The sequence below is a fragment of the Argentina silus genome (assembly GCF_951799395.1).
Source record: "Argentina silus genome assembly, chromosome: 12".
NCBI classification, from domain to species: domain Eukaryota; kingdom Metazoa; phylum Chordata; class Actinopteri; order Argentiniformes; family Argentinidae; genus Argentina; species Argentina silus.
This window is the reverse complement of record NC_139666.1, coordinates 2838823-2910911: the sequence shown is the minus strand read 5'-3', so window position 1 is coordinate 2910911 and position 72089 is coordinate 2838823. Positions and strand designations below refer to the sequence as shown.

Sequence of the window (72089 nt, the reverse complement as noted above, 5' to 3'; positions counted from 1 at the left end):
CTGCTTTGTCAATTACACAGAGACCACAAATAATTGGCTGAACTTACATGCTTCAGAGAGTGGCGTAGATGGTAGATCAGCAGGGGGCTTCTGCAAATATTTCCTGAGTGCATCTGGACAGTTATAGAGTAGATATTAGCCTATTACAAGCAAAAACATGTAGCTGCAGAGTAGGACAAACAACTGAAATCTGTTTTTATGGATATAGCGTTCAATCAAATGTGAAAATAGATATCTGCCTCTTGATATCTGTCCTCAGTCTAGCAATCTCTAGCACTTCTTACGTCCCGGACTTGTCTTGACTTGTCTGTGATAATGCGCATCAAACAGTAACCCATCCTCCCCCACTTTCAGTACAAGTGCAGGCCAGAGCAGACGAAAAATTGTGAGGAACGGGGGTGCAAAGTGTATTTCTTTCTTTCTTTATTTGTTAATTTGTTACCTCAAGGCAGAAAATGAGGAAGGGCGCCCACCGGCGATTTTTAATTTTATTCGTTTCCTTTGAGGGCGACCAGCCCCCACCAGAAGGTGGTGCCCGAGGCGACTGCCTATATGACATATGCCTTTAGCCGGCCTGGGTGGCTTGTATTGTGGCCATTAGCAGAGGTATGAATGTGATCCGGACACAGAAGTATGAATGTGATCCGGACACAGAGGTATGAATGTGATCCGGACACAGAGGTCGTCGTTAATCACATTCTGTTCAACTCTGTTTCAATCAGGCATGTGACCACACATCAAATCCGATCACAATGCAAACACAGAAATCTGATAAGGGCGCATTTTAATGGCAGGTGTAAATGCGAGCTGGCAAAAAGCGATTCCTGATCCGACCACAGGACTCGTATAAATGCAAGTTATCTCAGGAAATTTCTAATTGAAAGGAAATGGTGAAGTAAAGTCCTGGCGGAAGGTGTCAGTGTACTAATGGAGGTCCACGCTCTGAGAGCCAATGATTCAGAGATACAGTTTGGTACTTCAAACAGAGGTTAGTATACAATTCTGAAAGGGTTACAAAGAGTGCAAACCAACATACTAATAGTTACCTATTCCACAGAATCAGATAAGCTTGTTTATCCTCAAAGAGCAAAAGCATGTCGGTTTGCAAGTTAGCCAGAACATACAGTAAACAAAGGATGTCAACATTCATTCCCCAAAATCAATAGTGACCGTTTGCCCCTGTAACTGGGGTGCTTCAGGGCTGATATTTCTCCTCATTATTGGGCCTATATCGGGGTGATATAGGCCTATCATAAGTAATAAAAACATGTTTTGGACTGAGGTAGTCTGCACATTTGCACTTTTTGCAATCGATTACATACAAGAGGTGACTTATCAAAGAATGCAATTTATTTATTTTTTTAAGTGTTTTTTATCAAATTTAAGAAATTCAAATATGGCTGTGATAAATACACTGTACAAAAAAGTCTTGAACGAAGAGCGTTGAGCGATTATACATCAACATTGCAGATTAAAAGACTTGTGGTATAGGCCACAACATTAAATAGTGATAGCCTCTACTAATAATAACTCTCTCATGCACTCATATCAGTCTCTGACTTACCGCTCATGTCCCGGTGGTCTTGACTGACCGTGGCTTCCACTTTGCGTGCGCATCGTCCTAAGCCCTTAACCAGCTGTTCCAAGGGCAACTCTGAACCCGTACTAGGGTAGCACCGTTGTCCGGTAGAACATCTTGGTGTGTAGACGCCGCAATGTTCTCCCTCGAGCCGTGCGCACACCGGACAGCAGCCACAGCCAGGCTCTCTCACCATCTCCACACAGGTGTTCGTGAAATTAGGGCAGGCAACCTGACGCTCTGCCGTGCAGCTTGGACAACGGAACACCAAGTCCCCGAGCAAGATGCCCGGCAGTGCAAGATATGCAAGCAGCAAGCTGCAACCAAAATATAGGATCATTCTACCGTTTGCACTTGTGACTAATGACATTTACCTAAAAAGATAACAATGTGAACTTCACATAGAAACTGTGTGTTTTCTTAACAGGTGAAACGATGGAGCAATCCGCAGGGTCCTATCAACTGTCAGGTTCCAGATTCATCATTTTGCTGGTGTCCTTATATGGGCGTAGTGGAAAAATGGGGCAACTTCCACACTTGGGTTTAGTTATGATTGGTTGCTCTTGGCTAGTTAATGGACAACCTAAGGCTGAGGAAGGTTGGTGAATTGTTGCTACCAGCTCCAGTCAGCAGTATATTTGTGTGTAGGCTGTTTGTGTCTTTGTCCACTATTGTTGGAGGAAGAACTGTTTTATTCCTGGAGAGGAGGAACTCAACTGCGCTACACAGGTCACGTACATGGCTGGTACACGCAATTAAATCATTCACAACAGTAGCTATCTTGGTATTTATGTCCTGCCTCTGAGAGCCTCTTTATTTCCTCACAGCCTGCCTTTGAGTTCAATGCTGGACGAGTGTACAAGCCATCAGCTGGTCGAGTGGGGCTTCTGCTGCCATTGGAGCCAAACCAGAGACACTTGCTGGACTATCCTTGTGAACTGTGGGGGATCTCCACCATGTTTCACAGATGAGGTGGTATGCATATTGGTTTTCACCATTCAGAAATTACAACACTTTTGCTGACAAGACGTTTCTGTACACTTCAGAATTCATCCTGCTTCTGCTGAAGACATAATATTCGGCACCTTCTTTTTTTCTCCACACATTGCTCTTGCCATGACTATGTTAGTCTTTAGTCTGATCTATGCACGAGACCTTTATCCAGAACTTTGCAGGCTCTTTTAGGTACTTTTAACAAACTGTGACCTGTCCATCCTGGACTCCACTAGTGGTTTGCACCTTGCAGTGTAGCCTCTGTAGTTCTGTTGATTAAGTCTTCTGCCACAGTCTCTGACACAGTCATCCCTACCTCCTGGAGAGTGTTCCTGATCTGTGGGACAGTTGTTTTGGGTTTTTAATCATAATGAGCATTCTTTGGTCATCCATTGTAGAAGTCTTCCTTAGTGTACCAGACCGTTAGAGATTTCTGAGCTCACCAGCGCTTTCTTTCCTTTTACTGATGTTCCAAACTGTTGATTTTGGTTGATTTTGATTTTGTCATGTTTCGGATAGATTTTTTCAGATATGTCAGCCTCATAATGGCTACCCTGACTTTCATTGACGTTGAAAGTGAAGTTCTGGCACAAGCCATTGAACCTTGGCTCACTGCTCGGCCCCCCACTCAGCCCCAACAGCGTTGCTAGGTAGACTGAAGTTCTCCACCCTGATTGGACTGGGGACACCTTCACCTTTGTCGGGGAATAAAGAGCTCATTGGCCACCTTGGTCATAGCAAGGGAAGATGGACCTTGAGGAGCTTCTGGGCTAGAGGTCAGGCAGGTCAAGTCAGAGAAATCGGCTGAGTTGTTGTCCTCCTCGATGACGTAAAGGTTCTCTCACAGAGGGACCACAACTTGCTTGTCAAAGGTCCCTTTCATAGTGCTGAGATAGTCAACAAAAGAGAGAATCCAGGTAATGTAACGGATGATGTCTGACTAGTTATAACTAACGCCAGCGTTGACTGACTCTTCAGACGGTTCTGGAACCTTTGAAGCCAGCATCTGCAACTGCTCCAAGCTGTCAATTTGTTCCCAATGTTTCACAGTCAAGGTGCTCAAGACTGAACAGAGAGTCTCCATGTCGTAGGACTTCCTGCAGTGCTGGACATGGTCCTGGGAGGAGGCTATCGATTGTAGGTTATCCATGGTTTCTGCTTCTCCTTTCCAGCTCCTATCTGAAAAAATATTTTCCATTACACATATGAGACATACTGTCCAAACAGTACATTAATTCGCTGTCACAAATGAGCCTTTCATTAACACGGACCCCATCCGACTATATACTGTGTGTCTGTCACCAACAGTATTATGCCGACAACTAAGTGAAATTGAAATGTTTTTATATGACCACTCTTGCACATTTCTCCAGTCTCAAATGCATTAAGATGATATTATGTGTATGTTGCCTAGCGACACTAGACGGATGGTCATTAGCTAAGTCATTCAATTTAGCACTTTGGGGGAAAAAAGACCATACTAGGGTGCTGAAAGGTATTTTCACAGGACTTTTGAAAGGTCCATCTTTCAAGTGGTCGTCTAGTCAAAGCAATTTAAACAGTGCACAATGACGGTCAGATTTTCCACTGCTCACTCCATGACTTTAATTGAAGGGAGCAGAGAGAAGAGGAGGGGGTTGTTTGGACAAAAGCGAACACCCAAAACCAAAAAAATGTGAGACTGATGAGATGAAAGGATTGGGGCAAAGTTTTCCAGCTTTGCTTTAATTGCTGGTTGAATTGTAAAGGAACAACGTCTCAACGTCTGAAGGCACCAAGAGATCAGTGGTCATGTACATACAAAATAGAAGCGCTCTGTGGTGGGGGTGAGGGGTAGTGTGTGTGCGTGCGTGCATGCGTGCCTGCGTGCCTGCGTGCATGTGCGTGTGATTTACCGTGGTAGGATTGGGAGCTCATCAGAACCTGACAGTTGAGCTTTTTATTATATCTGCAGTCCAAGCTTCATGTCATTCTTCTACTATATCCATCAAGGAAACTTTCCCAAAATGCAACGCTGTAGAAGAAACTGTTCTAGGACCTGAGATTTTGTAAGAGAAGTTTCTTGGAAAAATATAAAAATAATATACTCCCCTAGCAAACAGCAAATCAACATTGCAAATCAGTGAATTGCCAGACATAGAAACAAGAAACTTGTTTGTATGTATCATTCACATGCCCAAGAGGTGTGTACATCACAGTCTACATGACTTCTAAAAGCCTTTTCTGTTTACACAGCCCTTCCATGGATAACAGTGTGTCAGAAAGTAACGAGAGAGACAGACAGGCATGGACATAAACAGAGGCCTGTGAGTGAATGATTATTCAAACATGGTATTCACCACAGTAGATCAACAAGCAGAGTGTTGTGTGTATTGAAGTAGTTGAGGCATGCATGCATTTTCTAATAGACATCATGTTAAAAAGACAGCATTAGTGTTAAAAAAAAAAATCCTATTTTGGGCCGTATCCATATATTTTGTTTGTGTTACATGGCCCCATCAAGCACCTGTTTGGCTTCCACATCATGTTTTTAAAAACCTCAGTCCAGGGTAAAAACCTTTCATTGACACCACTTTGGTCCTTATGTTAACAGACACCAATTGGCTTGGCAGGTGTTTCTGGTATTTCTGTTCCGTCACATCATTTGTGCAGGCATAGGAGAGTTGTCAATGTCTAGTATTGATTCTAGGCTTTGCGTTTGCCTTCAGAGTTGCTATTGGTGTCTGTCTGGACATCTGCTTCATCTGGACATTTGAAAATCTATTAGAAACATAGCCAAAACCTTAGACTTGCCAAAATCAATAGTTTGGAGCATCATTAAAAAGAAAGAAAAAGCACTGGTGAGCTCAGCAATCGCAAATGGGCTGGTAGGCCAAGTAAGACTTCCACAATGGATGACTGAAGAATGCTCACCATAATTAAGAAAACCCCCAAAACAACTGTCCCACAGATCAGGAACACTCTCCAGGAGGTAGGCGTGTCAGAGACTACCATCTGCAGAATACATCACCAGCCAAACTACAGATGCTTCACTGCAAGGTGCAAGCCACTAGTTATCCTCAAAAAAGGATGGCCAGGTTACAGTTTGCTAAAAAGTACATAAAAAGCCTGCAGAGGTCTTGGTGCAGGGGATGTTAGGTTTGGGGTCGAGTGCTTAATCTGGACATTTGATTAATCTGTCCCATTACTACCCTACCCTAACATAGGGGAACTATGCATTGTCATTTTTGATGGTGAAACCAATATGTACACAAATACCATCAATTGTTTGATTTCAAATCCAAACTCTTGGAGTGTAGGGCCAGAAGAAGAGAAAATGCTTCACTGTCCCATTACTTACGCAGGGCACTGCATATCAATATCTTGCAATAACACCTATTGTCTATTATCTAACGACTGGTTAATTGTCTCTTTAATGTTCCTTTATGTCAATCAGATTGTATCTGTGGCTGATATAGTATAATGTATTCCCTTAGTCGTACATCTTGGGGGACATTTCAATAATAAAACTTGATACAGCCCATGTTGAGAGCACCAAACAGGTAAAGGACAACAGAACCGCCCATGCTGCTGACGTTCTTCCACTGGACACTGATCTACAGAGCTTCTATATGGCCTAGCTAATGAAAAAACGTATCCCAATGTTTTCCTCACATCACAATTCACTCAAGTTTGACACAGTAAAAACACACAGGCGCCTGGGAACGATGTGAGGTCAACAGCAGGTCTGTGGGAGAAGATTTACGTGATGTCATTACTCCAGAGATAGCAGCAGCAGCAGCAGCATGGGGGGGGACAACACTGCCCCCATAGACTCTGGTCTCTGGTCTCTGTCTGGTCTAAATCCTCCACCCTATCTCTGAAATAAAGAATGATAGCACCCTAAATCATTTGGTGATGCAGAGGAGCAGGTGGCTGACTGTCACCGTATTGCTTTTTGACTTCTCCCCCTAAGCAGGGACAGACTGGGACAACAAAACGTCCCTGGACTTTCAGCTGATGTGGGGGGCGGGGCTGTGCGAATGGGAGAATGGACCTGCCAGACCTGGGGAGATGGAGTAGTGGGCTGCATCGTTCATTTGGGCTGCGTTGCTCATCATCACCGCAGCCCGCAAATCGACCAGCCCAGAGATTTTCCCAGTGCTCCAGATGGCCAGTCCGCTACTGCCCCTAAGGATTGTGTTATTGAGTGTGTGAGTGTGTGAGTGTGTGAGTGTGTGACCGCGCACTAATGTGACAGTCAAGCATTTTTTAATTATTATTTTAGCTCTATACTCCAGTTTAGATTTGAAATCAAACAATTACTCATAGTAATCGTTTGATTTCAAATCCAAAAGCCCAAAAAAATGTGCGCCTATGTGTGCATGTGTGCCAGCTAGGGGTGCATTGTGGTGCAGCACATTTGTGTATGTTCCCCCTATAGCTACAGCACTGCTGGTCAGGAGGGAGGGTACACCCTGGTGTAGATGGCAGAGCCTATACCCAGAGAGCCTATACCCAGCCTCCACCCGAACCTTAACTTAAAGCAGCTATGAATGATTTTCACCAAAAAAAGTTTTGACCATGAGACATGCTGGTCTCCCTTGTCACTTGAGAAGAGTGGGAGCGTGGGTTTGGGGCCTGGGAAAGGAAGCAGGCTGTCCAGTGGGGTTATATACTGCTGCCTCTGGTGATTGCATAAGCCTCAGCTACCATGCAGTCACACTGATAACAGTCCCTGGACCACATCGCCCAGGGGGCTCTTGGGCTGTAGCAGTGGAGCAACTGATTGTGTCTTTACTCGTTGATTCTCAGCAGCAGCTCTGTGCTTGTCCGTGCTGGTTCAACTCAACTCAACATTTTTGGTATATAACATGAATTAATCTACAGATGCAAGTCAAGGTATGTGCCAAGAACCTTTTCTTAATCTCTTAATGTTTTTTTGTTTTTTTTGGGGGGGGGTAAAAAGTTAAACATATGGAAATCTGGTGGGTGTCAGTAATGTTTCTTATAACATTTTGCTGGGTGTAAATAGATCATAGAAATCATTGAAATATTAATGTGTGCTTGTATTTAGAGCATAATCTGCACTGTATGTCATTTCAATATACAATGCTTTGTAGAACACCTACAGTATATGGTCTTCAAATGAATGTTGTGTAATGGTTGTATGACTATCATGTTTGACAGTTATAGACATTGTACATTTTTACATTTTTTACATTTATGGCATTTAGCAGACGCCTTTATCCAAAGCGACGTACAACAAATACCTTTGTTTAAGTAAGTGAATCAACTATCCAACAGTCATCATGAGACAAAATAATCAATGCTCACAGCAGGTGCCATTGGCAGTCGTTTTTGTTTTTTATTTTTTTTTATTAATATTTTATTAGCAGGAGAGAACTAGTACAGGGGGGTAACAGGGGAGAAGAGGTCTCGGGGTTAGGGTTAGTATAGGGGGGGTAGTGAAGATGAAGCGGTCTTTAGGAGGGACTGTTAAGATGTAGCTTGAAGAGATGGGTTTTCAATCTACGGCAGAAGGTTGTAGTATGTTGGGAAACATATTTGATTAGCTCCGTCTTGGCTGCATTCCTTCCTACATCTGTTTTCACAAACTGTCTCCCAAGAGATAAAACCATGAATTGAGAATGACCAGAAAGCAGCTGGTCATTCATTTTTTTTTTTTTTTTCCCACAATATGCTGTTTAAAAATAAATGATAAAGATGTGTATAACAATTTGTAACCCAATCGGCTTGTAACTCTCCCTTGATTTGCCATAAACAACAATACATAATAATCATGGGTATTTGGTCCACTTCACATGAAGTGGAATAAAATCAATTTCTGTACCTGGACTGAAATTATGCTGTATCTGCCTAAGGAGTGTGACTCCAATGTAAATTGGTCCAGGGCTACTAACTGTAAAATGGGACCAAGTACTCAATTGCTCCTCTGAACCAGAGGTACACATGCTAGGAACATGTGTTGAAGGAAGTCGTTAGTTAGCCATGATGGAGGCATATATCAACCTGCAAGGGAGGTAAAGGGTTGAGGGAAAATATTGTAATGTGAAGTAGCCGTGGCCAGTACTGCTCAGACCTGGGTTGAAAAGTATTTGTAATACTTGGAAATACTTTACGCATTTCCTTGAGCCTTGCTGGAGTGGCGATGCTGCATCAGGAATGTAACAGAAGCGTGTCGGTAACACTTTACATTAAGGTCACATTTGTAAAGGGTTTATAATTTGTGTCGTTGATGTGTCACATCAACAACGTCAAAACTTCTGCCTTACCAGGAGGATGTGAAGGTCACAGCCTCTACACGTCAAAAACCTAGGAGTCCTCCTTGACACAACCCTCTCATTTGAGACCCACATCAATAAAACACGACAGTTGTCCTTCTTTCATCTCAGGAACATTGCCCAGATCTGCCCATTTCTCTCCTTTTCTGATCCTGAACGACTCATACATGCGTTCATCTCCTCACATTTAGACTACTGCAATGTCCTGCTCCTCGGCCTCCCCTCCCACCTGCTCAACAAACTACAACACATACAAAACTCTACTGCCCGTCTCCTCACATTCATCCCAACCCGCCATCACATCACCAGGTTCTCCACTGGCTACCTGTCTATCAACGGATCGACTTTAAAGTCCTGCTCTTCACTTACAAGGCCCTGCATGGCTCTGTCCCAGCCTAACTGTCTGAGCTCCTCATGCCATACTGCCCCACCCGCTCCCTCCGCTCCGCTGACTCTGGCTTCCTCGCTGTCCCCAGAACCAGACTCCGCACTATGGGTGACAAAGCTTTCTCATCTGCTGCTCCTCGCCTGTGGAATGCTCTTTCCCACAGGTCAGAGCTGCTGACATTGTTGTTGTTTCTAAATGGTAAATACAATATTTATAGAAATATCCTCAAATAAAAGCTGACAATCTATACTTTAACCAGAGTATAGAGCCAAAAGAAGAAAGATGATTCACTGTCCAAATACTTACTGTACAGAGACCACTGTAAATCTCAATTATAAATTAATAGGAAAGATAGGTACGGTCATCATTCTATAATGGTGCCTATCTTTACCATTATTTTGGGGTGAGGACATGGATTGATCTCGACATTAGACAATAGTTTACACCAGAGGATGTCTGACAAACTTCGATTTTGGAGTAAATTACAGTCTATCTGCCCTGTTGTGTTGGCATTGGCATTACAGATAAAAAAAGAGGGCAACCTAACTTGTTGTGAAGGTGGTACTGTAATAGTAGAAATGTTTAACAGTTCACTGTTCATGTTAACTGAGATGGTGTTTATTCCTGACAGATGGAGAATCCACTGACCATTTCTACCCTTGTTTTACTGATGAACTTAGCAGGTAAGCAAACAATCAAACAGTGTGGTCTGACTTGCTAATCCAACACACTTTTCAAAGGCATTTCTTGGAAACACAGTCAGAGAGGTATGTTCTCTATATATAGTATAACCTGCTCTCGCAGGTAAGTAAACTCCATCCCGAATTTGAGGCTGTTTACATGAACTAATCGCAGTACAAACCATCCTTTCATGGATTAGTAAATAATAAAAATAAAAAGTAAGTGCGATTCTTATTAACATATCCATGACATAAACCTGTATTATAGCCCACACAAAAAGTCATGGTTAGCATCATGGCTTATCTGGACATTAATTTTTGCAATAGAGTAGCTTTATGACAAGAACATTATCTTTAGGTAGTATAAACATTGTGTTTATACTACCTAAAGATAATGGGAAAGGTGTTGTTTTGTAATCATATTTGTATAGTAAACAGTATTTTATGCGGAGCAGATGGGACCTGTTTACAATACAAATATGTCTCTAATGGAAGAGGTAATTGGATAGCCCTGAACCACAGCCCTTCCCTTTCTCTGTAATGGCCTGACTGATTTATTTGAAGAGTAATGTGTACATTAGAGGTTGCAATTTACAGACATGAAATCACCATGGCTACTGTCTGTGAGTTACTGTCAAATCCAGTGGTTGTTAGGCAATTTTTTCTTGTTTCCTAATATATTGTCAGAAACGACTCTGCTTTTGAAGTTGTTCATTTTGTGCCAAACTGTATTTTCCCCCTAGGGTTTAGCGAGGAAGGCAACATCCAGCCGTGTGACAGACAAACATTCGACATGTCCATCCACGGATACTGCCTCCCACGCTTCAACTGGAGCATGCAGACCAGCGACTACCAGCACAGGTGTCCCTGGCCGACCACGAAAGGGTGAGAGTGATGCCTCACATTTAGTTTTGACCTCACACGGTGTTTGCTATAGGCTCCCTGTGTGACGTGCTGCAGCGGCCTGGGGCATGCTGTCTGCATCTGCCTACACATCTGTGGGAGGCCGTCTCTGAGCTCAACCATAAGATCTTCAGTGAGAACGGGGGAGAGGGCTAAGTTTAGCCCATGCTTTATTGCGGGAAAGATCTATGACCTTTAGTCGTGGGAAAGTCAGACTGCCGTCTCTGTGGTGTTCTTAGGGTTACTTCAGCTTTGAGCTGAATCAGTCTTTATTAATGAAAAAGGCACATGGCTGCACACTGCTGGGGCTCATATTTCCAGACGCGAACACGCTTGTCCAGACTGAAGACGTTATGCGACCACATTAATCACGCTGTAGTAATCCATACATGACTGTTGACATCGCCTCGGCGGTGAGACCCAGAGAGCTGAATGGTGTGTTAGGGTGGGGTGTCTTCAACACAAGGAACAAGATGACGAGCTCCGCTCCGGCCTGTCGTCTGAGTGATTGGTTCACTACTAGTGCCGTGGTGTTTTTCTAGCGCTTCATTTCTTATTGGTTTTTCCCCGCTCTTTTCTCTGTCAGCGCCTACAACGCGCTGAAGACCTGCGTCGAGAAGGTGGCCGATGTGACGTGGTGTCCGGAGCCCTCCCTGAGGGACGACATCTACCTGGACGTCCACCACACGTTTTTCTTCCTCTGCTCGCGTGTGGAGGACCCCGCCTTGCACATCCTGCTCCTGTTCGCTCTACCCTGCATGCTCACCACTCTGCTCCTGCCCTTCTTCTGTGCCAATCTCACCACCTGTAGCACAAAGTGGCCCTGCTCTAAAAGCCTCTGAGATCAGCGAAATACACACCCAGACACACATAGCTATTACTATCACACTTCTCCCTGAATATTCTACACCTCAAGCCAATCCCCCAGACTCAGCCAATATACTGTAGCCGTGTCTTCTCTGATCGTTTACTGTTGATTTCTTCTGTCTTTCCGTCTAACAGCGGTGACTGGATCAGCCTGTTGTTCCCAACACACAACACACATGTATACCCTCACAGCACATATCCACACACTTTTACACCACCCATGCTGTACATTTGACAAATACCCTACTGAATGAACTAATGTATTGTATTTTATTGTACTTGTAAAGCATTTTGAATAAAGAGTTGCTAGACCTATTTGAAACACAATCAATATTTATTTCCAGACAAAAAAATAACAATTTGTTTTACAGTAGTTTGAAATCCTCTTTAAAATAATAGCAGGCAAGGCTGCTATTCAAGTATCCACACAACACAGGTATCTTTCAGTATTGCTAATGCTAAAATAAGTCATAATTTACTATAAAATGAACCCATGTAAAATGTTTATATTTTTCTCAGACAGACATCACACTTCTTCATAACGTTTTGAGATTGGAAAGAGTTGAGTTGTCTCTGTGTCACTACGTGTGTGTGTGTGTGTGTGTGTGTGTGTGTGTGTGTGTGTGTGTGAGACAAGGCTTCAGACAGATTCTTTACACACAGACATAGCATGTTTTATAAATACTAGCCACTATGTGGCTGTGATGTAGATCAGTATGTGACTTGTTTCAAATAGTTCAGGTTGCAAAGCACAATAGAATAGTCCCAAAAGTGCCATCCTCTGTGCCTCCAACATGCTGTGACCATAACCAACAGCATGTGGAGTATTGATTCAAAAAGGGAATTCTATTTTGACCAAGGTCTCAAATTGGCCTGTAGGAAGTCCTATGGAAGCAGTAGCTACCTAGGGACTTCAGGGAGAGAATGATGACTATGTTGTGACCTTGTTCACTGACAATGCAGTTACAGTAGAAATACATTTGACATACAGTGCCCTGTGTAACTAATGGGACAGTGAAGCATTTTTTCTTATTTTGGCCCTAAAAAAAAAAAGTTGGATTTTAAGTCAAACAATTACTATGAGGTTAAAGTAGAGATTCTCAGCTTTTATTTGATGGTATTTGTGTACATAGTGACTGGAACTGGCTCACTTCTCTTCATTGATGATGTAATTGCTGACGGCAGCACAGAATGAATTCTGAAGATTACAGAAACGTCCTGTCAGCCCAAGTACAAGCAAATGCCTCCAAACTCATTCAACGGCACTTCATCATACACCAGGACAATGACCCAAAACATGGCCAAGTCAATCTCCAGATTTAAATCCTCTTGAACATTGTGGGGGGACATGCAGCGTTCGGCCTGTAGAGGGAGCTACAGGACCGTGGCCGGGGTTTACGGAAACGAAGCCCCGAACGCTGCATGTCCCCCCACAAACATACATTTCATTTGCTAAAGAACAACTGCAGTACAGGCCTGGCAGCATCACCAGAGAACACACCCAGCATCTGGTGGGGTCAATGGGTCACAGACTATTTGTCGACCAAATACTAAACATGAGTGCTTCATTTAGACATTTGATAAATCTGTCCCATCACTTTTGTGTACCTTGAAATAGGGGACTATGCATAAAAAGGGTTGTAATTCATGAATGGTGAAATCAATATGTATACAAATACCATGAAATAAAAGCTGAGCATCTCGACTTTAACCTCATAGTAATTGTTTGATTTCAAATCTAAACTTCTGGAGTCAGAGCCAAAAGAAGAAAATGCTTGCAAAAAGAATAATGTTGCTGTAGTCAGTAGAAGAACAATGGTGCTATTATATTATTTCCTTATGAGGATAAATACATGGAAAAAAAGTATACAGGCAAACATATCTGATTGTCAACTTCTTATAACTGCCATTACAAACATACAGACAACAAAGCACACATTCCGTGACCTATAAATCTGATTAAATGAAAAAGGAGACCAGGAGACTTTTAATCAAATGAAAGGAAAAGCCTAGGTTACAGTGGTTCAAAAATAACAGATGCAGTCCTAGATTTGGGTGGGTAGTCTGTGCTGCTAACATGATGGTATATCAGGCGCCAAAACACGGTGGATCCTGAATATTTACATGCCAGGACCTCTCCCTGTTCTAACTACTGTATTTCCTTTCCAACATCGAGGAATCCAGACAGAAGAAAGTGGAAATGCCATACCTTTTTATTACCTTAAATAATAACCACACTTCCATCTTTTTTTTCTAAAGACTGAACAAATGTTTTGCTGAGCGTAACCACCCTCTCTGCGTGACCACGCCGCCCCACCACGTGGGTAACTGCCTTGTTGTTGTAAGAGACACATTGCAGACATATTCTTGACGAACAAAACGACATCCCTGAAAACGTACCATATACATTCAATATGTCTGTCACACACAAGCTGCGGATGTTCACACACACAATGCCACTTCAACCATAGTGTCTAAATTATTACCAGATTCAATAAACCCATTTCAAAACTTTCAACAACACTACAGTATTACATAATAATAATAATAATAATAATAATAATAATAATAATATTTCCTCACATTCTCAACTCACTACCTAATTAATCTTGAGTACAAAGATTACAGAACATATCCTTTAAGATATATAACTTTGCCTCCGAGTGTATCAACTTGTAAATGCTGTACGGTGCTGCACGAACACATGGGAAACATCGTCACCTTTATTTAGCCTGGCAAACATTATTACATGAAGAGTTTGGCATAGACATGAAACTTGAGGTAAAGTTGCCAGTCATTGAACATATAAAGCAAATGAAAGGAACCAAAATGAAACCCTACACAGTAATGTTTAGATTGAGGTGAACAACGTTCCTTTTCTTACAACACTTACCAACTTATTGCCCTCTTGTTCCATTATAAACTTTTAAAAGTCGCAGTGGCTGCTTTATGTACACAATGGGCAAACAGGAACAACAAACCCATGGCCAGGGTGCTATTTACAGTTCGAAGGTCAGTTTCCCCTGAAGGTACACGATCCATCATATCCAGCAGTACAGAGCACGGTCATCTGAGTTGACTTAAGGTTTACTTTGGGTTCACATCTCTCTGATACCTCATGACATAAGATACCACACTCACAGAAACATAGGGAAAGTAGGGCATTGTTTTAGGCGTTACAGCAGGCCATGTTAACATGTTCAGAGCATGCCTGGAGCAGCGAAGGAGAAATGTTTATGACCAATTTTCAGAGGTGTTCCAAGATTATTTCAAGAATGCAGGTAGAATGTTTGACTTTTGATTCTTTCGATTTTTTAATGTTCTCGGTATTCCAACTTACAAGCTAAAACCTGACGCTGTAGAAACAGGAATGGAATGTTTTATAACTATCCAACAATCAAGTAACCTTATGCAGGGAATGTTTGGTAAAACCTAGATGCCATTTACACCTTCCATTAACATGCGTCCTATGATCATGTATGACCTGATAACGATCAGATCTGACCAGCTCGCATTTACCTGACTTCCGTGTCTGCATTGTGATGGGATCTCATTTAAATGTCTCTTCTCATGGTCACGTCTAACTGAAACGAAGGTGAACAGAATGTGATTAACGACCTCTGTGTCCGGATTGCATTTACACTTGTCCGCGACGCGTCCACAATGCGAGCTCGTCCGCCTCCTGAGGTGGTTTCACAGATCCGATCACAACATTGTCTTTTTTCCATATATCCACGTACTTGGATACAGTAGGCATCTTAATGCAAGGTGTAAATAAGGTCCAAGTTTATTGCCCTTGAATTGGCAAATGAACATTCTCTTCAGCTAACTACTGTATCAGAGAACATCCAGAAAAACATTGTGTCTTAAAAATCGAGAACTAGAATCAAGAGCAAAACATATTCAGGCATTCCTGGAATCTTCTCGCTGACCTGAAACCAACTGTCCTGGAAGTTCCAGAGTAAATGTTTCCTTCGCTATCCAGGAACATTCTCAGAACCCTAAAATGTTGGCTTGAATTAAATTAAATTAAACTAATGTAATTGTATTATTATATATTCATTGTATATTCCTTCAACCAACATATATTTAAAATGCTATATCAACATTTGAATGCATGGCATACATCCTATACATTAATATGGCTTCATACTATTTTGGCAAGACTGTTTTCCACAAAACAATGAACCAAAGAACAGGGTATGGTAAAATGTCATTCATATGGTCACCAAAAAAATAAATCATTAAAAACATTAACATCATATCTGACAGGGGTCAACTTGTTTGCTTGAACATCTACGGTCATGTACAGAATCACTAGACTGTCCTGTTGGGTGTTATACAGAAGTAATAGCTAAAAAAAACAACACATGCAGTCTTCGGTGCATCCCGGCTGAAGTGGGTTGAGATAGGAATCAAATGCTTCTTTACCAGGGAGCTGGTATGTGGCAGTGCAGGTGAATGGAGGTCAAGGGTGAATTGTGAACTTGTCTGATGAAGTGAACACAACCAAAAGGATTTCACAGGGAGGAAAAAGGAACAACATATTCCCTGTTTGGTTAACAACGTAATGGTAACACACTGACTACGCCTATAGTACAAAAGGACAAGGCAGCTATAAGCTGTGGAGGAGGCAGTGAACTCATCTGAGTAGGCTCCCAATGGCACCATAGGTGTTCTCTTCAAACCAGTGTGCCCTTCAAATAGTGCCCCATTACTGGTAGGAACCAACCTACTGGAGTTCCTTGTTCTCGGGGTACTTAGAGGGTTGCCATCATTGCACTTACGCCCAGAACCTGTAGAGTGTTTGACTGTTAAAGGGAAGGGAAGTGTTGATGGATTCTTCGGTCTGTGTTTAAGGTGCATTGTCACGCACTTGAGGATTCCTCATGCGCAGCAACAGGAGGTCTAGTTGTTGACCTCTTTGAAAAAATAAACAGACAGTTGGAGAGAGGAAAAAGGCTAAAAGAAAGAACGGGGGTGTTCCTTTACAGCATTTGGAGATCACAGAAGAGCAGGATTTGAATATATATATATATACAGTGCTTTCAAAGAATATTCTGACACCTTCACTTTTTCAACATTTTGTTGTGTTATAGACTCAGAGACCCTATAAAAACAAAGATATTAATTCCAAAATTACATGAACTATTACCCTTGCATTAAGATGGACTCAATTCAACTTACTGAGTGATTTGTTGATGACATTTTTGCATTTACCTCATTTTAAGAATGTCATAACAAAGGGTCTGAATACTTATGTACATGAGGTATTTCTGTATTTAAATTTTAATAAATTTACTGAAATTTCTAAAAACCTGTTTTCACTTTGTCATTCTGGGGCATTGTGTTTGGATTGATGGCAAATTCTTTTAATTTTAAATTGAGTCTATAACACAACAAAATGTGGAAAAAGTGAAGGGGTCTGAATACTTTCTGAAGGCACTGGATATATATACAAGCTTTCTCTGGTCTCTCTGTTGGACAAATACATGTATCCTACTGTTACCTCACCTCGTCACAAGGTTTAAGACAAAGCTACCCAGAGATCACTAGGTTTCTCTTCCAAAGAGGCTTGTTCTGACTGGTTCGCATTGGAAGACAGAGAGATCCTATTGGGGCTCCCCGTGTCACGTGTCTACACAAGCATGTGAATCTCGTTGTACTCGTCCCGTCCATCTTCATCGAAATTGGGCGAGTCCTCCTCTGAGTCAAGCTGAAGAGAGAGTAACGATGGGATTTTGTCAACATCATTAGTAAGACAGGGAGTTTTTCCTAGTTTTTCCTAGTTTTGATGTCTTCAATATTAATCTACAATGTAGAAAATAATAAAAATAAAGAAAAACCATTGAATGAGAAGGTGTGTCCAAACCCTTGACTGGTGCTGTACGTGACGAATTGATTTGAAAAAAAGTGCCAAAAGGTGAGCATCTGTACCAGATGTTCATGACATAATTCAGAGAATCGCAGGAATGCTCCACCTACCGCCTGAAGCTCGCGCTCCTCGAAGATCCTGGAGAGGATGAGTCGGCGCAGCGGCACGGTCATGATGAGGATGAAGGGGAAGGCCAGAGACACCACAGTTGACTTGACCACCCACAGGAGCACGATGCACGCCAGCTGGATGATGGTGAACATGTTCATCCGCCAGGTCTTGACCTGCAGGTGATGCGTACACACACACACACGCACGCACGCACGCACGCACGCACACGAACAACGAAATTAAAGTGAAAGGTGAGATTTTCATTGAGCCTGAAACAATTACTGTACATTTTAACCTTCCAAGTGTTGACCTGTGGAGGTAAAGTTGTTGCCCTAACTATGAGATTTGTTGTAAAGAATTAGATGGACTGGGCTCCATCTAATGGGACCATCCTTCTGCTTTCCTGCAGACCACTAGTAAGACCTGACCAGGTAGTGCACTGACAGAGAGAAACAAACATATACTTGCTACAGAGTGAGTGAGCAGTTTACCCTTTAAATGCACCCTCATTTTCAGGCTGTGAAGATGAATCGATTAATCAAACCGAATAATCAATTAATGCTTTAGCCAAGTAAACATGTTGTACAAGGAAGCTTGATTAAGCAATTTACACCCTTTTGTCTTTATCTATGGTGATGGTAATGATAATGTGCGCTGTTGATTTGTAGGATATCATTCCATTAAGTAAAGTACTCTATTACTCCTCCACACATTGTGAAGGCAGCAACATTTTTTCATGTTTTCACTCTGGTTTAAAGCTTTGAATCACCAGTGGTGAACATGTTGTCTGAAGTACCTCCATACAGCTCCGTTTGGGATGACTAGGGTTAATGAGATCACAAAGCATTGTTCACGTGACCTATTGTGACATGGCCATGTTACCTTGGTGACGTAGATGTGGTCGGGGTGGTGTTTGGCAGGCGTGCACATGAGTGTGATGCGTTCATACAGCTGGATGCCCGTGAGCGAGGTGATCCCCATGTAGAGGAAGATCCCGAACAGCACGGCCAGTGGGATGTGTCGGAGTATGTCTGTCATCACGATGGACATTCCTGGAAATGGAAAGGTCAAACAAGCTTATTATCAATTTTGGGTTCTGATGGGGTATACATATATAAATAATTTAAAAGTAAAAAAAAATGCCAGATTGCCCTTTTAACTCATTTGGTGCCAAGGGTGAATAAAGTCGCCCAAATTGTCAACATTCTAGAATGCCGGGTGACTTTATTCACCAACAATGTATAAATTATGATGCTTCATTTTTTAGCCAATCAAAATATTGTTGCTAGGTAAATACCACATTAGAACCGCTTTCTCACCCACAAGGACGGCGACGACCAGGCCCGTCATCCTCTGCTCCTTGACCTCCTGGATCATGGGCTTCTCGCCGGGCGCCGTGGCCTTGCTCATGACCGTGAGGGCGTTGACGTGCGTGACGGAGCGCACGGTGGCGGCGGTGAGCCAGGGCAGGCCCAGCAGGGGGCAGACGGCGCCCAGGGTGACGATGAGAAGCAGGTCCAGGTGGAAGCCCGAGCCCTTGACGAGATGCCGCTCCTTCTTACTGACGATCAGTCTGGGAGGGGAGGGGGGTAGGGGTGTGTGACCAATGGGGTGTGTGTGACCGGTATGTGTGTGTGTGTGTGTGTGTGTGTGTGTTTGGGGAGAGGGGTTGGTGGTGTGACCAGTGGGGGTGTGTGACCAGTGTGTGTGTGTGTGTGTGAGGGGGGGGGGGGGGGGGGAAATCACAGAACCTCAGCACTTTCAAGGTGACCAGTATTACACTGGAACTAAAAACAGTGTCAAACCCTTGCAACCATTTTCTTAAACGTTTGTTATGTTTCCCTACATAGCAAAACAAGGTGAGCGGTATCACCATGCTACCCCTCTACTAGTGGGTAACCCCCCACTACTCCTGACTGGGAATCCCAATGGTAACCCCCCACTACTCCTGACTGGGAATCCCAATGGTAACCCCCCACTACTCCTGACTGGGAATCCCAATGGTAACCCCCCACTACTCCTGACTGGGAATCCCAATGGTAACCCCCCACTACTCCTGACTGGGAATCCCAACGGTAACCCCACACACTTCTGACGTGATGTTATCATGCTCAACCTCAGCACTAGCAAGGTCACTGCCACCGGTATCACCATTACAACCCTCTGCACTTCCAAAAGTCACCGAAGCGTTTACCGTGGTAGACCAACGATTAAACAAACACACACACTTACGAGGTGATCTGCGTCTCCATGAAGATGAGGATGAAGACGAGCAGGGCGGGAACGATGGACGCCGCCATCATCCAGGCGGGGAAGGGCTGCTTGTCGCCAAACGGGCTGATGAACCAGCCTCTCTTGTCGGGAGACGTGACCGAGAAACCGGAGGGCACGTTCAGCTTCTACAACCACAGGAGACAAACCAGTCAGGGCCCAGTTTTCCAAAAAGCTTTGTAGTTAAGTTACTTTATTTTTCTGCACGACCCAAGTTCCAACGCTTGACAGCGTTAAGTTCTCTGTTTAACCCATTTAATTTGGTTTGGTTACATTTGTTACTTTCTTGCAGCTGTGTGGCTGGGTTGTTGAGGGAAATAAAGTGTGGAGATAGTTACATAGCTTTCGGAAAACCTGGCCAAGAGCATCCAAGGTCATGTCATGTACTGTACCGTACGTATCACCCAGCCACTATATGACAACAATACAGATACTGAGGAATGTGTTCAACCCAGAATTGATAGTGTAAAGTAGACATAGTTTTTTCTTTAAAGGTAAAAGAAAACATTATTAATGAGTGTTATGTGTAACTTGATAGAATAAGAATAATGAATAAAGTTGTCTTCCAAAGTATGTGTCTGCTTACTTTTAAATGTGTACAGTGAATGGTAAGCTGCGTCGTCATAGTTACCTGTGTGTACGTGTCAGGGACGGAGTAACTCAACAAGACAGAGAACAGAATAGAGATGGGGATGCCAAAGTCTCCGATGATTCTCCTGGCCTATGAGGGGGATCGAGCAATAAAACACTCTTCAGGTTATCTGAAATTCAATTAATTAACATGTATTCATCACCCAGGGACATATGTTGCTGAACTCAAGTGCAGTGTTGTCAGGACACCAGGGTCATGTGCATTAGGCAGGAGGTACTACTTGAAAACGTTTTCTTGCGCTTGTGCCTTAATGGAAAGGACCCTGCACACCAGATAAACACTGGACTTCCAAGATGGTGCAGTGTAGAATGGCGAATAACATTTGATTGATTTGATTGGATTTGACTAGGAAATGAAGTTCTGTAGTGTATTACCTTCCCTCCGAGAAAACGGCTGTTACGGAACTTCCTGAGGAAGAAGGCCACGAAGAAGGTGCCCAGCATGAGAACGAAGGAGAGCAGAGCCGTGTTGGGCTGGTTGAGGAGATGAGGGTCGTAGGACATGTGGTCATCCGCTGGGCTGGGGAAACCCAGAATGGGATGAAGGGAGGGGGTAGGTGGGTAGCTACTCATTAAGGGATGCTCCTGGAACACCTGGAAGCAAAAAACATTTAGGCATCATTGATCACTGACTGACAAGCTTTGACTAGCCATAAAACAGCCTTGCCCCCAATAACATTGCTGTGTGTGTGCGTGCGTGCGTGCGTGTGTGCGTGCGTGTGTGTGTGTGTCTGGAGGGAGTATTACTATATTACAAGGCTGCTATAAAGTGAAGAACTAAATGCTAGAAAAAAACACAGGTCCGTGTACTGGATCTGCACCTTAGCCACACACATCCACTAAACTGACATAGCATTTCAAACCTCAGTGAGCTGAGGTAAAAACCTGGTAGCACCTCATTTTAGCGAGTACATATTAGGCACTCATTTGTAGTTTTTTAGTGCTAGCCCCTCAAGACACCCCCACACACACACCCACACAACAATGTTATTGGGGGCAAGGTTGGCCTTGAGGTTAGGGAGGCTAGCCAGAAGGCTAGCCAGAAACCATAAGGTCATTGGTTCAATCCCCCGGATGTGAGGCAGTGATTGGAATGTTGCTGAAATCATCTAACTGGCCAGCTACTACATGACTCATAACCTGAGAATAAGAAAACAAAATAAGACTAAATGACTAGTAATACCCCAAATTGCCCAATGAGCTGCTACTTAAACACTTTTAAGCTACTGTCGAAAGACTTTCCTCGACCTGCAACGCCACCTGGTGTAATCATATTCTGAAGTAAAATTCAAAAATCTCTAACAACCTACCTTGATGAGCTTGGAGAAGGTCTCGTAGATGAAGATGAGGGAGATGAGGAAGGCGAAGATCTCTTGTGTGAAGGGCGAGATGTAGCGCACCAGGAAGCTGCCCTCGGCCGCCACTATCACCAGCACGATGAAGATGAGCCAGAACCCGATCCACACTCGGCCCGTCAGGTACTCAAACCCCTGGGCCTGGCAGAACTGAGGGGCAGAGACAGAGGAGAGGAGGGGGGTGAGAGAGGGGGGAGGGGGTGAGAGAGGGGGGAGGGGGGTGAGAGACATAGAGACAGAAACAGAGATAGAGGAGAGGAGGGGGATTAGAGAGGGGGTGAGAGATGTAGAGACAGAAACAGAGAGAGGGATGAGTGAAAGAGAAAGAGAGAAGGAGAGAGAGAGAGGGAGGGAGAGAGAGAGAGAGAGAGAGAGAGAGAGAGAGAGAGACAGACAAACATTCATTTTTAGCAACATGAAGGTGCCTACTAGGACCAGTCATCACCATATCTTCATTATAATCATTTTTTAAATCCTAACATTTTTGGATGTAGTTTAGGGTATAAATGTGTGATTTGGCACCTTGTAGAAGGCCTCCTCAAACACCAGCAGGGGCCCTGAGAAGCCGATGATGAGGAGGGGCTGACCAGCCAGCAGCGAAAACAGCACCCCGAGGGTCGCCGTGGAGATGATGAGTTCGGACACTCCCATCATGCCCTCGGTCTTCTCCCCTGTTCAAACGGGTAAGGAACGACCATGGAGACAATTACCTAACCTTTCTACCCTGAGTATGCTTTGACTGTTCCCCCTTGTGGGATAGAACAACAAGAGTTATCTTACAGTGAACAACAGAATCGTACAGCTGCCCATTCCTTTATCAGTGAAGGGGTTAGGGTTAGGGTTTATCAGTGAAGGGGTTAGGGTGAAACAGTGAATGTTTGCACACTTCAGAGAGAAGGGCAGAGCATAGTGAAGCTAGCTAATCTTGATCCTTTCCGTGTCTGTTTTCGTACACACACACACACACACACACACACACACACGCATTCACAAAATGTCCTGCAGGTGTCCGTTCCTTACCCAGCAGTCCTCCGAAGGTGATGGTGGGCGAGAGGGCGGCAAAGTAGATGAAGATGACGGCGGCGATGCACTGCATGTCCATGGCGTCCTTTATGTCACTGAGGTAGTGCGGGTAGCGGCGGCGAATGTCGTGGATCAGGCCTCCGAAGGGGATCCCCGAGCGCTTCAGAGGATCCACCTCCAGCTCCTCCTCCTCCTGCTCCTCCTGGTTGACCTCTGGTGGGGCAGACAGTTGGTTATGTACAGCTGACAGCAAGAGATTTCAGTCAGGACACTGTCACTGCAATAGTTTCAAATGTCATTTTAATAGTTTAATGAATATGGTAGTGCAAGCAGTACTAGTAGTATAGGTTTGGCGTAATCAAACCTAGTATAGGTTTGGTGTAATCAGATGGTTCCGCTCTGATATAGCCCATAAACGACAACAGAGAGTGTCAACTTTTATTGGTGATGAATGGATTTTTATAACAACTGAAAAAAACAACTGAAAAACCATCATTCCACCCACCCACCCACCCATCCATCCATCCATCCGTCCATCCATCCACACATCCATCCATCCACACATCCACACATCCATCCATCTATCCATCCAACTATCCATCTATCCATCTATCCACCCATCCATCTATATATCCATTCATCCATCCACCCATCCATCCATCTATTCATTCATCCGCCAATCCAACCAACCATCAATCATTACAGCAGCCTCAATGGTAGTTACCTTTGTTGTCCTGGTCAGCTCCGGACCCAGTGACCGCCATGGTTTTCTTGTTCTCTCTCTCCTTCCTCTTCCTCAGCATCTGCTTCTGGAAGGAGGCCACGGTCTTCAGCAGGTCCTTGCCTTCCACGTCGGAGGGAGGGATCACAATGCTGCAGTCCAGGAACTCATTGATTCCGTTCAGGAGGTCCTGCCTGTCATCAGCAAAGTAGGCCACCTCATGGAAGCTCTACCCGCCAACCACACAACCAACTGAGTGTTAGTGCTGAAGAGGTCGTGGAAAGGGCATGCACAACATGCTTATATACCAGAAGTTTTAATTCCCTGTTGCTGTTATACCCTTAGATTATAACAATTGTATACAGCATAGTATGGAAGATTCATCGAAGTCTGGATTTTCAAAGTCGTACAGTGTATTCCAGCCATCTCTTTTTTTTTATCTCTTCATGAGTTTGTATGGCATTAACCAAGTACCTTGTCGGACATGAGGGTGGAGAAAGAGCGTCCAATTTCGTGGTAGTCCATGTTGGACTGACTCGGGCCCAGCAGGATGAAGAGGAAGCGGACAGGCACCGGAACCTCCAGGACGGACTCTAGGAGCACGGCCTCATTCAGCCTCACAAAGGCCATGGTCGGCTGCTCCAGGGACTCGATACACCCTGAGGACACACAATGGAGGATCTTTGAGAACAACGCGTTGGCAAATGGCTAATGCATGCAAGCAATGCTAACAGTGCTAAAGCATGCAACGCTATCCATTAACACCTCTGTGGAAGTGATGCCACTGTTTGCAATGACACCACGTAATTGGCATGGTCACATGGTCACACACACACACACACACACACTGGTGTCATGCATGAGCTTACCAACTAAGACCACGGTTGCTTCAGCGTCCTTGGGAATCTTGGCCAGGAGTTTCATAGACCTGACAGCCGGATGCCCCTCAACAGGCACGGGATGGAAGGATTTCTAATGTCACAAGGCAAATAAAGATCAGTGAACTAAACTTATATTCACCAAAAGTAGGAATTTCTGAATTTCTGTGCCTTTATCCAAAACTCTTGTGGTCCTCTGTGGTTCAGTTGGTTCCTGCTGGGACCATATATACTGAAAAATGTATGCACTCACTGCAATGTAAGTCACTTTGGATAAAAGCGTCAGCTAAATGGCATGTATTATATTAATACTCAGCGTTTGTGTATTTGACGCAGTGAAGTGTATTCTGCTTTCAACTGATCTGATGCTCTTGGACAGGTGCAGACGAAGAGAGAGCATGACAGAGCCGAGGCACATTGGGAATGTTTCTATTTTTTTTTATGAGCTGGTTTAAATTTGCCAACATTTCAAGCCATGGGGAAAATTAACGTTTCATAGTTAATGCATCAAGGAGTTTTAACTTAAGCTGACTAAGAAACCTAATTCAGCACGTGGTGGTGGTGGTGGGGGCTTGCTTTGTTGATTTCTCCATTCCAAGCACTACCTACAGTACCCTGCGTAAGTAATGGTACAGTGAAGCATTTTTCCTTCTTTTGGCTCTACACATGCCTAGCCGCGGGCCACGTACAGAACAACGCACAGATTCACAGAAGACAGAACATACGAATATGGATACGACAAAGAACACGGAAGTGAAACGACAGATGTCTGAACGTTCATACTGTGACCTATTAAGGAGGTGACCTATTAAGTAGGTGACCTATTAAGGAGGTGACCTATTAAGTTCATACTGTGACCTATTAAGGAGATGACCTATTAAGGAGATGACCTATTAAGGAGATGACCTATTAAGGAGATGACCTATTAAGGAGGTGACCTATTAAGGAGGTGACCTATTAAGTAGGCATTCTCAGCATGCATGATTACAACGCTTTGCGGTATGCAAAATATACCTACATTCAGTGTACTTAAAATGCATAAAATATCATACTATATTAGCCTTTTCATGAAGTATGATTTCACTGCACAGTATTGAAATTAATTTCCGGTAATAGTCACACGATCCAATGGAGCAGGTAAGGGGAATGTAGAGAAATGTAACCAAACACAGTGAACTACACGGTTGATGATTTCTCAGTATGAATGACATGTAGTCAGGAAAAGTAGCCTCTAAAAAGTATGCAGTATCGTTAACACCGTATATAGCACATACTTTTAGTTAACAGTAGGCAATATGAGCGTTCGTTTGGACGCGGCTATAGCCCTCCTGCCCCCCCCCCCTCACCCCCCACCCAAGACTTATCCCAGACAGAAATAAAATATCACGTAAGACAAAACAAAGAGGTGAACGAAACGAAACAAAACACAACTCACAAACAAGCTTACAAACACCTCTTTCTCCTGCTCCGGGCCTTTGGTCTCGTGGGGTTCCACATGGTCGTCGGCCGCGTGGTTGTGGTTGCGTTGGAAGGTACCGTGGAGGCTGTTGGTGGAGTGGTTGCGGTGGAAAAGACCCTCCTTTTCGTCGTTGGGGTGGCTGGGGGATCATGGGGACAACATGTTGAATGACAATGTGTAGGATTGGGGTGTGTTTTTGGACATTTCCTGAGAGGTTTTCTTTTTCTCTACAGTACAGACGCGTGCACGTGCAGCACACAGAGAGATACAGTGCCCAGCAAAAGTAATGGGACAGTGAAGCATTTTTTCGTCTTTTGGCTCTACACTCCAAAAGCTTGGATTTGAAATCAAACAATTACTATGAGGTTAAAGTATAGATTCAAAGCTTTTATTTAATGGTATCTGTGTAAATATTGGTTTCACCATTCAGAAATAACAGCACTTTTTATACACAGACCCCCTATTTCTGGGTACCCAAAAGTGATGTGGTGTACCATCAAGACACGAGGAGGCTTGTTTGTATGGAAATGTCCTAAATTACACAATATGGTGACAGCCAACAATGCAAAATGTTATCTGCAAATGTTATCTTTCATCAAATACAGTGACATTATTCCAAGTATGATTATAAGGAAATAAAAAATAGCTATGTAGACATCGTTAAATAGCATTGTTTTGTAAGATATTTTAGTAACATATTTTTCTGGGGATGAAAACGCTGCTTTGGAAAGTGAGAATAACACGCTATTCAGAATGGAGTGGGTGATCACGCTATGGGCCCACTATACAAGGCAACACACTGAGACATGTTTTTGTGTGCTCCTCCAATCAGAACACACACAATGTGTGTGTGTGTGTGGGTCTGTGAATGTGTGTGTGTGTGTGTGTGTGTGTGTGTGTGTGTGTGTGTGTGTGTGTGTATGTGTGTAGGTCTGTGCATGTGTGTGTATGTGCAAGTACATATGTGTGTGTGTGTGTGTGTGTGTGTGTGTGTGTGTGTGTGTGTGTGTGTGTGAGAGAGAGAGGGAGAGGGAGGCCGAGCCCCTCACACACAGACAGTTTCATCACACTCCTGCTTGGTCCAGCGGTGACATCACCTCGCTCATTAGGTCCGCTCGGTCCTGTTACATGCCTTCCGACTTGGACACGAACGTGCCGGAAAACAAAGGAACAAGGTGTGACCACACCGAACGCTGCCTCAACCGGCGTCCAGAGGATCTTTAAAGGGCGCTGAGTAAGCGATGAGCTAAATTCTACAGCACCTTGATGTATTTCTTTCCACATCATAAATTCATATCTTGGACCAAAGAGGCCAATTAGGAAGGTTTTTCCCATGGAAAGCAGCTGGTGACATGGTGGGAAATGTTGTAGAAAGGTTGCAACGGACGGGGTGTGTAAGAGGACTGGTGGCGGAGTGTTGATGACCGTCTGGTGTGTGTGTGAGCGTGTGTGTGTGTGTGTGTGTGTGTGTGTGTGTGTGTGTGTGTGTGTGTGTGTGTGTGTGTGTGTGTGCGTGTGAGTGCGTGTGTGTGTGTGTGTGTGTGTGTGTGTGTGTGTGTGTGTGTGTGTTCGTGCATGCGTCTGTCCATCCAACATAAGATTGGATCATTTGAATCAGTTATTGTTCCATATCGTCCCACCATTGACAGTCAGACGTGTGTAGATAGTGAACATGTCACAATAAAAGTCACAGCTTGAGGTAATTGTTGCCGGTGTACAGTAACTAAGATAAATGGACACACTAAACAGATTATGAGCATCAGACTAACTATCCAAATATCCAAAAGGCAAGCAAGCCATCATAACAAAGGGGACACGAGCTGTGTTAAATAGGACAGGATGGACAAACCATTATTGGATGACTGCAAACCATTACTGTGCCACCGCAGACTCCATGCAAAGTTAATAGTGTTAAACGCTCAAACGTGGATGGTACCATTCTGTCTTTACAGGGTCCCGGGAAGGCAGGTTGGCACAGTGGCTTAGTAGCAGGCTGCTAGAGAAACAGAGAGACCAGTGATGGTTCACCCAAACTGGGGAAGATGTGTTTGCCACTCTATGATGTCATATTACAATGTGTCCATTTCAATTCACATTGTACGTCCAAAAAGGGTTGCCAAAGATACAACATGTTTAAGTCACTTTGGCCTCGATTAAATCTGCGTCAATCCACCACCTTCATGACAACACTTTACACCAACAAGAGAGTTCATGTGTGATACAAAATATCAACCACCGTCAACAAACAACTACTATGGTCTTGGCTGAGCATTCAGCCTCTAACTAGTTTTGACTGCTGACAATCGATAGACCATTTTTGTCATTATGTAACGCTGTTTCTGATCTATCTTGTGATGTGGCTGGAGTTGGAGGTACTTTTGTGCAAATGTCTAAGGGCAGTAAGTGCAGTACAAAGGGTCATGAGCCTTGATAATCAATGGGGGGGGGCAAGTGGAGGGGGAGGGGGATGATCACCACGACCATTTATAACCTCTCACTATCTATAGCACTGGTTCTAAGTATAACGTCACACGTGGCAACCCAATATGTACAGTATGGTTTTTGCTGTACACTTTAGGGGCACGACCTGCAGGCCGACCACTCACCTGTGTTTGAGCAGCAGGGCGCGGAGCACGCTGGCACGGTCCTCTGCCCTGATCTGGTCCGAGATGATCATGGTCTCCACCATCAGGTGGGCGATGCCAGGCAGGGTGCTCTGCTCCAGGTCCAACAGGATGGCACCTTCGGGGTCAGGGGATTGCGGGAGGAAGAGCAGAGCACTTATTTACAAACTGCAGTACACCAGAGAGGGTGAGTTTTGATCCTCCGACTCGCTGTGGTATCTTTGCAAATGAACACACCATATAATTACTGCTTTTAGGTGTTGTGCACCAGCACTAGGTGTGTAATCAGAGATAGTTCTTGTGCGTGTGTGTGTGTGTGTGTGTGTGTGTGTGTGTGTGTGTGTGTGCGCGTGCTGTGTGTGTGTGTGTGTGTGTGTGTGTGTGTGTGCGTGCTGTGTGTGTGTGTGTGTGTGTGTGTGTGTGTGTGTGTGTGTGTGCGTGTGCGTGTGTGTCTGGTGGTGTGTGTTCACCATGTGTGATGGTCCTGCGGAGCTCCAGCAGGCTGCGGAAGGAGAGCGAGGACACGTGGGGTTTGCCCCAGCGATCCGTCTCCTCCTCCACATCCTCTTCAAACTTGATCCAGCGCGCCGTCTCCTTCCAGCGCATGTCCTGGTTCTTGTCCACGATCAACTCGTTCAGCTCCACGAACACCTGGCGACCACACATTCACTCGGTCACCCCTCACATAACACACTGTGAAGACCCGTCGCTTTCAGTTATATAGTTTATATACTGTAAGTCGAGGAACTTTAATGCTGAATCAGTGTCTTGCATCTGTAAAGCATACTGTTCCAAAGACTTTCTGTCAAAGTCAAAGGAAAAGGTTTTTTCACATTTCAAAGGAAAAAGTTATTTCAAAGTTCACATTTTTTCCATCCCCTAGAATTGTAAGCCTCGACAATGGCCCCCACAATCCAACGGGAGAGGCGCTGTGCAGACAAACAACTGATCTGATTGCAAATAGGGAATTTATTTTGAAAGTATGTTCAATTTCCCAACAAACAATACGTTATTGAGGAGATCTAGCCCCTTCACCTACTCCAGACTATCACCACTTGCTAAGAGAGAGAGATCCAACTCCTTAACCTGAAGCTAGCTCTCTCTACAGACACTCACCTCATGAGTCTTCTTATCCATCGCCCGTTTCTTCTTCTTCAGGCTGGACAGTGGCGGGGAGCTGTTGCTTGTCCGGACCAGCTGGCATCGAGAGGACTTTTTCACCAGGTGACGCCTCATCCCGGGGTTGTCCTCAAATCTGTGGCCTAAACAGCAAAACGATAACTCAGAGGTCAGTGGGGAAGATGGTCAACTTTGCTCACTCAGCGGCCGAGCACCCTTTCTGAGGGAAGACTTACATCTAACGGTGGAGAATCATACATTCAGTTTTAGACGTCTATTAGAGGCGCACTGAGAGGCTACATGGGTTTGGCAAACATACTGAGGTTGTATGTCGGAACACCCTCGGATCCAAAGGCTTTGGAGACACATCTACACGACTGAGCTTTGGAGACACATCTACACTACTGAGCTTTGGAGACACATCTACACTACTGAGCTTTGGAGACACATCTACACTACTGAGCTTTGGAGACACATCTACACTACTGAGCTTTGGAGACACATCTACACTACTGAGCTTTGTGATGGCAAAGATGCAACGCTCTTTGGAGAGAGGCCTAGCTCACATTCAGGACTCTCTCTCTCTCTATCAACCAATCAATCAATCAAGTTTATTTGTATAGCGCTTTTTACAGACAAAATGTCACAAAGTGCTTCACAACAGCGTAATAGTAAACAATATAAACAATGAATACAATACAAACAATATGATCCACACCAAATCATAGACCGCCAGGAGTAAGCCAAGGGAAAAACTCCCCAGAGGGGAGAAAAAAATAGGGCACAGTGGCAAGGAAAAACTCCCTCAGAGGAAGAGACCTTGAGAGGAACCAGACTCCAGGGGGACCCATCCTCCCCTGGCTGATCAGGTGCTGAACAGTAAACTAATGTGGAATGTGGAATGTGGTGTGGTGCAAGAGTTCAGGGGTCCATAGTGAAGGGCAGCTTTCTGGTGGGACCTGGGTGGGGTGGCAAGGACCAGGATATAGGGTGGAGTAGCCTGGACGAATTTAGGAACTGGAGTCTAGTTTTGCTCTGCTTGTTCTGTGAACTCTCCCAATGGTACTCTCTGTAGCCCCGTTGGATCACTTCATTGTTCCGTAAAAGTAACGTGTGTTTGGCCATGTACATGTATGTGGTTTGTGTGTTGTATATTTTTTTAATTCCCTGCTCCAGAACTGGGATAACGAGGACAAGTATTGATTAATTGATTGATAAGTGACTTCTATATGCTCTCTCTACATCCTCTTTACATCCCTGTGGTCCCCCTGTGGCAGATTGTATCCTGTATGTACAGCCCTTCTATGAATGGAATTCCTCAATTGTATATATCCTTATTAGGCCCTCCACATCCTTTAGTAACCAACCTGCAACCTCTCTGTGTCCACCTGTTGTCCCAGAATGAGAGAATGAGGAGCTTCTTAAAGGGACAGTGACCCATAGACTCCACCATGGTAGCAATTATCTCTAAAATGTCTCTGTCTCTCTCTCTCTTTCTCTCTCTCTCTCTCTCTCTCTCTCTCTCTCTCTCTCTCTCTGTCTTTCTTTCATTCTTTCTCTCTTTCCTCATTCCCCCCCTAATCTTTCACGTTCACTTTGGGCGCCTTTGGATGCCCCTGTCAAAGCTCTCAACATTATACACTTTACAACACTAACGCTATACTCCAGTGAGACTAAAGCTGTCAGTCAGTGATTGTCAATGGGATGACTTTCTGCTCCAGTGACAGTGAAGCCCAGGGCTTAATAGGGCCACATGATCGATAGTTTAGCGGGGGGCGACAGAGGAGGAGAGAGAGAGAGGGTGTCAACTCACAGGATTTGATTTCCATACCACTGCTACCAGGCCATGCATTGACATTAATTAGCTTGTGTTTCTCCATACAATCAATGGAACCAACTCAGAATTCCCACGATCGATCCTCAATGACAGGCCTGTACACAGAAGGCTAGAGTGGTATTCCAACACGTCATGCCTGCATTCCTCTGGATGGAAAAAGCCATAAGATATTATTGTTGATATTATAGAGGATAGTACTACGGGACGGAAAGAGGGGTAGGGCAGTGGGAGGGAGGATTATGGCCTTGGGGCTGAAAGATGGTTATGGACTCAGAGTTGTGGAGGGCGGGGGGGGGGGGGGTGGGGGGTGTTCCAGAGCCTGGGGGCAGCCCTGGAGAATGCCCTCTCACCAAAACTGTGCAGGTTGGTACCTCATGCGAGTTGTAATATACCATGACTATGAATGTGTTGGCCTATCTTAGTGGTCTCATAAACATAGTGGTCTCATAAATACTCTGTTAAAAATAAACGTGGTGTATCAATGACAGTGTTTTGTGGTTCTATAAGCCTTACAATGATTATATTCATTAAGGTTGCGTGCATCTTTTGTCCAGTTTATTATGTACCTGCAGAAGTGTAATGTGTTAACATAACTACACATTTGGTATGTATGACGTGATTGCCTAGAGACCCTTTGGACCACTTCAGCTATGTCTGTTGACATTAATCATACATAACGTATACAGTACAGTTTGTGCTCTGTATATCATGTTCTCTATGTTGCTTGCCTATGTTTCAATTGCCATATATGGGTTCTCTCTGGAGATGACTGCCAGAGTACTTACGGATGGGCTCCAGAGGTGATCCCAGATGTGTGTGGATAGACTCAAGGAGGTCATAGTCGTCGAAATCCAAAACAAACTCGTCAAAGTCCTCAAACCCCTCCATGTTGAACAGCCCGGAAGGGCGACGGCCCTCGCCTTCCTCATTCCCATGAAAGGCGTTATGGCGCGCTGAGGTCGGGTGCTGTGGGGTGCCTGAGTCCATCTGGCCGTCCGCCTGGTGATGGTGGTCCCCTGCATGGTCCCCCTCTGGGGCTACGTGATCCTGTCTCTCCAGCCCCTCCATGTCTGTCATCTCCTGGGCCGGTACGTCCTCCTCATCCCCGCCCCTCCCGGGGAGGACGCCCTGCTCATCCAGCGTTCTGGCCTCTCGAACACCCTTGCTCGCCGCGGGTCGCTGGCAGCAAAGCCCAATGCCCCACCTGGCACGCGGAGTTCTGGTGTTCTTTTAATATGTCGTTGGCCTGCAGTTGCTTTTTCGGCGTGCTACGTTGGACTATCTGTGGTCTCTGTTAATCCCTTCAGCAATGTCAGAAAATCATTTCAAGCACAAAAGAAGGGTCAGAGACAACAAATGGTCTTGACAAAAAAAGTGGATAAAAGTAAACCCTAAACCCCCCCCCTAAAAATACAAATACAGGGCTTGCCCTTCGCCAATCTTCCCTCCAAAGTTCTGGCCCAAAAGCATCAAAGAGATGTCACACTGCTACGATATCCTCAAATGCACGGTGGACGGAGGTTGAGCCAGCTCTGTTGGCAGAGTGGCCTCGGGCAGGTGTAGTGGCTCCAGTAGCAGGGCGGTGCCTCTGGAGGGGCCCCAGTACTGGTTCCTCAGTAGGGCAGACAGACAGACAGACAGACAGCAGCAGGGCACCACCGGCTCCAGCCGTCAATCCACAAGGAAATATTGACACAAACTGTTCTACTTTTTTTTTTTTAGACCACCTCCCGCTAGTCTATTGGCTGCTCCACCCGTTTCCGTGACGCCGATCGTCCATTGATCCCATGGCCGCTGGGATGGGATGGGATGGGGGTTGGGCGGGGCGCAACTTTCGCTTCCGCAGTGCTCCAGAAGAAGACATGGATCGGTGGCTGAGAAGAATTCAAGGTTTTTTTCTTCGGCAAGAGAAGCGAAGACGAAGTGATGGATTTCTTCACACACACAGTTTGCATACTGTGGATGCAGGTCCGTGTCTAAGAAGTGCCCACGTATCAGCTGAAATGTTATGCTCAGTCACATGTGTATGGAGATGCACAACACGGTGCTCGGCTTCGGAGCGAGCACCGTCTCCATCACAGGTTGCCATGGAAACCGTGTAACCCCCTAACGCTCTACCGTCATTCAGCCACAACTGATACCTGAACCTGAACCGAGCAGAACCTTCCCCAGAACCTTCCCCTGAAACCTGTCTGGATACAACAGTGAGTGTGTCTGTGTGTGTTTGTGTCTTTGTAAGGACAAAAGCCTGAGGAATCAAGGCTAGCCATGTGTGTTTGTGTCTGTGTGTGTGTGTGTGTGTGTGTGTGTGTGTGCGTGTGTGTGCGTGTGCGTGTGCGTTTGAAAGGGGCGAGGCTTAATCCTTATTATGTTTAAATTCCTTTGGTTGAACTGAACTGAAAGTGACAGTGTATAGATTCCCCTGTGTGTGTGTGTGTGTGTGTGTGTGCGTGCGTGCGTGCGTGCGTGCGTGCGTGCGTGCGTGCGTGAGAGAGGGTTGCTCTGGCATTCTGAACACAATCAGGTTGTGTTTCCATAGTCACTGGTGGCCCACATCCCCGTCACATCTCCCCCTGTTATCTCACTCTGTCAGTCCCCCCCAATGTCTTCACTGTAACATTATACATATCTTTACTGAGCAACTTACAGTATGGTATGCACATATTCATACTGATTTAGACCGACTGATCATTCACTTGCTGCAGCAGGATACTGATAGTAAACCTTTCATTCACATTCATTCAATATAATTAAATGTAAATATCCATAAATATACCAATGTGCGCTGGCGAATGAATGAATGAATGAATGAGATGTGGAGCAGAAGGGGAGAGTGTAGGGGAAGGAGCGGATATGAGAGGCGCATGGCCTGATAGCGTTGGTCTTGTTCCACTGAATCCCTGCGTTGTATTTCCATCTGGTTTTGCGACCGGTCAATGATTCCCATGCTGTGTAAAAGCAGGAAATGCCCGGGGCAGGGTCACTGGTGAAGGAGAATCGACCCTGGCCCTCTGTGTTAATTACTGCCGCAGGATGGGATGGACCAGGCCATGGAGGGACACCTCTCTCTCTCTGCCCAACCTACCCTCTCTCAATCTCTCTCTGCCCAACCTACCCTCTCTCAATCTCTCTCTACCTAAACTACCCTATCTTAATCTCTCTCTGCCTGAACTACCCTATCTTAATCTCTCTCTACCTAAACTACCCTCCCTCAATCTCTCTCTACCTAAACTACCCTCCCTCAATCTCTCTCTACCTAAACTACCCTCCCTCAATCTCTCTCTGCCTAAACTACCCTCCCTCAATCTCTCTCTACCTAAACTACCCTCCCTCAATCACTCTCTACCTAAACTACCCTCCCTCAATCTCTCTCTGCCTGAACTACCCTCCCTCAATCTCTCTCTGCCTGAACTACCCTACCTCAATCTCTCTCTACCTAAACTACCCTCCCTCAATCTCTCTCTACCTAAACTACCCTCCCTCAATCTCTCTCTACCTAAACTACCCTCCCTCAATCTCTCTCTGCCTAAACTACCCTCCCTCAATCTCTCTCTACCTAAACTACCCTCCCTCAATCACTCTCTACCTAAACTACCCTCCCTCAATCTCTCTCTGCCTGAACTACCCTCCCTCAATCTCTCTCTGCCTGAACTACCCTAACTCAATCTCTCTCTACCTAAACTACCCTCTCTCAATCTCTCTCTGCCTAAACTACCCTATCTTAATCTCTCTCTGCCTGAACTACCCTCCCTCAATCTCTCTCTGCCTGAACTACCCTCCCTCAATCTCTCTCTGCCTGAACTACCCTCCCTCAATCTCTCTCTGCCCAAACTACCCTCCCTCAATCTCTCTCCCTACCTTTCTCTCTCCCACTGTCTCCCTCTCTCTCTGTCTCTCTTACCCTCTCAGTTTTCTGTTGTTTTACCCCTGACATTCACCCACATGAATACCAGCAAACACAAGCATATTATGCAGGTCAGTATACTCACAGACCGACAGTCTACTCATTAAATCGTGTACCTATACACAATAGTACGCATTTGTGTTCTGGTTGACGCATTCGAGAGATGTGAGGGTATGTGAGGGTAAGTGAATTTACGTTACTTGCGTAAGAAGTTAATTTATATTAACTTTGAATTAGACAGTTAGGCAGTATTAAATTAAAGGCAATAACTTTGAGTAATTGAGGTAAGGATAAGTTGTCAGGGGAAGGCATAAGCAAACATTAGCAACAATAATTAGCAAATATTGTTGTCCATAGTGCAATTCAAACCAGTGCGGGTTGCAAGGCAAGCTGTTAATGCTCACACACACACACACACACACACACACACACACACACACACACACACATACACACATACAGCCTCTCTCTTCCCTCTTCAACATAAATGCAGTCACTCCCCTTTGACTCATCCACCCCATCACAGGCCCAAAGATGTCGCCGTGTAAATCCAAACACTGTGCATATAAAAACCACCGATGCCTATCTTACGTAGTCTGTATCACATCCCCTAAATGTCATATCATGATTGCCCACAGGACAGAGGAAATCAGATAACCATCCACTATTGCATATTAAAAGGATCTTGCATTAGCTTATCAAATTTCTGATACATTATGCAGTACTACGTATTCTACACACAACATATCACATTACGTCACAAAACGTAAGTTATACAATATCCTACAGTATATACAACATTCGCATTGTAGGTTTCAATAGGTGGCAAAAAGGAATTTCGGGGAATGCAGAAAGAAAAATTACAAAGATAGGTGTAATTTCTTTCTATTCCACTGGAGGGTGCTCTACACCTATTGACTTTCCCAGAATTTTCTGTTATTACACTTAGTTTCTTGTATTAACTTGTACACTTACATTTCATGCCAATTTCCATTACTGGGATGTCATCATATTGTAGCTGTTGCATTGCACGTACTCGCAGGCTACTACTAGGCACCTTAAATGTCCCACAGCAAAGCAGCTGGGAAGGAAACTGGAGCATGGGATTCAATTTGAACAATCTCTCTGTCATTTTCTGTGAAATGAGGAGCCGAGAACATGGGTGGTGTACAGAAATGCACAGAAAAAAAAATTGATATTCAAATTGACTCGGCTGACTAATAATTCAAGCAAATATGCCATTATTAAAGGTAGAATCCAATTATTTTTCAGCCGAATGACTGGCCCGCCATTTGATTTGGCATAAATGCACACAGGCACGCATGCATGCGGGCACGCACACATAATATTAAACTACAGCAACATCACAAATGCTCCCTCAGTCACTCCACAAAGCAAAGAGTATATGAACCACCACTGCGTTCATCACTGTCATGTGATGGAGATGACTATACTGAAATTCGGATGAGAAGATGGGTAAATTGTGGCCATGAAGGGAAGCACATGGTCAGCAACAATACTCAAATAGTCTGTGGCATTCAAGGCATTGGCATTGGTATTAACGGGCCCAAAGTGTGCCAAGAAAACATTCCCCACACCATTACACCACCTCCACCATGAGAAGGTGTACAGGTGTTCCTAATAAAGTGCTCAGTGAGTGTATAGCTTCAAAATATAAAAACTCAAAGCATGCTAATTTGCATCAAACCGTGCATCCAGATTGAATTTGAGAGTAGTAACATTTCACTAACTCTATCACTCAGATTTATGTTGTGGGGCCGACATTTTTTTTTTGTTTAGAATAACAGAATGTGGCTTTAATGCCAAGGTTTTGAAGCAAAACTAACACTACCATCTTTTTGGGAGTTTAGCGCATACTAATTACAATGAATGAGGTCAACCAATGACCTCAGATCTCATCGAGGGTTCATTGCTGGTATGGTTATTGGTATGGTTTCATAACCCCAAGTCAGTCAGTGCCATAACATAACCATCCTATCGTCCATCCATGTATTATTTGTGTATTTCCCCCTGTGGCCACAGAGGGGCAGTGTCTGCAGCTCTACTCACTCTTCATGTCGTCCAGATCGGCGCTGGCCAGCATCTGGGCCTCTGCCTCGTCTGTGGGGACCTTCTGGTACACGGCCGTCTCCATGGCCGTCATGCTGCCGATGCAGATGCGCTCTCGCAAGTCGTAGCTGGTCCGCTGGGCCCCCGCCAGGCGATGGAGGGGCTTCCTCCTGAACCAGCCCCGCGTGGTCAGAACAGGGGGGTCCGCCGATCGGGGGAACCTGGAGGGGGACAGAGGGGTTCAGGGGGGTTCAGGCTCCCTTTTTGACTTCTGCATTTTTAATGCTTTTAGAGAGTTCAGAAATAGAGTGGTACTTTGCTACAGATGATGTGCACTTGAGAGTGACGACCCTTGCAAAAATCGCTTTTGCTTTTTGGCAAACACTACAAAGACTTGAAATTGCAACCATGGGAAGTAAATTGGTATTAAAGGTATTAAAGGTATTAAAGGTATCCACCATTGTGGTGAACTAGAAAACGCAAACCAATTCAGGTCATGACTTTTTTTTTTTTTTTTTTTTTTTTCTTTTACAAATGTTAGATCTCAAATTGTTAATCTCTGCTTTTTTTTCTAAAAAAATAAATAAATGAATATTTTGTATTCATTGTTTTGTATTGGATTGTATCACACTTTCAAATGATATCAAACCTTCAGCACAATCTATTTAGGACAAACATCTTAGCTTGACTGCCAGTATGAATCATCAAGAAGTGATCTGATGGTTTAGGGCAGTGTGGTCCATCTAGCACCAGAGGGCGCCAGAGCCCCGCCAGCACAGCAGCATCACCACTGCACTGCCACACTATCCTCACAGAGCAAGTTGTTGGCTGCTATCACTCAAAGCACAGCAGCATAACATTACATGGCATTATCATAATGTTTCCTCTATGCTGCAGCGGTAAAAAACCCGTCAGATTAACTGCTGAGTGCCTTTTTCCATCAAGGCATTAGAAGAGACAAGTACCTGGACCACCATGCATCCCTTGACCTCCCAGCAGCTCCATACATTATTCAAACCATTACCAAATTATTCATATTGTGATTGCCATGTGTGTTTATCAGCCAGATGGGTTTCCTTATAAAGATCACATCTAGGATACAGCCCCCCAGGCCATAAGCAGACCCACTGGGGCCTTGTGAGCCACATTAAGATGTCCCTTTGATGTTTTTTAATGTTCATGTAAAAATAAAATTGGGGTAAATGTAGCCTTGCATAGCCATACCTAAAAATTGCGTTGTTCTCACGAGATCTGTATCATTAGACTAGCCGATCTGGCTTAGATGGAACTTAGACGGAGTGATGGGAGAATGTGCTCACAATGTCATTGGATGCTACATTCCAAGAACCTTCCACAACATGTCCGTAGAGTTGTTGCTAAATGCTATCTTGCAACATAAAGAAAATGGAAGAAAAACTGAATTTTACTTTGCCAGAGGTGTGACCAATACACAAAATCTAGTCGATGAAGACATTAGGTTAGGTGTTTGATTGGTTTAATGTGTGGCGAGGCGTCACTCATTTAAAACAGGTTTCTAGTTCCTTTCTGCAAAGGATACCCCTACGCTTTCTGAACTAGGAAAGCCTGGTCACAACAAGGTTAGGGTCAATTGGAACTGTGTTGAGAAAAAAAGGAGAACCTATTCGATGACTCTTCCTCCCCCTCGTCATCGTCCGCCCGGCCTTGGACCCCCTTCTCCTGCTCCTCTGCTTTTCCTGTGGTGGGCGTGGCCTCGTGTTGTTCACTTTCCATGTGGAAGGTTGTGTAGGTGGGGAGCGGCGGGCCCAAGTCCACCTCACTCCCCAAGATAAACTGAGAGGAGAGGAGAACGATTACATTGGTTATACTGTAGACAATCTCCCTGGTTCTGGGTGCAGACAGAGAGGGACACAGCGCATTCGTAGACACATATTCATCTGTCTCTGTCCATCTGAAATGCAACTCTTTTGAAATGAAAATCGGCTATGCTTTAAAAGGGCCATTCGCGGGTGTGAATTGGCTGCACCACCACTGTGTTTACAATGAGAAAAGTGTGGTGTTGTGGCTTGTAAAAGTAACCAAGATTTTTCTCAGGGAGAAAAACAACAATTAGCGCAAAATAAAAACTCCTAGTAAGGTTTGAGGTTACGGCAGCACAATCAGCACCGTCTACTGTTTCCACACCTCCCCTCAGACTACAGAGAGGCAAGGAAGAGCCTGCTGTCTCTCAACAATGTTGTTAGAAACTTTCAGGATTGCCGTGGTGATAAACTGTCTCCCCGGTTACGTTTACTAAGCGCATTGCCACGTTTTCCACATTGTTTACCCGGAATGGTGGGCTAGCTAATTTGCAACTGCAGATAACGCTGTGTAAAAACTTTTGATAACTGTTTGTCATCTCTGGTGTATGTCAAAGCATGACTCCCACAGAAAAACAATGGACTCTGGTGCTTTCCTGTCTTTAACATACAGACCCTGAACGTTTCATCTGAAGGTCCAATACCGAAGTCAGTAGTTTGAGATAAAGTCACTGGAACCATGAATCCAAAAGTTCAAGGCAGGAACTGTCCGGTCCAAATCTTGCAAATCCAGAGGGTGGGGTACGATGATGCCAAGCTCTTTTTCTGGCTCTCTCTCTTTTTACTTATTTTTTTCATTTGCACACATAAGAACAGAGAGAATGACAAAAAAGAAAACAGACATGACAAACTCTTTCTCTCTCTCTCTCTCTCTCTCTCTCTCTCTCTCTTTCTCTCTCTCTCAGACACCTGTTAAACTACTACTAAGCAGATCTTTATCTTTCCTGAGTCAGCGACCTGCTCTCAAATGTATCATCTTACACAAGAGAGATGTGAAAGGACAGTTCCCAGCCATTTCCCAGGTCTCATATCAAACACATTCTAAGAGTGACAGGCATTTTCATGAATGAATAAAATAATCAAGCAGGAACCAAAATTAAAACAATAATGACTGCAAACATTCCTATTGGTTGTTACATCATGAGACCTAACCTTGTCTCTGGGGGCAGACTTTTGCCTGTCTGTGGTCGAAAAGAAGTAGAAAGAATTCTCAGTGGAGGTACTTTCCAGTCCTCTACATCTTCAGGATATTTTAATATTTCAACTTGGTCCACTAAAGTTTCATTTGGTTTCATCAGATTTCTTTGCTAGAATTACCAACCACTGCCAAGGTAGACAACAAAAAGCACGCTGAAGAAGAGGAAGTTAGAGAGAAGGGAAGCAGAGATGCTAAGAAAAGCAGATTGGGCGAAGAGAATCTGAATGAAAGCGGTGGGGTCATCACAAGCGGAATAAATTGTTTTTTCGTCCAGCTACAAAAGATCAATCTCATATTACCTGTGGTTGGTCAAGCAGCTCGGTGGGGGTGGCCTCCAAGCCCTGCCCATCGGTCTCAGACTCCGCCTCTTCTTCGTCTACTTCATGGATGGTGGGCGTGACCTCAGAGGGGGGCATGGAGGTCTTTTTTTTCTTGCGCTTCTTCTTGCGCCGGCGGTCCATGCTGAGCACCCTCTTGCGTAGGCGCTGGGGTGGGGGCAGGTGGGTGGATAGTGGGTGATGGGTGTGATGGAAGGTGTGGCGGTGGTCTGTGGAGGGAAGGGGAGGGGAGGGGAGGGGAGGGGAGGGGAGGGGAGGGAAGGGGAGGGGAGGGGAGGGGGAGAGAGGAAGAGAAATCAGGTGATGATATTCCACAACGCCACTTACAGGCAGCAGTGGAATGAGTGAATATGGACATGTTTTATTCCCATCCTACTCTTAACATCTAATGCTTTTAGTAAGTAAATAAATAAATGCTTTTCAATACTTTTTGTAAAGCTTCCATTAGAGCGTGGCCAGCGGCAGTTATTTTTTGAATAACAAAGATTTCCACGTGAAAACCATCTGGATCAACATTGCCAAGACAAGGAAAGTATACTTATATGCATAATACATTCATTGTATATCTTATTTCAGGGTACTTCAGGGTATAAAAAGTAGATTTAATTTTCATCCCCAGAAAATATACTAGTAGTATACTTTCTGAAAGTATACTTTAACTTCATTTAACTAAAATTGTATTTCAGTACACTTATAAAAATACACTTTATTTACATCCCTGGAAAATATATAGCTAGTACACTTTCTGAAAGTATTCTTTAATTTAATATCTTATGAAGTGTAATTTTGTATACTTTTTGAAAGTGCACTTCAATTTCATTCAAATAAAGTTATATTGTAGTACAATACTTACAAATAGTACACTACTTTTATACTTTAGAAGTGTACTAGTAGCGTACATTCTAAGAATACTCTTTATTTCATATTTTACAAAGTATACTGTTGTATATATATCATTTTAAATATATACTTTATTTTCCTGTCTTTTCAAATGTATTAAATAATACTTCTCAAAAACACACTGTCCAAAATGTGAACTAAAATACACTTTCAGAAAATATTTCATCTTGATCTCATCCAGTGCCCTCCATGAAGTATTGGAAAGCATTTTGTCTTCGTTGAGCTCTGCACTCCAACAGTTTGGGTTTGAAATTTCCCTGGATTCCAAGAATGCTTTGAGGTCCAAAAAACTATTGGCTGGGCTTACACTCAAAATCCTTCTCATTGTAGTGGCGGCCCATTTTCTCTCCGCTGCTGGTGGTAGAGTCTGTGATGATGTCACCAAACCTCTCCACAGACAGAGCTTTCTCCCAGTCCTCCTCCTCCTCCTCCTGCTCCTCGCCTGAACCCTCCTCATCCTCCTCCTTCACCTGAACCTAAAGAGAGAGAGGGTGGGTGGGGTGAATGAGAGAGGTTGAAGAGAAAGGGGAAGAGGGTGGGTAGGGGCAATGGAGAGAAGGGGGAGGGAGAGAGAGAGAGTGAGAGAGAGAGAGCAATAGAAACACAGAGAGAGAGTGTTTAAGGCATTTTCTCACATATTGTGTCAATCTCTCCAATGCTTCAAATTATTGCTAACAAGCAGGTAAAAGTACAGCTAGTTGTGTAGGGTTGCTAAGTAACATCTGAGAAGGCACATTTATGTATTTACATTGTTAACAGCCAATCCAATTGTGTCTGTCTGGTCACATGTTGTCACACTTCTATCCTGAGTGAGGGTAGTTGTTAGCCTACCAGCCAATCACCTTCATATGTGGCTTGGGACACACTGACTAGACAGGAGAGGAACCTGCCTGTTACATTTTAAACCCCCTTGGCTCCTACCAAGTCTACTAGGTGAGCTCAAAATCCATAACAAACATATCCCACTCATTTCAGCAATAAACACCATTTTAGCATCAAGTCAGGACATCATTTGTACTCTACACGATGCATGTTCTACAACGAACTCCAGTATCCAAAATACACAATGAAAACACATTCTCAATAAAATAACCTAATTGGTTGAAACTGTGCAGGCGCTGCCACGACCTGACACACAGTAAAAAAACACGTGAAGCACGGTTTCACAGTGTCGATATTGTATTTCACGACCAAGCAATTTGAATGCCTTGTGTTAAGTGTGTGTCTGGGTAATGTCGCTAGTTAAACAGTGATAGAGGTGAAACTGCTCTTGGCAAACTTGCTGAATTACTGAACTGCTCCTATGTAGTATATGAAATGTTAATTATGGGTGGACTGGTTGACGCACTAATCCGACAAGCTTAAAGATGTATGCAGTGATCTCAACTCGACACAGTTAATATCCAAGCCCATGCAGCCTAATTTGAAAAACCCTGGGAAATCTCCCCTGATTGACATTATACATTGTGTGTGTGAGAGATACTAAACTTTCAAAGTCTAATCCCTGTACGATTTCAAAGAGTCTTTTAAGAATGTCGATACATGGTTTTCTACATGAACTGTATCAGTGTGATATACCTAGTGTTTCCTACATTCCTGAGGCTCAATTATTCTTCCTCTATGTGTATTTATGTGGCAGATAAGCGTTCTCCAGTTAAAAGGTTGAGAATTAAGAATAGAGACAATCCTTGGTACTCTCCTGAGCTCTCTAAATAAATCTAGGAACGAAACCTAGCTTGGGCTAAGGGTAGATCTACTGATTTAGCTACTGGTTGGAAATCCTTCAGACAGCTCAGAAATATATGTACTGCTACAATATGATTAAGATGGCTAAATCAAGTTATTATTTAAACACTGTCTATGATTCTGGTGGTGTACATTTTGGAAAGCAGTTAAATCACTGAAACGCAGTAGTTCCTCTCCCTCTCTACCTCACCCAGTTTTATCCATTTATACCATCATTACGGATTCAAAAAAAAGAAGAAAAAAAGGAAGAAGTGAAGACTTTAACCACATTTCATCTCTGCAGGCTACCTAATTAAAAGAAACTATTATTTAAATATCCCGATCAGATTGATAGCCTGGCTAGGTTTCCTGCTTTCCTGGCTTGGTTTCAGGCCACTGAAATTACCTGCAGGATAGAACTTAATGAAGGTGTTCTGCAAAGTTCGATTCTAGGTCCACTGCTGTTAACCATTCACATAAATAATGTTGGTTTATCCTTGAACAACTGATGATACTGTCTACTACTGTGCCCCCTCAGCTCAGCAGGCTATTCCTGACCTTCAGCATGGTGTTTTATTCTATTAAAACATTGCTTATTGATCTTAAGCCGGTGCTGAATGAGGACAACCTTAAATGTATGTTTTTCTCTAGATCCGTAATATTGATTACAATGATCTGCATATTTGTGCCCTGAAAGGAGCCCAAAATGAACAAGTCCGACATTATAAGTACCTGGTCATTTGGATTTATGATGAACTGTCTTTTAAAAATCATGTTGAACTTGAGAGAGAGAGAGGGAGAGAGGGAGGGAGAGAGAGAGGGAGAGAGAGAGAGAGAGAGAGAGAGACCGAGAGAGAGAGAGAGAGGGAGGGAGAGAGAGAGGGAGAGAGGGAGAGAGAGAGCGAGAGACCGAGAGAGAGAGAGAGAGAGACAGAGGGAGAGAGGGAGGGAGAGAGAGAGAGAGAGAGAGAGGGAGAGAGAGAGAGAGAGAGACCGAGAGAGAGAGAGCAGAAGCATTACATTAGTGTGTCAAAAATTGATAGACAGACAGTATCAGTATCAGCTACTACAGTGTACACTTGGGGAACTGTCATTAATCAACTCACTTCAGTGCAGTCAGTGGATCAATAGTACAAAGTGCAGGGAGGAGGGATGGAACTAATATACTGCTGGGCCTCTACTGAGTACTGGAGAAGGGGTGGATCCTCCTCAGAGACTGCTGGGCCTCTACTGAGTACTGGAGAAGGGGTGGATCCTCCTCAGAGACTGCTGGGCCTCTACTGAGTACTGGAGAGGGGTGGATCCTCCTCAGAGACTGGTCTTTACATGGGGGCAAGTCTGATTGCTGATTGGCTACTTCCCTGTGGCCTCAAATTATGGGTTTATTCACCCCCATTTCCTTTACTACATGATCACTAGTCAAAAGAAACAAGAGAGAGATGAAATTCAGGGAAGCCATTATAAGGCTGAAATATCAGAAAACATCTGAAACATAGCCAAAACCTTAAACCTACCCAAATCAACAGTTTGGGACATCATTCAAATTGAATAAAGCATTGGTAAGCTCAGCAATCGCAAATGGCCTGGTAGGCCATGTAAGACTTCTACAGTGGATGACTGAAGAGTACCCCCAAAAAAACAAAAAAAACAACTGTCCCACAGATCAGGAACAGTCTCCAAGAGGTACAGTAGGCATGAATGTGTCAGAGACTGTCCAAATCCTCACCCTCAAGTTTGCAAGAATGCAGAATGTGACAAAATCATGAAAAAAAAGTGTACCCCATTAGCACAATTGTAGGTTGCATTTCTGGGAAGCTTTAGACATACATATGCCCCTGGGGCCAGTATTCACAAAACGTCTGTGTCGAGAATAGTTTGGATGTTGGGAATCTTTTGATTTGAAAGACTCTCTTCACACGTTGGATCTGAAAGACCCTCTTCACACGTTTGATCTGAAAGACCCTCTTCACACGTAGGGCTGTATCAGGCCCCGCCCCTGGTCTCCTCTCATTGACTCAGCTGACGTAATAAGCTGATCTCATCTAATGCCGCATTCACAGTGCCCTCGGAACGAGGAAACTTTCCAACTTGGAAACTCATTCAAAAATGATGCCTGAGTTTCTCACTCAAAGACTATCAGAATCTACCAATAAGAAGCTCTACACAAATAACTTGCGTGAATTTCAACATCAGAAGTTCAGAGTTCCCGAGATGGCATCAACGCCACATAATTAGCCCAGCTGACGTACAGTAGGGCTTCATCTAGCCCCGCCCCTGGTCTCTTCCCATTAGCCCAGCTGACGTAGGGCTGCAGCTGGCTGACCGGCGGCTGCTGCTGGGTGATGTTGCCATGGTAACGGTGTAGTCCCAGCTGGCCCCTGGGGTTACAGGCATGCATCCATGCGGTTTATGTAAACCCCCCCAAGTGGGTATCAGATGTGGCATTGTCTGACAGAGGTGAATGTTAAGGGCGATCAAGCTGAACAAGAGTGGAATGGAAGCTGTGTGTGTGTGTGTGTGTGTGTGTGTGTGTGTGTGTGTGTGTGTGTGTGTGTGTGTGTGTGTGTGTGTGTGTGTGTATGCTTGTCTGTTCTCTATATATATACACACATTTGCACAGATGAGAAGGTAGGGGCAAGTCCAAGTCTAATCATTCGGACTAGGAAGCCAAAGCAGATCCTCTCCAACAGCAGTGATCACAGTTCCATCTGTGCATGCATACTGCAGATGAACAATTCCCTGTTGTCCATGGTGAGTCATTATCCACTTATTGGAGACCCCCTCAGACACCTGATCACACATAACCCCTTTCACTGAGACCATGGTAATGAAGCATTCTGTCAAACGGGACATGAACGGTTCCCAGATAGCCCATGAGTCATCACTGTGGTCAACCTCATTTCATGAGTGGATCTTTACTGCAGCACAGAGATGTTTCAATGTTCCTTCCTTTCTACGCTGTCTTTTATGCTGCAGCAATGGGAGGGACAGACAAAAGGATAGTAAATCATAGTAAATCTTTTTCAACATCTTTTAAAACATGTTTGCATCTTTATATTTACAGTATGAACACAAAGAGTAATAATAGTCCTAAACAAATGCTCTACTTTTGTGATATTTACGATATGAAAGTAGTTATTTCACCCACTCAAGTGAAATAACAACAAGTGGGAAATATGTTTCAAATTCCTAGTTCCAAATCTCTGACTGTCTCCTAAAGTATTTTCGACGAGTGAGGAAGTGCAACGAGCGCTGGGGTTGGCCTTTAACAGCATTAACACTCTCCTCAGATTCATCCACACCCTTATATCTGAGGTAAACCAATCTGATGCTTTAATTATAAGTTACGGCAAGTAGTTCTTAGACCTGAAAGAGTGGATATTCATCAGGAAAGCCAGTATTAACACACACTTTTGAAGCTCCCTCCAGGGTGTATCCATTGCCCGGCTGCACTACTACGCTCTGCTCTGATAAAAACCTGTTAGGATATTCGTATGTGCTCACTCTTGGGCCACTTCCCAGGTGGTAGGAGCTGACAAGTGGGAGGAAAGTGAAGGCAGCTGCTGCTGCTGCCAGCTGTTGGCGCTGGTAAGAGGCCAGAGGTCACAGGAGGCCAGAGGTCACAGGAATGCTGGTTCAGCCGCTCAGTCCACAGGTTGAGGGACTGACGCCACCTTAGCACCGCTTGTCTCTTTTCCCAGCCGTTGGGACTTAACACCTGTTCCACTGATCTTAACTCCTATGAACTCCAATCAGTGCTCAGTGGTCTCTACCCTGTAACAACTACCATTGTACATGTACCTACCATTGATTGGTTTGGTGATGGTGAACAAAATGCTCAGATTCTCTTTTATTCAGATTTTGAAGCCAGTCACTACTCAATGTACCTTGTTGAGACCAGGCTTTCCTCGTTCAGAAGCCCTGGGGAAATCCTTTGCAGAATGTAGCTACTAAGAGGTGGAAACACAACTGAACTTCAATCCAAGCCAGATCAGCTAATCTAAACTTCTCCAGACCTCCAAAGGAGGTGTGAGAACAATATCATTTGGAGGTATGGCTACGTAAGACTACTACTAACAAATGACTGACAGACAATGAGCCAATTGTAACGGGCTCAGCGTCAGCAAGCTGCACGTAGGCCCTGGACCACAGATAAATGTTTCCTAAACTCTAAACCTAGAGAGACTACAGCATCTTTAGCCACCATTCAGACCAGAATCACTCGCTAGCAACAAAGTGTCCGGAAATCTATCATGAGCGAATTGACTGTTGGGCTATGCGACCAGAAAAGGCACCAGCAATGTTTTATACAAATTGTCACGGCGGCTTCGCCGAAGTACCAATCGGGGGGAGAATGTCACGCTAGCTATCGGCTGGTTTGGTAACCCAAACTCGCATGCTGACTCAAACCACCATGTCTGCTTGACTAGGCCATCTGTCACTGAGTTAAAAACCAACACATTCGCTCTGGAAGTGAGCATAAAGCCTGAGGTCTCAGCCAAGGTTACTCATCAAGTGTATTTCATTGGATCACTATTCACGGCTCCGTGCTGAAAGCATCGTGACTAAGCGACCGAATGACTTCAAGATGTGCAGCCATAAGATACGTCTGCTAAACAAACACACACAGCAGTTTTCTTTCTCTCCGTCTCTTGCTGGAAAATTGATTACTGCATAATCAGTTTTCTCTCTACTAGCAGTGCTCTCTGTCTTTCTCTCTGCACAGTCATCTCTCTCCTTAACTGAGGCGCTCTCCATCCTCCTCTCTCCATCCTCCTTCTCTCTCCATCCTCCCCTCTCCATCCTCCTCTCTCCATCCTCCTCTCTCCATCCTCCTCTCTCCATACTCCTCTCTCCATCCTCCTTCTCTCTCCATCCTCCCCTCTCCATCCTCCTCTCTCTCTCCATCCTCCTCTCTCCATCCTCCTCTCTCCATCCTCCTCTCTCCATCCTCCTCCTCTCTATCCTCCTCTCTCCATCCTCCTCTCTCCATCCTCCTCTCTCCATACTCCTCTCTCCATACGCACTCATTTCTTTATTTCTCTAATGCTCTCTTCTCCTCCCCCCTCTCTTCTCCTCCCCCCTCTCCCCTTCCTTTCCTGATGCCCTCCCCTTCTCCCCCTGCTAGTCTTCTCTCTCTCCGAGCCCCTGTCATCATCATCTCTCGAGGCAGTCCTTTCTCTTTATTTCTCACAGGACCGTTCTACTTCTCCCCCTCTCTTTGGCCAGTACAGTGTGTAGCTGAAATCCACCACTTCCACTCCACTTACCATGAATCAGCATTTGTATAGCATTTTTTACATAGACAAATGCCACCAAGTGCTTCACAACGAAAACAATACGAAACAATATAAACAACAAATACAATACAAACAATATGATCTAGCACCAAACCATAGACCCCCAAAAGTAAGCCAAGGAAAAAACTCCTCAGAGGGGAGAAAAATATAGGGCACAGTGGCAAGGAAAAACTCCCTGGGAGGAAGAAACCTTGAGAGGAACCAGACTCCAGGGGGACCCATCCTCCCCTGGCTGATCAGGTGCTGAACAGTAAACGAATGTGGAATGTGGTGTGGTGCAAGAGTCCAGGGGTTCATAGTGAAGGGCAGCTTCCTGGTGGGACCCGGGTGTTGTGGCAAGGACCAGGATGTAGGGCAGAGTAGACTCAGCTTGGACAAACTCAGGTGTCTAGTTTTGTGGGTGAAACCAAACAAACCTGCTTTTTACTTTGACATTTTCAAGCAGGAATATCATTGAGAGAAAATCACATAGAGAAAAAAATGTATGTGACTTTCCTAATAAATTATCAGTTCAATTACGATCAGTCAATTCAATGTGCTTTTCCCATCAGGGGGTCACCAACATTTGATTTTAAGGCCACCCTGCACTTAGGCACGGAGAGAAATATTTGTATTTCCATTTTGATGATATTGTTTGTAACTCATTTAGGGCTTGGCAGTTGGCACTCAGTCAATTAACCACTTCTGTAGAGAAAGCTTCTTGAGGAAGATTCTGGCCCTGATATTAAAATTGCTGGTCCAATAATCACCCACAAGTCATCAATAGCCACTTTTCGACAGAGTTGCCAGTGTGTGCCAAGGCCTACTAGCAGCCAGCTAGCGCTCAAAGTGCTCTGTGTTTCGAGCCTAGTGAACAAGCCTCTTCGAATTTCCACAGTTGGGCTTTCTAGTTTCACCCTGTATGATCTCCAGGTTGTTTACATTCTACAGTTCGTAAGGTGGGGAACTATGGAGACAATAGCAACACATAAAATTCTCTGGTTTCCCAATAGGTTCTGATAACTTAAGCACTTCATGACAATTGTATTTGTAAAAAGTGCTATTTAAATCCATTGGATTGTGAAGTTACAGTTGTGAGCTAGCTTGGATGATAAGAATATCCCTCCCTCGCTCTAAGCCGTGCGCCTGGCCCCGCTTGGCCTCATAAGGACCAGGGCGGTAGAGGAGGCTAAAAGCCAGACTTTTAAGCACCGAATATGCCTGGAATAAGCCCTGTTAAATTCTGGGAGTGACTGTGGAAAAGCAATTGACCATCGGTTAAACATCGGCACTACATATGCCAGCTCCCTTACCAACGCTATTGTTTCTTCTTCTACAGAAACTAAACTGCTAAAGCAACTCGTTGATAACTTATTCGAAGCAATCATATGTACAGTAGGCTATCAAGAAAAATATCAACAGATACAGGAGGACAAATGTATTTGTTGTAGGTCGCTTTGGATAAAGGCGTCTGCTAAGTCAATCTTTATCAAGACTTCAATTTGACGCACGCACACACAAACACACACATTAAATGTAATAGTGCACCTCTCCTGGTTTGGCCTGGAACTACGCCAATGGCCTTCACTCAGCTGGTTGCTTGGGAGATGCCGTAGCAACCAGGTCTAATTAGAGCTATTCAAGTCAGTCTACTTAGTCGACGTGAACACCATTGTCTGTTTCAGAATGCCAGTCAGACTGCTGCTCTGGATACGATCTCTCCTGAGAGAGGTTCAAGCCAAGAGGGATCGTATCCCCGTACACACAGACTGCTGCTGCTGCATACAGAGAGAAAGGGGCTGGTGTGCAGGGGGGTTGGCTGTTTGTTAAGATGTAGTGGGGTGGAGTGTATGTGTGTGTGTGTGTGTGTGTGTGTGTGTGTGTGTGTGTGTGTGTGTGTGTGTGTGTGTGTGTGTGTGTGTGTGTGTGCGTGCATGCGTGCGTACGACAAGAGCTGATGGGGGCTCACTTCTTACCTGATGCAGGTTGATCAACACATCTGTCTCAGGGGCATGGCCTCCTGCAGCCATGGGGCTGGGGACTGGGGACCGGGGGTAGGGGAGGGCTAGGCGTGACTGGGGAGGGAGAATGGGGGGGTGGGGGAGGGGGGGGCACAGCAGTGGGAGCTTGGGGATGGGGGGATCAGCCCTTTTCTTTCACGGTTGGGGTTCCAGTAAGCCTGTGGGGTGGCATAACCTGAGGAAGGGAGAGAGGAACAAGGAGAAGGTTAGGTGGAACAGTGTACAGGGAAGCGTTTTTTGTTCTTTTGGCTCTACACTCCAAATGTTTTGATTTTAAAACAAATCAACTATGGGGTTAGAGACACTCAACTTTTATTTGATGGTATTTGTGTACATATCGCTTTCACCATTCAGAAATTACACCATTTTTTATTCCCCTATTTCAGTGTACCCAAAAGAAATGAGACAATTGGCTTGACGGGTGTTTCTGGTAGCAGTTGTTTGATTTAAAATCCAAACTTTTGGAGTGGAGAGCCAAAAGAACAAAAAATGTTTCACTGTCCCTTTACTTACGCAGGGCACTGTACTTTCTTCTTCCATTGGTAGGCGTAGGCTTGTGGGCTCGTGCACGCACGCACGCACGCACACACACACACCATAACCCAGACTCCCAGGAGGAAAGCATTAATACTCTACCTCAAGGCAGAAATTAGATAACACACACATACATGGCATACACAGACTCACAAATTCACGGTCACGATTTTGTCACTGACATATGAATTCGATTATCGTCATCAATAAATGTACTTACTATGGCAGCATATCGACCAATAGCATGGAACCGTTTTTCTCCATTTCACTTTGTTTCAAAATGACGTCTGGTTACAGAAATCATTATGGAATATCTATGTTTAATTCAAAATCCGATTTCCTCCCTTAACCTTATTTCCAACTTTGGCCACGTCTTCACATGGAGCCTTGGACAGTCATGCAGAGACATGTTTTTCTGGTTTTCTGTTTTTCTGTTTCATCATTGGTGAAGTTATTACAATTCAAATGGCTCTGAGGACAGTTCTATACGACGCCTCTGGAATAACCAAGCAGTAACACCATTCTACTCTGCTGAACAACCAGTCTTAACGGTGACCTACACCGTATCCTAATGACACGCAGCGTGAGCGAGGGTCGAGTGGAAAAACGGATTTCTCCACCTGAAATCAGTTCGGTGGTCTTAATCAACCGTGTCTCTGTCGAAAGGTCGTGCGTGCTTCTGCGCCGTCGAGCCCATCTACGGACACCATGTCTCTATTCCAGACACTTGGGTCGGGTAGTCCCCCCCATTGTGCTGTGTTTTGGTGTCGCTGTCTGACAGATCATATCAGGACAACTTCCACAGCTCGCAGTCATTATCACACGCTACAGAGTGTATTCGGATGCGGTGTTAGGGTACATGCGGTGTTAGGGTACATGCGGTGTTAGGGTACTTCGTATCAGGGCAGCAGCAGGTCAACAACACACAGACATGAGCAGAGCCAGTTGGTCTGTACCTCGCTCCCACACCGGGGTTTCCGTTAATCACCGTTTTTTTTGGCCATTCAAAATTTTCCAAATACGACAAATACAAATCTTGTCGGCCATAATGTCCGATAAAAATAACACCTAAACAATATATAGAATGTGATGGAAATAAATGATATAAAAAATGTAGCCTACAAAATGTTATGGAAGAAAATGTAGACTTGGGTGTTAATGAATGAAAAGTAGGCTATATCCATCCCTCAATTCTGGTCTGAAGGCCCAGTTGGGACAGCCTAGCGAGGATGTGCTCTGATGCCCTCCTGCAACTCAGCCTACAAGTCACAAGCCTCGCAGCACTGACAGAGTTATTGATGTTAGTGAGATGCAGGGTAGCATAAGGTCTCAAGAGACAGATGAGGATGCTGCCAGAATTGTTTGTATTTGTCCCACAAACTACAATCTCCCCAGACACATCGGGGGTGCCATCCACACAACAACACCTGTCCTGGGCTCTTGTTGAGTTGGTGAAAACCAGAGAAAATATGGAACTTATTATAATTTTTTAGTTTGTTCACATTTCAACATATTTTGCAACATTGTGCCCTAATTAGTCTCTATCCACAGCCAGTGTCTGGCGACACAACCTCTTATACAACACAGAGAAGCTCCGATCAGCTCTGACTCCTCACCTCTATCAATGCTGAATTCAAGCGCAATTCGGAAATCCGTTAACTCTGAATGTCCCAAACTTGTGTTAAAACTAGTTGGAATCAACCAATAGGAAGACCTACACAAAATCTTTAATCGGATTTTCAAAGTTTCAGAGGAGCACATGAACTCAGCACAAGAACCTACACTTGGAGATTTCTTTGGTGTTATGTTTGTTTGCATAACCAATCACTTATTTTATATAGAAAAATCAAATCAAGACGTTGGCCTAATAGCTATTTGAAGCAAATTGCTTGCAAGACTCTAAACCTAGGTTTATGAGTCTGGCAAAAGAGATTATGTCCTACTAACCTTGTCCCCAGGCTATTGCTCACAGTGCATATACGCCTAGTATAGAAAGACTAAATTCTGGCATAAGAGGGAGTGCGGTTATTTTTCTGAGTGAATCACAACATTACGAGTTGTGGCTCAGTGCAACGACCTCAGGATTAAGTCTCCAAATTTCTTTAAAAAAATGAACACTTGAAATATACAATCGAAAGGACTCAGAGGGCTCCATGTTGCACTTCTCAGTAGCTCCACAATACAGAATGCCTGGGTACAGCTTGAGGAGAGGGGGGATGAAAAACGAATGAAATTCGGCAGGTAATTCTGCTGCCGTTGCCTACTCCCGTTGGATTAGCTCAAGGCCACTTTTGAGTTTTTTGGTTTACCAGATTTTCCAAACGAGGAGTTGGGGAGAAAGTCTGGGGTGTGAGATTAAGGCCCTACTAAACCCAACCACAATATATATATCCGGGTCAGGGAATCTCAGCCAAATCTCCACCTACTGTAAGCTACGGGTGGAAGCCAGGACAAAGTTACTTTGTTGCCAAGGAGGGCATTTCCCTGGGCAAGGGATTATAGGACAAGGAGAAGATAAGATTGTATGCGACGACTGCCCAACGCCATTTTATACGAGTACACACACACACACACACACACACACACACACACACACGTTTCAACACACAGATAAGCTTTGCACAAAAAACATGATTATACATGCACCGTTTAAACAATGAACACGTTAGTGTGCGTACACACACACACACACACACACACACACACACACACACACACACACACACACAAAACAGGGAAAAGGTCAGGGCCTCTCCAAATGGTGGCCTGTCAAAGCATCTGCTTCTGATTATCTCTATCCAGGCCAGACCCCTTCCACCATTACTGATTACATCCGGCATGCTGCCATCCCTAAAGGCATGCCACGGAGCCCAATGCCTGCCTCGGGCCTGACAGGCCTGTCTGTCAATTGGGCATTGTTGCCCAAAGCCCATGCATAGCATTAAAGGAGCCGGGCGTACATTTGTTGGAAATCTGCCACCTCTGGCCACCGCGGCCAAATTCAGTTCGAACAACATCCTCCCTAATAGTAATATTAATATAATGCCCCCGAAATGGACTAGCAGGGTTGGACATTAGCTGTCGTGTTTCTGTATGGGTGCACGATTCGAAGAGACAAAAAGGTGAGTCTACTCCCCAAGAACACCCCTGGTAGTAACTAAATGTTCATATGCAAACCAAGTGTTGGGTAGGACACTCCATTTTAGAAAGTGTTTTTTTCCAGACAAAAACAGAACAGCGTTCGTAAATGAAATATTTCTCAATCTCATTCCCTGATCGCTACTGATTAAACATCATCATTACAACCATTAGGAAGCTTTTAGAAAGCTTGAATGTTACATACTGGACCTTTAAAATAATGTTCCATTATATTAACATCTTATTGTTATCCAGCACTAGGATTCAAAGTGGTTGATCACCCCAGGTTTTGACAAGCATTGATCATATATTTAGTTCAGTCAGGACACTCATGTCAGTTTAACCATTTATTGCATGAAAATGGTAATACATTTAACACTAGAAGCCTCATTACCAAACAAAGTAGCTAGACTAAGGTCTGGAGACATCCATGTGTTGACAATAGTGTAACAGTGTAATTATTTAAGTTAGTTATGGTCAGCAGTTGTGTACGGTCAGCACTTTAGAATCATTACAATACCACATTTTTTGTATTTTAATGAGCTTACATATTGAATATAACATATTGACGGACATATATGTTGGTGTAATTGTACATAGTGTAAAAAAAACTAAAAAAACATGGTCAAATGTGAAGCAACAATGCTTCATAACAAATAAAACAGAACACAAATCTGAAGCAAAATGACATAAGGAAATACAATTATACATTTTTGCAAGAAGGTCTATACAGTATTTTGCTACTGTTAAAAAAACCCGAAGTGAACACAAAATAGTCCACAGACAAATCTGTTGGCTCTTATGCTCCACCAGGCAAATCACATTCAAAACAAATATTAAAGTTATCTCCTGGGTTATGAATAGCATCGAGTTATGCACAAACTTGTTCCAAATGTCTGTAATCATGGTGAATTTGTGCTATTATCATCAATCAGACACACATAGGCTACTGTACCTATACACACACACACAGGTGGAGTCAAATTAGTCTTGTTCTCAGACACTTTTGCCCGAATACGTCTGGTGGACCAACGTGTCCAAACTTGGCCTTCATTAAGCCAATAGAAACGGCGTTGAAAACAGACAGTGTATAGCCATTGGCTTCATCTCACATCAATCATTTCCCAAAGCACTTCCCCCAGTGGTTGCGTACCACACGTTTCTGATTCAGAGCTACTTTACTTTTCAGAGTAAATTCACTCCCACTAAGGCCAGGTTTGACTCGTTATTATTCCAGGGTAATATGCGATACGCGAAAGGTTAAAGGTTAAAAGCTAATAGACTGAGAGAAAAAAAACCCAAAAGTGATGGGACAATTGGCTTGACCGGTGGTTCCTCTTCATCAGGTGTGCTCTGTCACATAAGACAGCTGTCAATGTCTAGTATTGATTCTAGGCTTTGTGTTTGCCTTTGAAGTCTGCTATCGGTGTCTATCAACATGAGGACCAAAGAGGTGTCAATGAAAGTCAAGGAAGCCATTATTAGTCTGAAAAATCTGAACCATAGCTAACACCACAGGGCTTGCCAAAATCAACAGTTTGGAACATCATTAAAAAGAAAAAAAAAAACACTGGTGCGCTCAGCCATCGCAAACAGGCTGGTCTTTGACAGTGGATGACTGAAGAATGCCCACCATAATTAAGGACTGATGCCACAAGCAAGCAATGTTCTACCCAAAGCTGTTCACAGTGGTCTCAACAGACTCTTCTGACTACGAATAACAATTTATTTCCAAATGCTGCCGTTTTCTCACATGCAGAATATCCGTATAATTTCTTATAAATATATCCTTATAAAAACAATTTAATGGAATGTTGGAATGTTGACCTAGAAGGTTTCTTCACCCAACACCGGCTACAGCGAGAGGAGAAAGAGTTTGGTGATAAGAATCACATGATTTAAAACTGTTCTGCAGTATGTATTACATCAGCTGAAATGCTACCCCATAATCAATAATTGTTTGCCTAAGATCATATTTATCGTATTTATAATCAAATGATGTGTAGTTATACTGGAAACTATTGAGTCTACCTTTAAGGGAAGTGAATAAGGGGTGTCTGTTTCTGGAAAGGCACTTAGTCACCTGAAGTTCCAGTTTGAAGGACGTTGGGGCGTGAATTCATTTTAGAGCTCCACAACAGCTGTCAACCATACTGAGTATTGAGATTATATTGAAGATAAATCTTAGCATGCTGCTGTGGTGTAGTTGCGTGCTAGACCAAATGAGGTATGTGATCTATCTAGTGTATACATAGACAGGCTTTTGTTTCAATGTGTTTGGTTTGCCTTTTATAATCAGCCCAGACGCAAGTGGAAAACCGCTATCAATGTGGCAATGCAAGCACAGCTAGGTCACCTTGAGGTCACTTAATAAACCTTACGTTGCCAAAATAGACCCAGCTGATTGGTGTCTGCTTGGGGAACAGCAGCAGGTGTCTCTCATCCATCTAAACATGCCAGGGATTGTTGATCCGTAATTAACCCGGGGCAGTGGGAGAGAGGGCAAGGGGGGGCAACAATTCCCTGGCCTAGATGACTGCCAGCCAACACATGTCGGACGCCTGGTGAATGTCATGTGTTTTTATGCCCAGTTTAAGCAGCATTGCATCCACACTGTTAAAACTAAAATGTGCAACTAAGCTGCTACCGGTTTTAGGAAACACCTGACAATAAATGGTGGCAGCTGGTTTCAAGAACGATCACGTTTTTGCGTCTTGCAAAATACTTTCTTTTAACAGCGTACACTCAAGATGTACATACCGTCAAAGAGTTGGCCACCAAAAAATGTTTTAAAAATGGGGAAAATGCATCCCATGAGATTAACACTTAGTAATAGCTCTTGAATTCCATAACATACTGTATCTGTATAGCTCAAGGAATTATATTTTGAACATGACTTGAGGCCATTTTTGAAGGCCTTTTTATTTTGCTTACAAAAACTCTTCTATGAAGATAAAAAAAAATAAACCATAAGGTAATAGAGTAGGTCCTTAATGTTTTGGTTATGATAAGGTAAGAAAATTGCACTTATCTCTAAGGTATTTTTATGTATAATTAAACAAAATCAAGATGTACTGTATAATTCATTATTTGAAAACACTGAACATCTTACAAACCTGTGGCTTTAAAGCAGGCCAGGGTCGATCACCCTGAGAATAACGACACCACAGGTTAACAACAGAATACTTGCTGGGGGGCACTGACAAGTCAAGTAACCCCATTGGTTGGAGCATGGTGGAAACTTCAAGGTTACAGGCTCAAAAGCTGCATGTGCCACACATATCCTGAACATGTACATAAACAATACATCTGTCATATTCAGATTTCATTAAAGCATCACAGCTGGTTCTCTACCCGTGTCTTGGCTGGAAGCATAGATAGAAAGGCTCTACATCCTCATGTACATTAAGACATCCCACCATACTGTTAATCCCATCCTAGTGGAGCCCCAGTGATTTACGGCCCCTGTCACCACACACTGTAAATAATGAACTCCGAGGTGAGATGTTATGGTCAGATCCAATGAACCCAAGCGTGAACACAGAGTCATATAAAAAAATAAGGTATTTAATAAGGGACCAGCAGGGAATGGGACAAGCAAGGGGGAAGGGCAAACGGGGTAGGGCCGGCAGGTAGATAGGGCCGGCAGACAGATAGGGCAGGCAGGTAGGTAGGGCTGGCAGACAGATAGGGCAGGCGGGCACGTAGGGCAGGCAGGGCAGGTAGACGAGGCAGGTAGGACAGGCGGGTAGTGCGGGTGGGCAGGTCGACAGATGAATAGCTGGGTAGGGTTCGTGTAGGAACACTAAACAACGATCTGGCGATGAGTGAATGGGAAGCCGGGGTTTGAATGCAGCACGGTGATGAGAGATGAATAGCAGGTGTGTAGATCGGGCAGGTGGACATGATGGACTGAAACGAGAACTGGAGCCTGGCCACGCCCACACACAACACAAACAGACAGACAAGACAGACATAGGGAGGCACTGGCACAGACTAGGAGGAAGTGGAGGGCGTGACATGAGAAACATGTAATAGGAACAAGGTCTCACATTACATCACAACTACCAATGACATTTGATTCTTAGTGCATAATAACAGCTGCTCATTTACCCACTGCTTTGATTCCAAACATGACCTTGATTCATTCTGGAACTCATTCAACTGATCCAAGTCTTTTGGAAACCATTTGGAAATACAGTATGTGCCATTTTCCATTACATTTTCTGAAACATTTTTCTAATAACTAAATAAGTAGGGTCATGACATGTCAGAGGTTAAAAGTATGGGTCATATTCCATTGTTGATGGAGTCCAAATGACTAACCCCCGTCTACGGAACTAAGTCCAAGAACTCTTTTCAAGAACTGACTCAAGTCTATCTGTACAAATTACACAAATTTGTGTGTAAATTAACATAATTTGTTTGTGGCAAATGATGTGTCACATGAACTGACCCATTTTTTCCCACCCAGTCCTTCTCATGATGAGTGATGACTCATTTGCAGTCAAGTCACACAACCAGATCTGATAAAGCTCGGTTGCGACCAGCAGTTTGACAAGAAAGTTGTGCTTAGCTGTGAAAGTGCAGCTACAGCCTCTACCTCCAGATGCCCTTGAGATTCCAAAAATCACTGGGATAAGTAGGCCGTGGAGCTGGAAGCCAGAACTAGGCCTTAGTAACAGTGGTAGCTGACAGGCACGCATGCATTCTCAATGTGGCAGAGTAAGCCACTAAAGAAGCCTGCCATGATGAATAGCCTATGTTAGCCTGCCCATGTACAATCACCCACAATGCTGTAAAAGCCTTAGTGATGTAGCTATCAGAATGCGACGTGGCTGACACCGCTAATCTTAAGCAGGGTTTTACTGCCATTTAGTTCTCGAAATAGAGAAATTGAAAGAACCCCACAACAACACTTCAGTTCAGACCTTCCCTTCTTTATGACCTGCCAGGGTGTCTTCTGAGTTAACAAACCAGTAGAGCACTGAAGGGAAGGGTTGTTGTTTTTGTTTGTTTTGTTTTCTGTCTGTTTATTGGAGAGTAAATAACAAATTGAAAAACTGCAGACTTTCTTCTATGGTATTCTTGTACTGGTTGCAGTGCAACCAATGGTGCAAAGGTAATAGCATGTAGTTACCTACATGGAATGTAAAAACGCAAAAAGGTATAAAGTATACTAACTTACGTATTTAAGAAACCAAGAGGTGGTCGTAGCCCTACTGCAGGAATCCCATCTAACTGATACAGAGCATAACAAACTAGGGTGTCAAACTAGCTCTAGTTCAAGTTTATTTGTCATAACATCATATTCAAGTATACAATACAACAAGATTCTTAAGGCAGAGCAGCTCTACAACATCAATCTACATTAATCTATGAAACTACAATCTCACATCAAAAACTAGGGTGTCAACATCTTTCATGTCTAATGTCAGGGGTGTTGTTATCTTGATAAGCAGGAGAGTACCTTTTCATGTTGAACATATAGACAAAAATAAAGAGGGGGTGTATATTAGATTATATCTGCTGAGATTAAGAGATTAGCTCTGCTACTGGCTGGCCTGCTCTGCTACCCAGTCAGCAGTTCACCTCGACCCCCATTGCTAATAAAGAACAACCGTGGATTGTCACGAAAGGAAAAATAGAATGACCTCTTCCCAACCACTGATGTCTCTACAGCTGGATAACAGATTTCAACTATTACTGCTTGTGCCTTACATAAAGGGAACTTTATTTCGACAATTTAAATCTGTTTTGGGAGCGCTGATACCTCTTCAGAGAGAATGGATTTCACCTTAACAGATCCGGAGAGGAATTGTTCACCTCTAACCTACTTTGCTCCATTTGCCACCCAACTGTGGCAAGGTGCAAGGACAGCCTAAAGATAAAGATGGCCACCCCACCCACCCCACTGTCGGACTCCAGCCCAGAAACCCATGACGCAAAAGTCTATGCCCAACCCCAGGACGACGATCTTGCAAAAGAGGCCTCTCCCATTCCCCCACCGCCAGATTCTCTGCTCCAATCTTCCAGATCCCAACCCCAGGACGACGACCTTGCAAAGGAGGTCTCTCCCTCCCTCTCTCACCAACAGCAATCAGATTCCGCCCCAACATCCCCTAACCCTAACCCTAACCCTAACCCAACAACCAAAGTGTCACTAAAACCATAAAGGTTGCACTGCTTAATGTAAGATAATGAGTCTCTCCTAATCAGTGACCTGATTATTCGTCATGAATTAGATCTCATGTTCCTCACTGAAACTTGGCTTGACTTGACTAACAGAGCGGCTGTTTTCACTGAATCAGCACCCCCAAATTGTAACTTTAATGATGCCCCCAGAGTTGATAAGAAAGGGGGAGGAGTAGCTGTTCTCGTTTCAGACCTGTTTCAATACAGACAGGTATCATTTGGAGACTTCTCATCGTTTGAATATCTTGCTGCTGTACTGAAATGCTCTCCTCGTGTTTTACTCCTGATTATATATAGACTGCAAATATATTCTAGTAGTTTCTTTGATAAATTTCTGTCCATAATCTCCATGGAATATGACTGCCTATCTATATCAGGAGATTTTAACATTCATATTGACAACCCCAACGATAACAATGCCAAAGAACTTAATAACTTACATGACACCTTTTGACTGTCTCAACATGTATCCGGGCCCACCGACAACGGGGGCTTAGATTTATTTATCACGAGGGGTTTTAAGTCATCATTTGTTAAGGCTATTGATGTTGCTCTCTGATTCTCTGGGTTAGAGTCCCAAATAAAATTTGGGTTAGAATCCAAATAAAAATTTGGGTTAGAGTCCTAAATAAAAATTTGGCCAAATATAATTTGGATTACAGTCACAAATAAAATGTGGGTTAGAATCCAAATAAACATTTTGGGTTAGAGTCCCAAATGAAAAATTTGGCCAAATAAAATTTGGGTTAGAGTTCCAAACACCCGGGGAAGAGGTATTCTAAGCCGGTAAAGAAAACTAAATTGCTGCTAATAATTGCCCTCTGACCCTAAAATGCACTGTGACTTTTATTCATTGTGTATTTTATGCTTTTTTCTTTATTTTTTTTATCCTCTTTCCTTTTTATCTATTTTATGTAAAGCACTTTTAATTGCCTCTGTGTATGAAATGTGCTATATAAATAAACTTGCCTTGCCTTATTATACTGAGAGGATTTAAAGCAAAGCCTATCACTCTGCTTAATATTTATGGACCAAACCACGATGAGCCTCAATTCTTCCAGAGACTGTTTTTCTGAGACTGTAACATGTGACCCCACAGAACTTATAATAGGGGGTGATTTTAATCTTGTATTAGATCCTTGAAAAGATAGGTCCTCGCTGACGCGTGTTGCTCTGTTTTCTGCAGCCCAGACATTTAAATAGAAATGATTGACATTAACTTGTTGGATGTCTGGAGAGCTAGGAATAAATCTCTTGGTGAATACTCTTTCTACTTGCACGCTCACAAGAGATAGAGATTGATATATTCCTTATACATGCAGTTAGAGAACATCATGTCAGCTCCTGTGAGTATGTATCAAAGACCCACTCTGACCACGCACCTCTCATGCTCCTTATCTCAGATCAGGAAGCAAGGAGAAGCCCTAAACCTTGGTGATTCCCAAATCACCTTCTTAATGATGCTAATTTGTTACACCTTGCCAATACAGAGAGTCAACCAGGATTCAGCATCTCCACCAGTTATTTGGGAAGCCTTACAAGCATACCTAAGGGGGCAAACAATTTCCTACTCCTGCCAGAAAACTCTACCGGCTGAAATCTCAAACAGATATAAAAAAGCAGGGCAGATACATAAAAAAAACAACTTAAAAAGGAACATTTGAAGTCGCAAGATGAAAGAACTGAAAAAAATTCAATATGATGTGATTGAGAATGCTCTTTTAACTACACAACAGTATCGTGACCATGGAGACAAAAGTGGTGAACTTCTGGCCTGGCAGATCTGAAAAGAGGAAATCAATATATGTATATCATCAGTGAAGTTGTTGATGGAGACTTTGTGATTACAGACCCTAAAGGCACATATTTATAATTTATGGACTCTCATAAAACCCTGTATACATCTTAGGGGGAGGAGTTACTTGGAACAAGAGCACTTGTAGATGAAACATCTGTCTATCCTACATTTCTGGGGAGACCAGGGATGGTCTGGACATTGAGATATCAAAGCAAGAGGTTATTGAGGCTATAGCACAGCTTTTCTGGGGGTAAATCACCAGGGCCGGATGGTTTTTCTATATATTACTTTAAAACATTTTCAGCCAAACTATCTATCTATCTATCTATCTATCTATCTATCTATCTATCTATCTAACTCTGCAGCAGAATCACTCTCTGGTGAGGATATGCTGTTCACCTGGAACCCACACAAACTCACATATTTGGGTTTGCAGATGTCCAATCAGTTGGGTCAAATGTTCTACCTAAACTACAGCCCATTATTTAAAAAGGTAGAATCAGACCTTGTAAGGGGAAAGTCATTACCCATATCACTAATTGGCAGAGTAAACTGCATAAAGAGTGTACTACCGAAGTTCCTTTATTTGTTTCAAACACTTGCAAAACAAATCCCAAAGGATTTTTCAAGAAAGTAGACGTAATATCTAATCGTTTAAGTTGATTCTCAGAAATTCCCAGACCCACCCCAAAAGTCTGTCGGATTCAAGCTGAATCAAAGCTCTAAAAATAATGCACCCTTAGCCTATTGCATGAAATATGTTTCTACTAGGCCCAAATTTGTCTGTTTTATTTAATGGATTATAATTGTAAACAGGCCCTACAGCCATTGTTAACGTAACATTGTCATGTTAAAATGTGTCTAATTGCAGGAAATGAGTTTTGAACGACGCAGTTGAAGTTTTAGGTTTAAATATGATGACCCTATAACCTTAAACCTTAAATGAACAAAGATTTAGTCTCATTTAAAGATTTTAAACGAGACAGTCTCCAAAAAGACTGACATGCATCAACAACCCATTCACCATTCAGATTGTGCCCCTCCCTCTCTCCCATTATCACCGCTGCGTCTGAGTAAGCTATTGTTCTCAATCCAGTCTTGTTATGTGCCTGTGACAATAGTTTCGGCATGAGTCTCGATGGGTCATTATAAGCTATAGGCGTCTTTAAATTGTCAATCTAAAATATTCTAAATTGTTAATACATTTGCCCTGTTTTATATCATGGATTATAACTGCTGCACGGGTCATCTGATAGGGGTAGCCTATTTCAGCACCATGGCAATTAGATTTCCGTTGATGGAATATTTGCATGTTTCATAAATTAGCGAAGATCAGAGGATACAAGTTGTTTACATCAACAATCCATATTTCACTGCCTACATCGCTGTACAGAGACTGGACCATATAGGCCTACTGTTTTGGTTATTGCGTTTAGAAGCTGCTCGCAATGCACAAGCGGTCTATTTCTATGCATCATAGGCAAAATGGTTTTGTGTAACTGGGTTTTGGCTCAGTATATTTCTCTATGTTAGTATGTTGTAATCCAATACAGCATACTAACATAGAGAAATGTACTCTGAGCCACAACCCAGTTACACAAAACTGTGATTGTGTAAGAGACTGATTTGATGACGGCCTGTTTAGCTCTTGTAGACTACCTACGGGCTCTATTATTATTAGCTCCAAGAAAATGATGCATCTGGAAGGAGACATCCTCAGCCAGCTGTGCGATTACTACTCTCTGCCTGTGGCATTGAATTATCACTAATTTTGGCCTAAGGGTTAGGCAACAAGACAATGTAGCCTACTTCAGTAATCAGAAGTCCAAACAATCATAATTAGCCTATTGTAGTTACTCCAGCAAGCCCTACCAGTTTCTCCAACCTTTTCATTGATCCAATGTCATTTCTTTGTTTGACACTACCAGAGAAGGCTCATATGCAGCCAGCTAGTTATAATTAGTCCTACAGCCGATGTCAGATGACACAGAGCTAGCTGCACTAAATGTTCAGCCTAATACAGAGTAAGTTAGCTAGTTAGTTAACTAGCCATGCTGTGTTGCGGTCCCTGACTCCCTGGTTCTGAAAACGGACACCTTATAAGCTAGCTGAAAACTTAACGCAAACCTTCATAATGAAATAAATTAATCAAAACATAAACACTTCTCCAAGAAATGGATGACTTGCTGACCACTCGACCAGTGCTGGTAGAATGATTTGTAAAAAGTGCTATACAAATAAATTTGATTTGATTGGCGTCTTTCTTTAGCTATAAAGGATCCCAACGTTTCTCTGGGCATGGACGCGCTGGCTCACTAGTTACCAGACACCCTCCTTTACACACTCCCTCCTGTCAGTCTAATTCCTCTCACTCTGAACAGAGTGAGGGTGCGTGTTCTATCTTTTCTCCTGATTTCCCCCCATTTGCCAGGGATGCCTCGGCTGGTGGAGATCGCACAGCTTCTTTACGCACAACCTTGGTGCCTCCCATTGAGCAGGAACTTGAGTGGTAACCCAAAGTTTTCAAGCACATTCAGTTTTGACTCCTGTTCCAATAGCTTTCTTGGACTACTGTACTTCAAATAACATAGCACTCAGCACTGGGCATGTTGTTTACTTCTCTCAAAGAGAGGTAATAGACCTTATAGTGGACCGTTTTCAGAAGAATAGCCTATCTAGGTTTGCATTTGCTTGATATAGGTTATGCACTAACATGCAGTAACATTATCATTTTTAATAGAATGGAATCATTAATGTCCTAATCGAATCCTTTTCCCTTTTGAGATTCTACTATTGGTCACTAAGAGGCAGCAGTGTGTGTGTGTGTGTGTGTGTGTGTGTGTGTGGTGAGGTTACATTACCAACTTTATTTAGAAGTAAAGACGCTCATAGCACCTCCTCATACTCCCACCACCTAGGTTACACAACACCCTGGATTAACTTCACACCCAAGCAATATTCATCAATAATTAGTGATCACGATTCATTGTTATTTGTATGTACGCTTATCGTCTGTGTTGTTTAACTAATTGAACAGCATAATTTTAGCTAAACAGATCTGGTAATATTATGTGAATATACAGGAACATTGATGTATAGTGAACTTGTAGTGTTGCACCACAACAAGGGTCTGCTAAAAGGATTCATCAATAGGGCTATGGTCAGATATGTTCAATAGGGCTGTGGTCAGATATGTTCAATAGGGCTATGGTCAGATATGTTCAATAGGGCTATGGTCAGATATGTTCAATAGGGCTATGGTCAGATATGTTCAATAGGGCTATGGTCAGATATGTTCAATAGGGCTATGGTCAGATATGTTAAATAGGGCCATGGTCAGATATGTTCAATAGGGCTATGGTCAGATATGTTCAATAGGGCTATGGTCAGATATGTTCAATAGGGCTATGGTCAGATATGTTCAATAGGGCCATGGTCAGATATGTTCAATAGGGCCATGGTCAGATATGTTCAATAGGGCCATGGTCAGATATGTTCAATAGGGCTATGGTCAGATATGTTCAATAGGGCTATGGTCAGATATGTTCAATAGGGCTATGGTCAGATATGTTCAATAGGGCTGTGGTCAGATATGTTCAATAGGGCTGTGGTCAGATATGTTCAATAGGGCCATGGTCAGATATGTTCAATAGGGCTATGGTCAGATATGTTCAATAGGGCTATGGTCAGATATGTTCAATAGGGCTATGGTCAGATATGTTCAATAGGGCTATGGTCAGATATGTTCAATAGGGCTATGGTCAGATATGTTCCCAGCTAACTCATCTTCCAAGACCCTGGTTACTTCTGGTATGCAGCTCTCTGCTGGAATAAAGATACTGTAGCAAACGGGGTATAGCACACAAGTACTAATCAAATCCACTTCCCTGGCAGTGTTCATAACATTCGTTAACATTTGATTTAATTGGTTTAACAACTCCCATGAGGTTATAATATCATTTAATAAAATATATATATATTTTTAAGTTTTTCAAAAGTTTACTTCAACGCTTTGAAACATGAGTAGAATATGATCATGATGAATCTCAACTGTGCCCAATGTGAAATTCATGGAAGAAAGCAGGTGTTGTGTAACCTAAATCTGCAAGTGAACATCTATATTAATGGCAATGAGTGAGAGTGCACAGTCCGGCGTGCCCCAGAGTAAGTCATGGGACAGTGAAGCATTTTTTCCTCTTTTGGCTCTACATTCAAACAATTACTATGAGGATAAAATACATTCTCAGCTTTTATTTGATGGTATTTCTGTACATATTACCTCACTTTTTAGACATAGTCCCCCCCCCCTTTAGGCCATAAAAAGTGATGGGACAGATTTATCAAATGTCCAAATTAAGCACTCATGTTTAGTATTTAGCCAACAATCCTTTGCATGCAATAACTGCCTGACGTCTGCGACCCGTTGACCCCAACAGACGCTGGGTATCTCTGGTGACGCTCTGCCAGGCTTGTACTGCAGCCATCTTTATTTGTTGTTTGTTTTGAGGATGTTTTGCCTCCTCTTCAGCAAAGAAGAGGTTGTTGTTTCGTACCCTGTCTTGTTGCTTTATACCCTGTATTTTTGCTGTCCATGTCTTGTTGTTGCTGTTTTGTCCTATGTTATTATGTTTGAACATGTTGCATGTCTTCTTTTTTATCTCCTTGATTTTAATTGTACTTTTATTGCACTTTTAATGTGTTTTTAGTTTACTGTAAGATGGCCTTGGATGTCCAGAAATGCACCCATCAAATAAAATGTCTTATTATTACTATTATTAAAGAGGAGGAGATTAGAGCTCTGGGGATTGAGTTGGTCAGTCAAAAACTTTCCACTTCCTGGCCCCTAGTTGCCATGGCAGTATGTTTTGGGTCATTGTCCTGCTGTATGATGAAGCGCCGTCCAATTAGTTTCAAGACATTTTCTTGTACTTGGGCTGACGAGATGTTTCTCCAGAATTCACAAATACACAAAAAACTTAAAATGTTCTGGTTTGTATTGAATTTCCATGTTTTTGAAACCAGAAGGTCTGATATATGACACCTATCCTCCTGGGATAGTATGCTCACAGCTAACACATGCAGCTCTAATGACTAATAACTCCAGCTCCACTCCTCTAAAAGGAACAGGGCATATATTTTATATGGTAATCTAAATTAACCATGATTACATGTTCGGGCATTTTCTTAAGCAGGATGCTACAGGCCAGAACATCTATCAGAACATTTGTGAATTTAGTATTTGGTGGAGTAGAGTACAGGGTTAGTTTAGTGAATACAGTGTTCTATGCCACTGGTTGCTAGCTAACCATCCTGGTGGTATTTGTCGTCATAGAAACATCATAATTAGCTTCCACTTTATTTGTATCTGTCCCATGTATTAGCATGTATTTAGCATAGACATTTTATCCATTGACTTGACATGGGAAGGCGAAATTGCAAAATATGGACATAAGAACCGCTCCACATTCAAAATTCTAGACATTTCAATGCACTACTTTATGTTACTACCACATTTTCTAGGGGCCTAGATTGGAATTGTTGTTCTTGTCCCACAAAATGTAACTATAACTACTACTATAAATGCTACATTTTCACACTCTGTTTTAATGAAAACAGCTCAACAGATCTTTCAGAAAATTGGCCTATATTTAGTCTGTCACCACTTGAGTAAATGTGCCAAACCGCTTTGAGAAATATTCAGTAGCTGTCACGTGTCTTATAATTTCACTGTTGAGGGCTGTGTAGGACAATGCATATGTTTTCGCATTGTTTACCCTGAATGGTGGGCCAGCCAATTTGCAACTGCAAGGTGTTATAAATGACTAATAACCCCAAGTGAAGTGTTACCCAAATGAGACTGTACATACTAAGGGTATCCTGCTGCCAGAACCCTTTCTGCTCTCTCTACCCATATATATTTGATCTGCTCCTCACTAAGACTGTTAGAATACTCCTATGATGACCTGAATGGATTTAAAAATGATTAACAGGTAGGCATATTTCTTCATGTCATCTGTACACACTAAAGAGCAGGGATGGAGATGAGAAGAAAAGGCTATTGAAGAAGAAGCCTAAAATCAAACCATTTCCTCAAAGTAAAGCATCGCTCATTTCATAGTTATAACAGCAACCCCTCCCTCGGACTATAATATGTGTCAAACCCTTCACCCCTAAGAAATCAAACTGCCAACAAACTAATATGCACAAATCGTTCACATACTACACTTAGATTGACTGAGGATTACATCACGTTGCGATAATGGCAAGCCTACTGTAAGTAAACAATGTAAAGTTAGTTGCATACAAGGTGGTCAAACAAACGGCTAGACTTCAATCAGGAAATGCTGAGCTGTCACCTGTGAGGACTTGAGGGGTGGGGAACACTCCCATCATCTGAGGCAATATCTACCCACTCAAGGAAAACTGCAAATATCTGTTGATGTATAGATCTATATTTAGAGAGGCGGGTGGGCTGCAGATACACTGTAGTGCTTCACCAGTCCTCAAACTGCAGTGTGAGAAGAAATCAGGGTCCTTTACATGAAGTGAAACACATTACGAAACGTGTGCAGTTTCCAAAAACAAGCATCACTTCCACTAGAGAGGTTTGTTCCTGTTCTGAGATCATGAATGTGACCCAGGGAATTCTAACTGCCCCGGGGTACAAGAGAGTCCACTGCTCCACAACACTGTACCTCCTCCTCATCTACCCGCCTGGGGGACCGAGACCAACAGGTTGACGCTGAAGGCTAAAAGGAGTTGTCCTATAATCAAAGACTACATTGTTTACAAACAATTAAGTAAAACAACCAATATATTTTTTTATCATGATGAGGTAAGACAGTTGTCTTAACAGACAAACACATCTCAGATTGTGCCTTATATGCCTGGGCAGTGGCCAACGCTTCATGTGAGCATAGTTTATACTGACAATGTAAACACAATGTAAATACACATAGTGTACATGGCACTTTTATTGTCTTGTAATAAAACGAAACGTGAATGTAGCCTACATGTACTTTACAACCACACAGTGTACTAAGGTGCAATGACTGCAATAAATAATACACATCTATGGAGCGTGCATGTGCAAGGTAGGCAACGTAAAGTGAGCACCGATCAAACACCGTGTCCTTACATTTTGCCAGCATTGGCAAAAAATAAGGGCAATGCTATTGAACTACATATGTATTCACTGATAACGACAATGGAAAACAGTAGCTGCATTGAACATATAAGACATCTCAAATTACCAAGGTTGTTTTCAACAAGGACATTGCCTGCCTGTTTATGAGGTTAGGTTGGCTTATAAATGTTTATTTAGGCTCTACTATGATTAATTGCATGCCATGGTAGACGTTAAGTAGTGTTTGAATTACATGAATAGCCGTGAAATTGGATAATAATTATCCCTCTATTATGTACCGGCCATGATGAACAACAATGCAAAGTTTGCATCAAAATGTAACTGTTTGTTTCAAGTCATTCCAAAATGTAAGTAGGGGATAAGATTCGCTTTCATTCACCAATTCAGCACTGATATACGCGAATGGGAATCAATCACTTCTGCATGTACTTCATTCGACATGTGGTATTCCTCATGATTAACCTTCATAGATAGTAGACTAGAACCCAGCAAACACTAACAACAACCCTAATCCTAACCCTAAACCTAACTTTTTAGTTAGGCTTTACATACCAATGAAATACCCTTGAAACACAAGGGTCGCGACAACGCAGGTGTGCAGCCTTTAGCTCACTTGGAGCCGACCGATGGGCATCATTGTCAGGGTACGTACCCAGTCCGAAATGGCAATGATTATTTATTGTTTTGCCTGCCAGGTGACAACTAGGGCTACGTTTTATGTTGCCACAGCCGACTATTAATTGCTGAATAGATAAACTATCACAAAGCCGTTGTCTGTCATTGAGTCATAGTAGTACGCATCAATCACCCACACTGCCATGTAATAATAATGGGCAAAGTTGACAATGATGCACTTCCGAGGTGTTTGTGGGACCAATGTAGCGGAACATAACAGCCTACATAGCGTTGCTATTGTTAAATGTTTTCTAGTAGCCCTAACAGACGTTACTTACAACACATTTAGTCGAATAATACCTTGTCAGAACTAGCTCTCAGTGAGCCTAATTCGTATCAGTTTGATTCAGGTGTGTGATTTGGCATGACACGTTGGCACCGGGATGGCACCAACCTTTATGCCACCACAACGCTACGTTAACAGAAGGTCGTCATGAGGTTACGTTGGCACTAACACCACCACCACCACCTCACCACAGCCTAACTTAAAGGTTGTGGTTACGTTGTGTTTGCTGGGGCCAGCCTTATTCCATTCCTTTGACACAAACAGAGCCGTTAAATGCAACGCCTCCGCAGTAATTCATGGTTCACCTGCTCAGACGATAGCTCAAGCATCTCATGCCATGTTACACACAGCGCTACCCCGCGTCCGAAGGCATGGACAAACTGCTTGTAAAACCTTCAATTTGTAAGGTTGCATTTGAACGATGTATGTCCCTCAGTTATTTGTTTGAAATGTATTTTAGACGTACATTATTTATTGCCTGGAAATTGCGGTTCTTGAGGGAGGCGGTGGCTCCCAATATCCTTTTTACGTCAAGACGACGGCAGTGCTCTTTCTTATATATTTTTCCGAATTGCATAACAACAACATTGTCTGTATATCCTGTGTTTTTCTCCGAACCATTCGTTGACCCAGGCTTGCTCGCTTACCTGTGCGTTTGAAGAGCTCTCCAGATGGAAATAGAGGTGCAAGACTTGCACTCAAATAGCGCAGCCACCGCGATGCTTCATAGTGAGACGTCGCTGGTACCCAGCCAGCTGCTGCTCGGTCTGTGAGTGATGCTTACGACAACAACCGTACCCAGGCATGGAGAGGGGTCTGTCTGCGGCCTTACGTTCTGGGAGGTACGGTAGGGAAATTTAGAAATAACAATAACGCATGTTTTTGTATGAATCCTTGTGATGTGAAGCTTTTTTTTTTTTTTTTTTTTTTTTACTTTGTTTTAATGTTTGATAGTCTCGTTCCAGGACACATCCGCCCATATGCGCGGTAGGTCTGTTGGACCAACGCGTCAAACTTGGCCTTAATTAAGACAATGGAAAGAGCGTCGAAATCGGACGGCGCATAGCCATTGGCTTAACTTCGCATCAATCATCTCCCACAGCACTTTCTCCCCGGTGCTTGCACACCACACGTTTCGGATTCGGAGCTACGCCTCGCAACCGTCTGATTAGTTGAAATCAAATAATAATAATAATAAAATACTTAACTCAGTAAATTCACTCCCACTAAGGCCAGGTTTGAGTTGTTATTGCACTGTGCGCAATAGTCTGGGGACAACATTAAATGTTTGATGACTTGAAGTGTTTATAATGAGAAAGCTACATTATATACTCATTCCTATGAGTATGGAGGATGAGAAACTGTGTAGCCTACACATAATTAGGGGGGGGGGGACCCAAACTAAGGTATCATACAGAACGGTCA

At 43.4% G+C, this 72089-nt stretch overlaps 1 protein-coding gene across 1 annotated transcript; it reads right to left on the bottom strand.

Annotated features, from left to right (window-relative positions):
- Positions 1 to 13164: 13164 nt before the first annotated feature.
- On the bottom strand, positions 13165 to 50900 carry slc4a3 (solute carrier family 4 member 3; the record flags this gene model as incomplete). Its single annotated transcript, XM_083682039.1, has 22 exons — positions 13165 to 17410; positions 17680 to 17853; positions 18563 to 18732; positions 19000 to 19253; positions 19913 to 20079; positions 20583 to 20672; positions 20978 to 21196; positions 21913 to 22107; positions 22480 to 22628; positions 22978 to 23193; positions 23705 to 23930; positions 24176 to 24360; positions 24571 to 24673; positions 26033 to 26177; positions 28645 to 28780; positions 29133 to 29313; positions 29779 to 29924; positions 37593 to 37813; positions 39232 to 39404; positions 40928 to 41175; positions 42174 to 42342; positions 50847 to 50900. The coding sequence occupies 22 exons, from the start codon at positions 50898 to 50900 to the stop codon at positions 17333 to 17335; spliced, it is 3699 nt and encodes a 1232-aa protein (XP_083538165.1). The 3' UTR covers positions 13165 to 17332.
- Between the last annotated feature and the right edge of the window lie 21189 nt (positions 50901 to 72089).